A 72,089-nucleotide genomic window follows, 5' to 3' on the forward strand; every position below is an offset into this window, starting at 1 on the left:
ATCCTGCACAGGCACTTTAGATAAGAGCACATCATCCTCATCGTAAATATAAGCATGAATTTCTTCTGCTTCTTCACCTGACAATTCAGTATTTTGTAACTCCTCCCTACCGTTACACTGCTGCGCCTTCTCTTTCTCTTCCCACTTAGAAAGCGTCTCCAACACGGTATCTATCAAATACTGTTAGTGATCTAATATTTCTACTGTGTCCTTAGATGCTACCGACCCCTCAACCATATGTTCAGTCTGAGTATTCTGATCTGTCTTACCAATTACTGTAACTACTGGCTTAGGAAAAGTAGCCATCTGGTGAACGCCAGTGTCCTCATAGACGGGAACTAGTTTCCCTGCCTCGGCCTGCTACTGTTTCCTTTATTTCCATTATGGTTAACTGGCACAGCATTGCTTTCTGTACTGTTGCTTACCTGCATAATTTTGTTTGGAACAAAATTATTATCATTTGGATGCCATTGTTGGTTCTGATAATTATTTCTCCAATTCCTACCTCTCTTAGGATGGCGAACACCTACTGTTCTGATGTTTACATTGCCATTTTGCTTGTTCCTAAAATTACTACTATTGTTATTAGCATTTCTGTTATTACGTGCTTGCTCCTCATTGGCAGCAACACGTTATACACGTTCCAAATATTCAATGAAACGATCCAGATTGTCTCTAGGGGCAGATATAATTCTAGTTTGCCAATACCATGGCAGTTTGGCTTCAAGACCTAGTATAATCATTTCCGGTTTTAGCTTTTCGTCCAAATGTGACAAACGTGAAATCCATGACCTAGCAAACTCTTTAATTGATTCCTTGCCTGCATTGAAGCGTTTTCCACTCCAAAATTCTCTCAACATTTCATTTTGCTTATTACTAGACCAACACTCATTAATAAAAGCTGTTTTAAATTCTGCTAATGTTTCACACTTCAACATAACATCAGCTGACCAACACATGGCGTCACCTGCTAAATGGCTTCTAGTAAATAAGATTTTCTCTCGTTCAGACCAAGTTGGTGGAATCACATGTTCAAAATCGTTCCAGAAATCTAGCGGGTGGATATTTTTATCTGGATCGAACAGCAAGAACTGCCGACACCCGATAAAAGCGGCGTTTGCAGCTACAATTTGTTGTATACTACCATTACCAGAAGTTACTGAAGCTACTTTATTCTCAATGTTAGCAATGTTAGTACTAATATTTTCCACTTTCATTTCAACATTATCTACCTTTTGCATATTATGAGTAGTATCAGTTTTGATCGTGTCTACTTCTGCTTGACATATGTTTACTTTTATGTTAACATCTTTAATCCTATCTGAGCACAGTTCAGATTCCGCCTCGATCTTTTCTGTTAACTTGTGCTCCAGCTTCGCATCTTCCATTTGGAAGTCTTTGCGAACCTCAGCAACTTCGGATTTTACTGTTTTATACATTTCAGAAAATTGTTGAGCAACCTTTTTCTTAATATCCTCATGATTGTAATCAATTTTATAGTTCAAACTGTCTAGATCCTCTTTCAACTTATTGCAACCAGCCTTGAAGGTATCATCCATTACCTCCAATCGTTTATTAAAATTAGTTTGGCTGGCCACAATCTCATACTTTAATTCAGCATTAATGGATTCTAATTTATTGTCCATTGCCTCAAACCGTTTATTAAAATTTGTTTGGCTGGCCACAATCTCATACTTTAATTCAGCATTACTGCTTTTGACCTCAGTTATTTCAGACTTTAATTAAGCTGTCATTTTTGCATTACTGGCAGCTATTGCTTGTAATATAACATTCAAATCAATAGCCCCAGCATCTTTGGGCTGCTCACTAGCTGGCTTTTTATCACACTCAGGTGACGAAAAACTAACGCCAACACCAAAATCATCAAAACTAAATGAAACTTCTGATTGATCAGTTATATCTAACTTATCCTTTTTAAACTCTACCACCTCTGATGGCTGTTTTGTTTTTAATTCATCAGATAAACTATCATCCAATAAATTAACAATTTCTGATTTCTGCTTTACTACAGGGGTCTCTATTATTGAATCATTGCCCCTTTTCACACTACTGTCAGGAGACAATACTTCATATTTCACTTTAATATTATTACTTTCATGCATATTTACACTTGAACCGTTGTCTGGATTTACAGTCCCCTCAACAGACATGGGTTCTGATTTAAGTTTAACCTCAGTGTCTTTTGGCGGTTCCATCGCCGACAGTCTTTTAGTGCAGATTAGTAAAATTTTTAACAGCTTTCCACTTAACTTAGTTCCTTCTGCACGACTTATGGCGTTGCTGGCGTGGTGTACCAGGATTACTGATGCGACGCAGCTCGCTGAATTGCAGACGGCACTCCGACGGCTGTTGTGTGTTTGCGTGGCCCGCAACTGCAGGCGCGGCTCCAGCTGCTCCGGCGGATGACTGCGGTGTGGCGAAACTGGCAGCGCCGCACGACTCAGTGCCAGCTCCGTCAATCCAGATGCGTCGTTAATCCAATTGCGTCGTCCACATGCACACGTAACACTTTCACTGTTCTATTACTCAGCTGCGTGTCGCATTTCACTCGCGAATCCGAATATTTAAAAATCACTTTCACTTTTACTCAGTCTTATTTCCCAGCCGATGCACCATATGTGGGGCGGCAGGTGGAAAATAAATGTTGTTTAATGTTCCTATTATTTAGGAAGAGGGCCAAACAAATCACAAGCCAGTAATTCTAGGGTTTCAGTTGGCTCTACTGAATGCATATCCCCTTGTATATTGTGATGTAGGGAAGCAGCCTACTCACGCTGTAGTAAATTCACATCAGTCGTTCCATTGTGTGACAGCCAGTCCGCTGTAACTAGCCTTGACATCATAAATGTTGCGCAATACTTTAAAAATCAAGCAAATAACCTAAAACATTTCTAGCATGTCAGGAGTAATACTAAATTAATATGTGTTGAATATCAGTTCGATAACTTTAACCATTTTCGAAATTTGGACGTTTTTCTGTAAAAATCTTTGGCGCAACAGAAAAGAGCTAGAGAATTAAAAATTTATATTTAGATTCCTTTTTCATAAATATTTAATAGAAACAGTCTTCTGGATCTCACAAATTAAGATTTTAGTTGAAATTCATGATTTTCTGGTTTTTGTCTTAAAAATTAAGGAAGCAAAATAGATTAAGTAGGCTAATAAACAAGGCTAGGATGTTTATATTTAAGTAGAATGGAGATCCGCTATAACCATAAGGATGTGAGAAGTTTGATTTGAATACCTATAAAACTATAGCGATAGCATATCTCCAAACGGCCAGTTCAGAGCTCGTCTACTGCGTGCACTGTAATTAAATTAATTCTCTCGCCCAAAATATTTAACTTAGCCACGTCAAACTTTTATTATGAATACTTACCTGTGTGCTGAATGCACATTTAAATTGAGAGCTTCATTGGCCATCAGCAAAAGAAGCTATGATTTATTCAATAACTTAATGTGGTGCATTACTAGCCCAGCGGCTACTCGGGAGAGCCGATTTGATCAGGCGTTCCCTTAGCCGTCCGCACCGCGGCTTTATATATATGAACGCTGCGCGAGGAAGCAAGGACCCAGTTCTCTCCAGACGCTGAATAGCACGCCATCTGTGTCGGGAGTCGCGTCGCGTCGGTATCATTGCTACAAACAGCCTCGGATGCCGTATTAAGTTACTCGAGATACGCGTAACCATGAAATCATTTTAGAGTGAAGTGTTAATTCTGGGTTGACTTTAATTATCGATATTCAGTTTGCGTATTGTATTTTCACGTGCCGCCGCGGGACAAACATTCTACCATTAGTTAGCGTGGCGTTTGATGAACCTTATCATCAAATTATGGCGAGCATTCATTTAAATATTTAATTTGGACAGTTATAGTGGAATCAGCGCATTAGACTCTGAACTGCTCTGTTAGGTAGATTGTGTGGATTCTTTTGTTTTCATCTGTGACTTTCAAAATACAGGACGTTTTTTCACGACTGTTTTTGATTATAAATCCCAGACAATCTCCTATTCCTCAGAGCTATAAGCTGTAACTATAAGCGTATTCTCAGATGAAGTGGGCACTAGGAATTCTAATTACAGGCTTCACGTTTTGCTAATCACTTTCTGGTTGCCAATATTGTAGTTAGAGAGCCAGTGTTGAGAACGGCGAAAGACAGCATAAATAACATTCTAAATAATAGGAACTGGTTTTTACATTCTACAAACCAAACATTTATATAAACAACATAAAATTGATAAAAATAGCCATCCGCCGCCCCACATATGGTACATCGGCCGGGAAATGCAGTGTTTCTACATTCAAACATTTTATGCAACAACAATATATAACAACAACATATAATACCACCAGCCGCCCCACAGCGCTACAGAAGAATGCTGAAGACTAGATGGGTAGATCACATAACGAATGAGGAGGCATTGGATTGAATTGGAGAGAAGAGAAATTTGTGGCACAACTTGACTAGAAGAAGGGATCGGTTGGGAGAACATGTTCTGAGGCATCAAGGGATCACCAATTTAGTATTGGAGGGCCGCGTGGAGGGTAATAATGGTAGAGGGCGACCAAGAGATGAATACAGTAAACAGATTCAGAAGGATGTAGGTTGCAGTGGGTACTGGAAGATGAAGAAGCTTGGACAGGTTAGAGTAGTATGGAGAGCTGCATCAAACGAGTCTCTGTGCTGAAGACCACATACACACACATTCCGTTATTCGTTTTGCTTTCGTTGATGTTCATCTTAATGCTTCATTCTGTTCAACTGCTCTTCCACGTCCGTGTATTGTGCTACCCTCAGGAAATTGAAGAAGCTATTTCAGCGTGGTCGTCGCTACAATTGTGCGAACGAACTTCTCCTAGTCCATGAGAACGCAAGGGCTCGCACAAGTCTGCACACGCAAGAGGGTGTGTCCACCATGTTCGAAAATGTTCCTGGGCGTATTGCGTATTAAGTTTTACCATATGAGGGTATTTACAGCACTGTTGGACATTATCGTTTGTGTAGTCCAGACATTGTGCTATTGGGAGGGATAGTGTTGCCTCCAGATATGAACATATACAATCGCCGGTCAAAGTTATTGCGATGCTGTACTCATGCCCCTTGTGCCTCTTTTCAGATTTGCGTTCGGCCCTGACTTCGTTTTGGTTTTTTGGCTGTCGATGGTGCGGGATTTCAAATACTACTACGCACCCTCCGATTCAGAGTTGCAATATTAAATGTTTTGGCTGGTTTCGTTGTCTAGGGGCTGGGATACGTAGTTGCCGCATTACAGGCCAAATACTGCTGAGTCTTCAGTATACAATAAGAATACACACATGAATGGAATGGTCGAAGGTTCCTATCACTCGGCAATTACGAATTTTATAAATGAAAGATTGCAATTAAATGAAATCTGCAGGTACTATCTTAACGACTTTAAATGATGAGGACAGTAGTAGAAGTACTTTTGAGAATGCGGTATGTTTCTGCCAAACACTTACTAGAGTCGATGGTTCAGCAATTAAATAAAATATGAGTTGAATAATAGGGAAAAAATAGATTAGTTATGAACAACATAGCTCGCGAGATATTCACTTCTAAACGCACACTACGTCTTCACTGCAAAAGCCACGGAAATCACAAAAGAGCACAGGTCGGCGCTCCGAAATATTTCTGTTCTCCGCGAGCACGCGCAAATTGCTCCACTGTCCAAGTGTTTGCAGCGACTCTCGCGTCCTGGACCGTACCGTCCGGGCACTTCCCGTGTCCTGCGCCGTTCCGTCCAGGACTCCTCGTGTCCTCTGTCCTCTCCCGAACTCGCTCCCATCCAGTCTCCCCATTCACGAGCGCTGTGATTGGCTAGAGCGCTCGCGCAATGTCTTCAAGCCAACGCACCCACACACATATTTAAGCACATACGAATTACTGGAGATACATTTAAATAACTTGAAATTAAATAAATATTCCTTCGGCTGGACCATAAACACGCTCTAACACCCATTATTAAATACATATACAAATTAAATAAACATATATCAAAAGAAAGGAAGCAGAAGTTAGGCCAGGAGCCTAATGTATCTGTGCTTTCTAAAACATAGTAAATAATTGGCCAGTTTCTTCATGAATAGCATATATCGGATAATAACAAAGATATGGATGAATAAATATATTTATAAGCATGCTGCTACCGTTTTTACGTGTAACTGTGGAGTACTTATGGCCTGACGCGATCGATAGTAATCGGCCACTTTGACCTCCAATAACTCATGCACTATTTAAGTTACATGCCTGTAATTCATAAAACTTAGGTTTACACTAATACACTACTGGACATTAAAATTGCTATACCACGAAGATGACGTGCTACAGAGGCGAAATTCAACCGACAGGAAGAAGATGCTGTGATATGCAAATGATTAGCTTTTCAGAGCATTCACACAAGGTTGCCGCCGGTGGCGACACCTACAACGTGCTCACATGGGGAAAGTTTCCAACCAATTTCTCATACACAAACAGCAGTTGACCGGCGTTGCCTGGTGAAACGTTGTTGTGATGCCTCGTGTAAGGTTTCCGACTTTAATAAAGGTCGGATTGTGGCCTATCGCGATTGCGGTTTATCGTATCGCGACATTGCTGCTCGCGTTGGTCGAGATCCAATGACTGTTAGCAGAATATGGGATCGGGGATTTCAGAAGGGTAACACGGAATGCCGTACTGGATCCCAACGGCCTCGTAATCACTAGCAGTCGATATGACAGGAATCTTATCCGCATGGCTGTAACGGATCGTGCAGCCAAGTCTCGATCCCTGAGTCAACAGATGGGGACGTTTGCAAGACAACAACCATCTGCACGAACAATTCGACGACGTTTGCAGCAGCATGGACTATCAGCTCGAAGACCATGGCTGCGGTTACCCTTGACGCTGCATTACAGACAGGAGCACCTGCGATGGTGTACTCAACGACGAACCTGGGTGCAAGAATGGCAAAACGTCATTTTTTCGGATGAATCCAGGTTCTGTCTACAGTATCGTGATGGTCACATCCGTGTTTGGCGGCATCGCGGTGAACGCACACTGGAAGCGTGTATTCGTCATCGCCATACTGGCGTTATCACCCAACGTGATGGTATGGGCTGCCATTGGTTACACGTCTCGGTCACCTCTTGTTCGCATTTACGGCACTTTGAACAGTGGACGTTACATTTCAGATGTGTTACGAGCCGTGGCTCTACCCTTCATTCGATCCCTCCGAAACCCTACATTTTAGCAGGATAATGCACGACCGTATGTTGCAGGTCCTGTACGGGCCTTTCTGGATACAGAAAATGTTCGACTGCTGCCCTGGCCAGCACATTCTCCAGATCTCTCACCGATTGAAAACGTCTGGTCAATGGTGGCCGAGCAACTGGCTCGTCACAATACGCCAGTCACTACTCTTGATGAACTGTGGTATCGTGTTGAAGCTGCATGGGCATTTGTACCTGTACACGCCATCCAAGCTCTGTTTGACTCAATGCCCAGGCGTATCAAGGCCGTTATTACGGCCAGAGGTGGTTGTTCTGGGTACTGATTTCTCAGGTTCTACGCGCCCAAATTGCGATAAAATGTAATCACATGTCAGTTCTAGTATAATATATTTTTCCAATGAATACCCGTTTATCGTCTGCATTTCTTCTTGGAGTAGCAATTTTAATGGCCAGTAGTATATTTCCAGGGCGTCACAACTCACCCGTTACCTCACGATGGGATGCGCATGTGGAATAGCTCTTGGAACTAGAGGATATTCAGCGAATGACCTGGCCTGACTGCTCCCTGACTTAAATACCATCGAACACTTGTGGGTTGCGTTGGGGAAACGTGTTACATAACGTCCACCTGCACCAACGCCCATCTGGCAGTTTTCAGGCCCGCTGACAGAGGAATGGAACACGATACCGCACGAATTTCTTACCTGCCCTACGGTCAGGATAGGAACACTTTGCAGAGCATCATTGGTGTCTTCGGTGATCCCACACCCTATTGAGAACAATATCTCGGTTTTCGCAATGTCCAGGACACCATCATATTTAGCAATTATGTACAACCACTCGCTCACAGTAAGATCCGTATCTAAAGACTGGAAAATTGCTCAAGTCATACCAATACCCAAAAAGGGAAGTAGGAGTAATCCGCTGAATTACAGGCCTATATCACTAACGTCGATTTGCAGTAGGGTTTTGGAACATATACTGTATTCGAACACTCTGAAGTACCTCGAAGAAAACGATTTATTGACACATAGTCAGCACGGTTTCAGCAAATATCGTTCTTGTGAAACACAACTAGCTCTTTATACTCATGATTAATAAGTGTTATCGACAGGGGATGGCAAATTGATTCCATATTTTTACACTTCCAGTAGGCTTTCGCCACCGTTGCTCACAAGCGTCATCTAACCAAACTGCGGTGCCTATGGAATATCACCTGTTGTGCGACTGGATTCGTGATTTCCTCTCAGAGAAGTCACAGTTCGTAGTAATAGACGGAAAGTCATCGAGTCAAACAGAAGTAATATCCGGTGTTCCCCAAGGAAGTGTTACAGGCCCTCTATTGTTCCTGATCTACATTAACGACATAGGAGACAATCTGAGTATCCGTCATAGTTTGTTTGCAGATGGTGCAGTCATTTATCGTCTTGTTAAGTCATCAGATGACCAAAACAAATTACAAAATGATTTAGATAAGATATCTGTATGGTGCGAAAAGTGGCAATTGACCCCGAATAAAGAAAAGTGTGAAGTTATTCACATGATTAGTAAAAGAAATCGGCTAACTTTCGATTATGCGAGAAGTCACACAAATCTGAAGGCTGTAAATTCAACTAAATACTTGTTGTTGCTGTGGTCTTCAGTCCTGAGACTGGTTTGATGCAGCTCTCCATGCTACTCTATCCTGTGCAAGCTTCTTCATCTACCAGTACGTACTGCAACCTACATCCTTCTGAATCTGCTTAGTGTATTCATCTCTTGGTCTCCCTCTACGATTTTTACCCTCCACGGTGCCCTCCAATGCTAAATTTGTGATCCCTCGAAGCCTCAAAACATGTCCTACTAACCGATGCCTTCTTCTAGTCAAGTTGTGCCACAAACTTCTCTTCTCCCCAATCCTATTCAATACCTCCTCATTAGTTACGTGATCTACCCACCTTATCTTCAGCATTCTTCTGTAGCACCACATTTCGAAAGCTTCTATTCTCTTCTTGTCCAAACTAGTTATCGTCCATGTTTCACTTCCATACATGGCTACACTCCATACAAATACTTTCAGAAACGACTTCCTGACACTTAAATCTATACTCGATGTTAACAAATTTCTCTTCTTGAGAAACGCTTTCCTTGCCATTGCCAGTCTACATTTTATATCCTCTCTACTTCGACCATCATCGGTTATTTTACTCCCTAAATAGCGAAACTCCTTTACTACTTTAAGTGTCTCATTTCCTAATCTAATTCCCTCAGCATCACCCGACTTAATTAGACTACATTCCATTATACTCGTTTTGCTTTTGTTGATGTTCATCTTATATCCTCCTTTCAAGACACTGTCAATTCCGTTCAACTGCTCTTCTAAGTCCTTTGCTGTCTCTGACAGAATTACAATGTCATCGGCGAACCTCAAAGTTTTTACTTCTTCTCCATGACTTTTAATACCTACTCCGAATTTTTCTTTTGTGTCCTTTCCTGCTTGCTCAATATACAGATTGAATAACATCGGGGAGAGGCTACAACCCTGTCTCACTCCTTTCCCAACCACTGCTTCCCTTTCATGCCCCTCGACTCTTATAACTGCCATCTGGTTTCTGTACAAATTGTAAATAGCCTTTCGCTCCCTGTATTTTACCCCTGCCACCTTCAGAATTTGAAAGAGAGTATTCCAGTTAACATTGTCAAAAGCTTTCTCTAAGTCTACAAATGCTAGAAACGTAGGTTTGCCCTTTCTTAATCTTTCTTCTAAGATTACTAAATACTTAGGGATTACAATTACAAATAACCTAAATTGGAACGATCACATAGATAATATTGTGTGTAGAGCAAACCAAAGACTGCGATTCATTGGCAGAACACTTAGAAGCTGCAACAGGTCTACTAAAGAGACTGCTTACATCACGCTTGTCCGCCCTATTCTGGAATATTGCTGTGCGGTGTGGGATCGGCATCAGGTGGGACTGACGGATGGCATCGAATAAGTACAAAGAAGGGCAGCTCGTTTTGTATTATCGTGAAATAGAGGAGATAGTGTCACAGACATGATACGTGAACTGGAGTGGCAATCATTAAAACGGAGGCGTTTCTCGTTGCGACGGGATCTTCTCATGAAATTTCAATCACCAGTTTTCTCCTTCGATTGCGAAAACATTCTGTTGGCACCCACCAACATCAGGAGGAATGATCATCACCATAAAATGGGAGAAATCAGGGTTCGCACAGAAAAATTCTGTGCTCGTTTCTCCCGCGTGCCGTCCGAGAGTGGAGCGGTAGAGAGACAGCATGAAGGTGGTTCATTGAACCCTCTGCCAGTCAATTTATTGTGAATAGCAGAGTAATCACGTAGATGTAGGTGTAGTATTTCCGTTCGCCTCACTCGGTATTGCTTTCAGTTACCTTCTGCACTAAACAGTAGCAGTTCTTTCAACGTATGGCCCAAGTTTCATCGAGGTATGTTATTTGGCAGTGACACAACAGGGCGAAGGTACTTCCGTCCTTGAGTTTTGCTCACCTGGATCCCTTGTTAGCTGGCGCCTTATTCCATTTTCCAAGTGCTTAGTCGCTAAAGCGAGGCGTGCGTACGCTCATGTGACACATTCATGCTCAGTGCGTGTCATAACTGGGGATTTCCTCACTGCCTGAGAAGGTTTCGACATACTTACTGCAGTGACGCTGTGTCTTCTGCAAATAAAGCTCGCAGAATTACTTACGAAATGCTGATTCCTTAAAATTGGACTGGATCTGCGAGACAGTGTCACCTGGATTTTAACAGAACATTTGCAGTCCACAACTGCATTGTTACAAACTTAAACTGCTATTCTTGCAACTTGATCACATGATGTCCTATGCATTATAAGTACGATTTAAACATTGAGCACGATATTGGTGTTGAAGTATCTAAACCACTAGATTCTATCTTTCAATGAAGCTAGATCAATGTATATTATTTTTGATGGGGTAGTAAGTAATTGTGGGAGCATCACATTAAAGTGTAGCTAAGTGTGTCATCCAAAGGAAAGAAAAGAGCGTAAAGAAAATTCTGAAAAGTAGATTTATATTAAGGCAATAGTGAATCCTCGAGAACAAACACTGACCGTGTAGGCTACGCTGGATTCTATCTCTCAATAAAGCTACAACCAGTTTATAAAATTTCTGAAGGGACAGTAAGTCAATGTGTGACAATCGCATTACAATGAAGGTAATTGTGTTATGTAAAGGAGAGAAAAGAGCAAGAAGAAAATTGTGAAAACTAGAGTTGTATTCAGACAATACTTGACGGTCGTGACTATTGAAGTTTCCACACTAAAGGGTGATTTTTTTTTTTTTTTTTTTTTTTTTTTTTTTTTTTTTTTTTTTTGGTCATCGGTCTACTGACTGGTTTGATGCGGCCCGCCACGAATTTCTTTCCTGTGCTAACCTCTTCATCTCAGAGCAGCAATTGCTACCTACGTCCTCAATTATTTGCTTGACGTATTCCAATCTCTGTCTTCCTCTACAGTTTTTGCCCTCTACAGCTCCCTCTAGTACCATGGATGTCATTCCCTCATGTCTTAGCAGATGTCCTATCATCCTGTCCCTTCTCCTTATCAGTGTTTTCCACATATTCCTTTCCTCTCCGATTCTGCATAGAACCTCCTCATTCCTTACCTTATCAGTCCACCTAATTTTCAACATTCGTCTATAGCACCACATCTCAAATGCTTCGATTCTCTTCTGTTCCGAGTTTCCCACAGTCCATGTTTCAGTACCATACAATGCTGTACTCCAGACGTACATCCTCAGAAATTTCTTCCTCAAATTAAGGCCGGTATTTGATATTAGTAACTTCTCTTGGCCAGAAATGCCTTCTTTGCCATAGCGAGTCTGCTTTTGATGTCCTCCTTGCTCCGTCCGTCATTGTTTATTTTACTGCCTAGGTAGCAGACTTCCTTAACTTCACTGACTTCGTGACCATCAATCCTGATGTTAAGTTTTTCGCTGTTCTCATTTCTACTACTTCTCATTACCTTCGTCTTTCTCCGATTTACTCTCAGACCATACTGTGTACTCATTAGACTGTTCATTCCGTTCAGAAGACCATTTAATTCTTCTTCACTTTCACTCAGGATAGCAATGTCATCAGCGAATCGTATCACTGATATCCTTTCACCTTGTATTTTAATTCCACTCCTGAACCTTTCTTTTATTTCCATCATTGCTTCCTCGATGTACAGATTGAAGAGTAGGGGCGAAAGGCTACAGCCTTGTCTTACACCGTTCTTAAAACGAGCACTTCGTTCTTGATCGTCCACTCTTATTATTCCCTCTTGGTTTTTGTACATATTGTATATGACCCGTCTCTCCCTATAGCTTACCCCAACTTTTTTCAGAATCTCGAACAGCTTGCACCATTTTATATTGTCGAACGCTTTTTCCAGGTCGACAAATTCTATGAAAGTGTCTTGATTTTTCTTTAGCCTTGCTTCCCTTACTAGCCGTAACGTCAGAATTGCCTCTCTCGTCCCTTTACTTTTCCTAAAGCCAAACTGATCGTCACCTAGCACATTCTCAATTTTCTTTTCCATTCTTCTGTATATTACTCTTGTAAGCAGCTTCGATGCGTGAGCTGTTAAGCTGATTGTGCGATAATTCTCGCACTTTTCAGCTCTTGCCGTCTTCGGAATTGTGTGGATGATGTTTTTCCGAAAGTCAAATGGTATGTCGCCAGACTCATATATTCTACATACCAATGTGAATAGTCGTTTTGTTGCCACTTCCCCAAATGATTTTAGAAATTCTGATGGAATGTTATCTATCCCTTCTGCCTTATTTGACCGTAAGTCCTCCAAAGCTCTTTTAAATTCCGATTCTAATACTGGATCCCCTATCTCTTCTAAATCGACTCCTGTTTCTTCTTCTATCACATCAGACAAATCTTCACCCTCATAGAGGCTTTCAATGTATTCTTTCCACCTATCTGCTCTCTCCTCTGCATTTAACAGTGGAATTCCCGTTGCACTCTTAATGTTACCACCGTTGCTTTTAATGTCACCAAAGATTGTTTTGACTTTCCTGTATGCTGAGTCTGTCCTTCCGACAACCATATCTTTTTCGATGTCTTCACATTTTTCCTGCAGCCATTTCGTTCCTCAGCGACTTGCATTTCTGTATTCCTGATTTTCCCGGAACATGTTTGTACTTCCTCCTTTCATCAATCAACTGAAGTATTTCTTCTGTTACCCATGGTTTCTTCGCAGCTACCTTCTTTGTACCTATGTTTTCCTTCCCAACTTCTGTGGTGGCCCTTTTTAGAGATGTCCATTCCTCTTCAACTGTACTGCCTACTGCGCTATTCCTACTATATTGTGATCTGAGTCTATATCTGCTCCTGGGTACGCCTTACAGTCCAGTATCTGATTTCGGAATCTCTGTCTGACCATGATGTAATCTAATTGAAATCTTCCCGTATCTCCCGGCCTTTTCCAAGTATACCTCCTCCTCTTGTGATTCTTGAACAAGGTATTCGCTATTACTAGCTGAAACTTGTTACAGAACTCAATTAGTCTTTCTCCTCTTTCATTCCTTGTCCCAAGCCCATATTCTCCTGTAACCTTTTCTTCTAATCCTTCCCCTACAACTGCATTCCAGTCGCCAATGACTATTAGAGTTTCGTCCCCCTTTACATACTGCATTACCCATTCAATATCCTCATACACTTTCTCTATCTGTTCATCTTCAGCTTGCGACGGCTGCATGTATACCTGAACTATCGTTGTCGGTGTTGGTCTGCTGTCGATTCTGATTAGAACAACCCGGTCACTGAACTGTTCACAGTAACACACCCTCTGCTCTACCTTCCTATTCATAACGAATCCTACACCTGTTATACCATTTTCTGCTGCTGTTGATATTACCCGATACTCATCTGACCAGAAATCCTTGTCTTCCTTCCACTTCACTTCACTGACCCCTACTATACCTAGATTGAGCCTTTGCCTTTCCCTTTTCAGATTTTCTAGTTTCCCTACCACGTTCAAGCTTCTGACATTCCACGCACCGACTCGTAGAACGTTATCCTTTCGTTGATTATTCAATCTTTTCCTCATGGTAACCTCCCCCTTGGCAGTCCCCTCCCGGAGATCCGAATGGGGGACTATTCCGGAATCTTTTGCCAATGGAGAGATCATCATGACACTTCTTCAATTACAGGCCACATGTCCTGTGGATACACGTTACGTGTCTTTAATGCAGTGGTTTCCATTGCCTTCTGCATCCTCATGTCGTTGATCATTGCTGATTCTTCCGCCTTTAGGGGCAATTTTCCACCCCTAGGACAAGAGAGTGCCCTGAACCTCTATCCGCTCCTCCGCCGTCTTTGACAAGGCCGTTGGCAGAATGAGGCTGACTTCTTATGCCGGAAGTCTTCGGCCGCCAATGCTGATTATTTATCAAAATTTAGGCAGTGGCAGGGATCGAACCCGGGACCGAAGACGGGTTGATTATGAATCAAAGACGCTACCTCTAGACCACGGGTTTACGCGTTGGTAATACAAACTTTCAGGGATGATGTAGAGGGGTAAATGTATCAATCTGATATAAGGGACTCTGGTCCGGAAAAGACGGAGTCGAAAGTTTTAAGCGAAAATCGCTCTGATAGCCCTGCCAGTGGAATACATGTACCGGTTTGTTGCTGCTAAGACTGCGGGGCAAGTAACTTTCAGAGGTGGTAGTATGGACCAAAACAAGAAAAATATGTCTAGTAAACATGGGCTTAAAATACATACCCTAAGAGCTATGAGCACTTGTTCATCTTCGCTACTTTGAAACACGTAACTTCTACTGAACAAGTGCCTACAGCTCATAAGGTACGAAGTTTAGAACCCATACTTACTGGCAATTTTTTTCTTGCTCATTCCATTCTACGTCTTCCAGATAAATGTAAACCAAACAGCTTGCCGTAGAGGAGATGTGTTTCACAGTATCGAAGACAGCAGTGGGTACCCGTGGTCTAGGGTTAGCATCTTTGATTCATAATCAAAACGTCTTCGGTCCCGGGTTCGATCCCCGCCACTGCCTAAATTTGGCGGCACGGTAGCTCAGCGTGTTCGGTCAGACGGTTAGCAGCCCTCTGTAATAAAAAACTGAGCTAATCGATCAACAACGAACTTAAACGGATGTCTTACGACGTCCGCCCCGAGCAGATGCAACGAACAAAAACGAACAAAATGAGATTAAATAAAAAAAAAAGAAAGACCAAGGACTCTTATCTCTTAAGGTGTGCATTTTAGCCGGCCGGAGTGGCCGTGCGGTTCTAGGAGCTACAGTCTGGAGCCGAGCGACCGCTACGGTCGCAGGTTCGAATCCTGCCTCGTGCATGGATGTGTGTGATGTCCTTAGGTTAGTTAGGTTTAATTAGTTCTAAGTTCTAGGCGACTGATGACCTCGGAAGTTAAGTCGCATAGTGCTCAGAGCCATTTTTTTTGTACATTTTAGAGCCCATTTTAACAGACTTTTTTCTTTTTTTGGTCCATACTACCTCCTTTTCAAATTTCTTACCCTTCAATCTTAGCAACAACAATGTCGGTACACTGTTCTACTGTCAGAGATATCATAATGATTTGCGTTTATAACTTCCGACTCGTTTGTTTCTGGGCTAGGGTCACTTACTTCAGACGGATACACTCACCCTTCTCCACCATCCCCGAACGTTTGTATCACCATAACTGAATCACCCACTACATTTACCTGTCTCCATCATCACTAAAAATCTGTAACATTGTCACTAAATACCACGTACACTGACAGTAGTAGCCTACATACGTTCTCACAGGCTTCGATAATTTCTGTATTTAGTTTATGGATCATGTCGTTAATTTAATTGCCCTCGCTTGTAACAATTTATGCAAATTTCTGTTGCAGTGTTCTATGATGAGCTATATCTGGAAAACAGTTTTACATATATAAGATAGTGGCCGAGCGGTTCTAGGCGCTTCAGTCCGGAACCGCGCTGCTGTTACGGTCGCAGGTTAGAATCCTGCCTCGGGCATGGATGTGTGTGATGTCCTTAGCTTAGTTAGGTTTAAGAAGTTCTAAGTCTAGGGGACTGATGACCTCAGATGTTAAGTCCCATAGTGCTTAGAGTCATTTGAACCAAATAAGATATTTCACAAATTTTGCTTCTCTCTCATTTTTTGAGAATCATAGTTAAAGAACGCCTTTAAAAATCCTTTAGTGACAAGAGACCACGAAAAGAAAAACTGTAAACCAAACTATTAAAAGGAATGCATCATAATAAAAATGCACTACTATGGTAAAGTATAAAAACTGGGTACGCTAAGCTCCCATCCAATTTCGCAAACCGAAAGTGGAGAGAGGGGCTGGTGTAATTGGCTAATACAAACCATTGAGAAATGCACGGAAGAATGATTTTCAACACATACTTATATTTTTAATGGAAATCTTTTATTATTTTTAGCACAACCGAAAATAGACAAAAATATTTAATCAATGCTGTTTCTTACATTGTAAAATGTTAATTACATCCAGAGTAATTTGTAACGTAAAGTTGACGCTTGAGTAACTCCTCAACAGTTCAGTAGTGTATATCGGTGAGAACCGAATTAATTAGGGATACAAAAAGAACAGTGATGTAACGTAGGTGCAGAAGAAACTTGAACAGCACGTTACGTCCACATGCTAACGTTTTTATTAGTCTGTTTCTCTGAAGAATACTCTACGGCACTGATTTGTTATAAGAAAATGTCCATTAACATGAGAATGTAGTTAAAATTAAAATTTATTTTTTGTTTTCATTTACAGAATGTAAAAGAGTGTGTCCTGGCATTTCAGGCCAATAAACGTTCAAAGTGGTGCCTATCATTTGCTGCACACATTTGCAATCTACCGCGTAAGGAATGTCTTACACGACGCAGTACATCTGGTGTAACGTTGGCATAGGCTGCCTCAAAATGAGGATTCATATCCTCTGGAGTTGCAGGCACATCACGGTAAACGTTCTCCTTTAACGTTCTCCACGCAAAGAAATCTAAAGGTATAAGATCAGGAAAACGGGCTGGCCAATTTATGCATCCGCCACGTCCTATGAATCGCCAGTCGAACATTCGGTCAAGCGTCATTGCAGAATGTGCAGGAGCACCAACATGTTGGTACCACATACGTCTACGCGTTTCCAGCGGGACATTTTCTACCAATGTTGGCAGATAATTTTGTAGAACGTCGGTGTATTTTTCAGCTGTTTGGGTGCCTTAAATGAAGTGAGGACCAATGAGATGGTCGTCAATTATTCCGCACCACACTTTTACATTCTACGGTCGCTGTCGCTCTACCTGCCGAACCAAGCGAGGATTGTCCACGGACCAGTAATGCATGTTTCGTAAATTCGCTGCACCGTGGTTCGCGAAACCCGCTTCATCGGCAAACAGGTAGAACTGCAACGCATTCTCTGTTAACGCCCAGTGCCAGAAATTCACTCGATTATTAAAGTCATCTCCATGTAATTGCTGATGCAGCGACACATCATACTGGTGAAATTTGTGACAATGAGGTAAGCGCATTACACTACTTTAACCCATTGCACTGCCTCTAGCGATGTCACGTGAACTCATGTGTGGATTCAAGGCAACAGCAGCTAACATAAAAACTGCACCTGCTTCTCCTGTGATGGGTTTGTTACTGACGCGTTTGCGCGTTACGACCATACCTGTTGCATAAAAATTGTTTGCAGATGTTTTCAAATGTGTGGCGCTGTCCGGGTACCTTTCTGCATACAATCTGCAGGCTGCAGCTGCATTGTGTCTACACTCGCCATAGATGAGTATCATCTCTGCTTTTTCAGAGTTAGAATAAACCATTTTCACAGTTCTTACGGCACCGAACACAGTGTTGTACTTGCGACCTTCTCACGTTCGTACTGTGCGTACTTCTGTTCTTACTTGTGTACAGCACACTATCACTGATGTCCAGTAACACAGTGTACTACAGTTATTCTGAGTACAAGGACTAATTCAGCAAGCGCTACTGAGACAGCCAAACTCGTAAACATCGTAGTCTTCGTAAACATACCCCTGCAGATCTTGTTTGTTACAACACGCGACTGAACGTCTGAGGTTTCAAGCGTCAGCTTTACGTTGCGAATTACTCCGGACGTACTTCACATTTTACAATGTAACAAACGGCATTGTTAAGTATTTGTTTCTATTTACAGTTGAGCTAAAAATAATAACAGGTCTCTATTTAAAAAAGATATATAAATATGTGTTGAAATTCATACTTCCGTGCATTTCTCAGTGGTTTGTATTAACCAATTCCACCAGCCGCTCTTCTCACTTTCAGCCTGTGGAATAGGTTATTCAGTGTTGTGGTTTGGGAGGTGTTTCCAGTGGTAATGTCATGTGACTCACTATATATATATATATATATATATATATATATATATATATATATATATATATATATAGGGTGGTCCATTGATCGTTACCGGGACAAATATCTCACGAAATAAGCGCCAAACGAAAAAACTACAAAGAACGAAACTTGTCTAGCTTGAAGGGGGAAACCAGATGGCGCTATGGTTGGTCCGTTAGATGGCGCTCCCGTAGATCAAACCGATATCAACTGCGTTTTTTCAAATAGGAACCCCCATTTTTTATCACATAATCGTGTAGTACGTAAAGATATATGAATGTTTTAGTTGGACCACTTTTTTCGCTTTGTGATAGATGGCACTGTAATAGTCACAAACATGTGGCTCACAATTTTAGACGAATAGTTTGTAAAGGCAGGTTTTTTTAAATTAAAATACTGAACGTAGCTACGTTTGAACATTTTATTTCGGTTGTTCCAATGTGATACATGTACCTTTGTGAACTTATTTCTGAGAACACATGCAGTTACAGCGTGATTACCTGTAAATACCACATTAATTCAATAAATGCTCAAAATGATGTCCGTCAACCTCAGTGCATTTGACAATACGTTTAACGACATTCCTCTCAACAACGAGTAGTTCGCCTTCCGTAATGTTCACACGTGCATTGACAATGCGCTGACGCATGTTGTCAGGCGTTGTCGGAGGATCACGATAGCAAATATCCTTCAGCTTTCCCCACAGAAAGAAATCCGGAAACGTCAGATCCGGTGAACGTGCGGGCCATGGTATGTCGCTTCGACGACCAATCCACCAGTCATGAAATACGCTATTCAATACCGCTTCAACCGCACGCGAGCTATGTGCCGGACATGCATCATGTTGGAAGTACATCGCCATTCTGTCATGCACTGAAACATCTTGTAGTAACATCGGTAGAACATTACGTAGGAAATCAGCATACATTGCACCGTTTAGATTGCCATCGATAAAATGGGGGCCAATTGTCCTTCCTCCCATAATGCCGCACAATACATTAACCCGCCAAGGTCGCTGATGTTCCACTTCTCGCAGCCATCGTGGATTTCCCGTTGCCCAATAGTGCATATTATGCCGGTTTACGTTACCGCTGTTGGTGAATGACGCTTCGTCACTAAATAGATCGCGTGCAAAAAATCTGTCATCGTCCCGCAATTTCTCTTGTGCCCAGTGGCAGAACTGTACACGACGTTCAAAGTCGTCGCCATGTAATTCCTGGTGCATAGAAATATGGTACGGGTGCAATCGATGTTGATGTAGCATTATCAACACCGACGTTTTTGAGATTCCCGATTCTCGCACAATTTGTCTGCTACTGATGTGCGGATTAGCCGCGACAACAGCTAAAACACCTGCTTGGGCATCATCATTTGTTGCAGGTCGTGGTTGACTTTCACATGTGACTGAACGCTTCCTGTTTCCTTACATAACGTAACTATCCGGCGAACGGTCCGGACACTTGGATGATGTCGTCCAAGATACCGAGCAGCATACATAGCACACGCCCGTTGGGAATTTTGATCACAATAGCCATACATCAACACGATATCGACCTTTTCCGCAATTGGTCAACGGTCCATTTTAACACATGTAATATACTCGTATACCGTCCGCACTGGCGGGATGTTACGTGATACCACGTATTTATACGTTTGTGACTATTACAGCGCCATCTATCACAAAACGAAAAAATGGTCCAACTAAAACTTTCATATTTCTTTACGTACTACTCGAATATGTAATAAAAATGGGGGCTCCTATTAAAAAAAAAAAAACGCAGTTGATATCCGTTTGACCTATGGCAGCGCCATCTAGCAGGTCAACCATAGCGCCATCTGGTTTCCCCCTTCAAGCTAGACGAGTTTCGTTCTTTGTAGTTTTTTCGTTTGATGCTTATTTCGTGAGATATTTGTCCTGGCCACTATCAATGGACCACCCTGTTCACATATCAAAAATAGATTTGTATCATAACGGATCCGAGAGTTCCGGAATCTGTACAAAAAAATTGGAACAGAGATTAACAGAAACATCATTTCCGGCCTTTTTATTGCTCATGAAGACCACACATTGCATGTTGTACCAGCATACAGCGATACCTTCAGAGGTGGTGGTCCAGATTGCTGTACACACCGGTACCTCTAATACTCAGTAGTATGTCCTCTTGCATTGATGCATGCCTGTATTCGTCGTGGCATACTATCCACAAGTTCATCAAGACACTGTTGGTCCAGATTGTCCCACTCCTCAACTGTGATTCGGCATAGATCCCTCAGAGTGGTTGGTGGCGTAGATCCCTCAGAGTGGTTGGTGCGTCACGTCGTCCATAAGCAGCCCTTTTCAATCTATCCCAGGCATTTTCGATAGATTTCATTTCTGGAGAACGTGCTGGCCACTCTAGTCGAGCGATGTCGTTATTGTGTAGGCAGTCATTCACAAGACGTGCACGATCTGGGCGCGAATTGTCGTCCATGAAGACGAATGCCTTGCCAATATGCTGCCGATATGGTTGCACAATCGGTCGGATGGTGGCATTCACGTATCGTACAGCCGTTTCGGCGCCTTCCATGACTACCAGCGGCGTAAGTCGGTCCCACGTAATGCCACCCAAAAACAGCAGGGAACCTCCACCTTGCTGCACTCGCTGGACAGTGTGTCTAAGGCTTTCATCCTGACCGGGTTGCCTCCAAACACGTCTCCGACTATTGTCTGGTTGAAGGCATATGCGACACTCATCGGTGAAGAGAACGTGATGCCAATCCTGAGTGGTCCATTCGGCATGTTGGGCCCATCTGTAACGGGCTGCATGGTGTCGTGGTTGCAAAGATGGACCTCGCCGAGGACGTCGGGAGTGAAGTTGCGCATCATGCACAGTTTGAGTGGTAACACGACATCCTCTGGCTGCACGAAAAGCATTATTCAAGATGGTGGCGTTACTGTCAGGGTTCCTCTGAACCATAAGCCGTAGATAGTGATCATCCACTGTAGTAATAGCCCTTGCGTGGCCTGAGCGAGGCATGTCATCGAAAGTTCCTGCCTCTCTGTATCTCCTGCATGTCCGAACAACATCGCTTTGGTTCACTCCGAGACGCCTGGACACTTCCCTTGTTGAGAGCCCTTCCTGGCACAAAGTAACACTGCGGGCGCGATCGAACCGCTGTATTGACCGTCTAGGCACGGTTGAACTACAGAGAACGTCCTTCCTGGTGTAATGACTGGATTGATCGGCTATTGGACCCCCTCCATCTAACGGTCGCCGCTCATGCATGGTTGTTTACATCCTTGGGCGGGTTTAGTGACATCTCTGAACAGTCAAAGGGACGGTGTCTGTGATGCAATATCCACAGTTAACATCTATCTTCAGGAGTTCTGGGAGACGGGGTGATGTAAAACTTTCTTGATGTGTGTATACATGAGAGATAAGGCATTACAGAAGTTAAAATTGGTGTGAAAAAATTAACAGCAAATGTAACTTTCGCATGATGTTTCACGGCCAAGTAACAAAGCTCGATGATACTGTGACCATACATAGAAACAACTGCTGCAGTATACTACAGAAGGTAACTGAATGAAATACACAACGTGACGAACAGAAACGACATTTCATTCAAAGACAATAATTACATTGAGATCATAGCGATTCATTATAGTCCCCTGGACATTACAAACGGCGGTACACGGGTGTTGATCACAACGAACGTCATTGTATCCTCTAAAAAGTGCTGCCAAGCTAGGCACAACGTTGGTAAGGAGTTGTTATTGTATGGCGTTCCACCCCAACGTGGTTGACAATTCCTGAATGGTCGTTGGAGCATGTGCGGTTGTTGCGATATGTCTCCCCAACGCATCTCACGTATGTTCTGGGACACGAGCAAGCCAGTCCATCCGCCGAATATCCCCTCGTTCCAAGAACGCCTCTACTTGTGCTGTTCGATGCAGCTGCACTTCGTCATCCATAAAATGAAGTCAGGAACGAATGGACTTTTGAAAAAACGTACATGGTGAAGGAGTATAGTGTCTCAATAATACTGGCCGGTGAGTGTACCTTTTCCCAAGATTTGGACGTCATAAGCGCATCTAACATTATCCCTAACCACACCATGACTTCGGGACCATAAAAACGATCATGTTTGTTCCTGGGTACATTACATGTTCTTTCTGTGAACAGCCCAAGGTTCATCGAGCTACATCACTTGGCAATGACATATCATGCGAAAGGTTTTTTCGTTCTAAGTTTTTCACGTCAGTATGTATTACCAATACATTTTAGTTTACATATCGCGGTGACTTCAATGAAATTATTATTGACTTTGAATAAAAGTGACATTTCTGATCGTCGTATTTCTTTCAGTTGCCGTCCATCGTACTTTGTAGTAGTGCTTTCTATGCATGGCCTAACAGGGGATATAGTACGAATGGTCAGAGGTTTGTTTCATCTGTGGGAGAATGTCACAGAGATACTGAAGGAAGTGGACTCGAAGAGTCTTGAAGATAGAATTAAACCATCCCGAAAAGTTTATTAACAAGCTTTGAAGAACCAGCTTTAAATTATGACTCTAGGAACATACTTCAGCCCCAACGTATAGCTCACATAGAGATCGTGAGGATAAGATTAGAGTAATTACTTCACGGTCACAGCCAAAACAGTTGCAGGACAAAGATTTATTAAAATTCTTGTCCAAGGTTTCGGTATATACCTTCATCAGAAGTAAAATATCCTGAACAAAAACTTGGCATCGGAAACGAGAAAGAAAGAAAACATTATAGCTTAAGTAACCGTAAAATTACCAGAGTATTACAGGCACAAAACTTTTAGTCACTTACTAAAATTACATCCTGCAATGGAGATTAATAAAACAATTGCGCCAAAGGCGTCGTCAGTAGTTAAGATATCATCTCCATTTATACAACATGATTATGGACACAGGGACGATACGAACACAGTTTAGCATCAGTACTTCGCCTATGAACTATCGTGACGAGAGTGTGAAAGCCCTAGGGCAGATAGTTTCGCTGAGAGAGGGCAGTTGTGGTATGTGCCAGACACTCGCGCACATAAATCCATCGATACATACACATGCGCATCAAAATTATTAAAAGTTGTGCCAATTCAAACCTTCTGTTTTAATAAATAAAACATATCGGAACCATTTAAAAATATCTATGTAAAATAGAAAATATGAAACCAATTTACCTGTGTCCTAGTGGTCCTAGTGTCAAGCAGATGAAGCTTGCGCTATGGAACTCATCTAACGAGAGAGGGCACTAGTGTTATGCGCGAGAATCTCGCGTAACGTAAACGGTAAAATACATACTAGCGAAAACAACAAAAATGTTAAAGTAAAACGAAACCATCTGTCGTTTTGAATAAAAACATAATAGTCAATTAACCACACATACACATCGAAAATCACAAACAGCAAACATCAAAAATACGTAAAATCCCAACAAGACAGAAAAAGCGCATTTCATCGGCATCAACAGGCAAGAAAACTAGCTTCTAGTCAGCCAGACCATATTACATTAAAGTAAGGAGGGGTTTGAAACTGTCTAAAAAACGTTTACCTGTCTGTCCAATGTAATAGTTTGGGCAGTCGTAGCAAGTAATTTTGTAAACTCCGGATTTATTGCCAAGTTCTTCCCGTGCTCCAATAGTACGAATCACTCTTTGTTTCAGGCTATTATTTACGGAAAAGGCAACTCTGTAACCGTATTGTTTCTACAGAAGTCTTCTTATCTTATATGATACGTTCCCCAAAAATGGAATAGGAATAAAGTTATTACCCTCATTCTTTTTCGCTCTGTTATCTCCTAAGGTTGAACATTTTACAGCTCTTTTTTTCCTAACAATTTGGTCAATTAATTTAGGGTCGTATCCATTGTTAGTAGCTATTTCTTTCTCATTTCCGATGCTAAGTTTTTGCTAATGAAAGTGTCTTCTTGTTCAGGGAATTTTACTTCTGATGAAGGTATATTTATATATACCGAAACCTTGGTCAAGAATTTTAATAAATCTTTATCCTGCAACTGTTTTGGCTGTCATGATTTACCGTGAAGAATTTCAACAGTTGGCGTTTCAGCCATGTTTAAAATCTTAGAATAATTACACCACTCCCAGAGGCATTCAAACTGTCATTCTTCCCGTGTTCCATACGTGGATGGAACGGTAGGAAACCCTAATAACTGGTACAGTGGGACGTACCCTCTGCCGTGCACCTCACGGTGGTTTGCTGAGTATAGATGTAGATATATCATCCTTAAGTTTTTCACACCAGTGTATATTGCCAATACATTTTAGTTTACGTAGTTAACTTTCCCAGGAGTTACTAATGCGTAATGACTCAGTTTAAAGTTCTTTAACTTAAATTGCATTTTAACTTCGCTGTATTACAAATGTGGTCAGATAACAGAACTGAATATTTAATTTCATAACAGAATGAAATAGGTACTACTTTATATAAAATAATTTCAAATTTTTAAATAGAAATTCTTCTATGAAAGTGGGGGAGCTGTCCAAAGGGAAAATTTTCTTTTGCCAATTTTAGCTTAGCTTTGACGTGTGTCGGGCATTTAATGTCGTTGGGTATTGGTTGGGTATTGGTAGCTCTTTCTGAACTAAAGTAAATCTTAATAATAAGTAATGAAGGCCATGTTTTCTTCTAGTATTGTAGTAAGTCATGTCATATCGTTGGTTGCGTATTTCTTCGGGTCTGTTACATCATCTGGCAGTTGTTACAGGAGTTCCCCAAATCTCGTCATAAATCACAAGAAGATTACGTACACACATTCAGCCTTTGCGTATGTACTTCGTTCGTTACCTTCACTTATCGGTTTAATGTGTGTTGTCAAAACACACTTTATTCTTGTGTACTGATTCTGTTCGCACTTACATTCTGCGCTGGTCTGCCGAACTCATGAAAACTTCCTATGTGTACCATGCGCATACAGTTTCAAAGTTCAGTGGAAACTTTAATGCAAAGATGTTTGTTTGAGACGAGAAATACTTACAGAATACTAAATGGATGTCTATAAAATAAAGATACTGTTAGGAATTTTGACGATTTTAGAATAGCTAAACCATTTTCTATGCTTTCTATGAATTTTAATATGTTGTCAACCTGTTTTCTTTTGTGTAAGATGACAGAGTGGAATAAGATGAGGAGTGTCTCCACTCAATTATTATGGTCTAAAAATTGGTTTATGGTTAATCAGCCTAATGCTAAAATTTCTTGATGTTTTGAGTATATCCATTTCCGCTGTTTTTTTTTTTTTTTTTTTGACATTTTCTGAGTCTGTTTAGGTTACACGAACATCCTCAGACAATGTGGGGCACATGTAACGCCGGAAATGCATATCCTCGTATTTCCATCTATTGTACTATAATTTTTTTCCTTATTTTGTTACCTGAATATATGACGTTTCTATGTCTTTGTATATTGTAATTGTTTTACTATTTGTATATATATGCATTTATGTCGATGTATAATTGGTTTGTTGTGTAAAGATTATTAGTATTTTTACGCTGGGTCTGGCCTAGGGAAACTATGCTATCGAACCATTACATCGATAGGTCGTGTGGAGAACCAAAGTGTTTAGGATCTTTGGTAGTGTTAACTCTGCCGCCTGTATGAAGTAATAATGAGGAATAAGAGTGTGTTTTCAGACAAACCGGGACTTGCAGAAGGATTTAATGCAGGATGCATGTAATTCCGCACGAATCATTCTTCGTGAGACCGTATGCTATATCGCGGTCCAAAAAGGAAGCAGTGCAACGGGAGGTAGATAAGATGATAGAATGGGGAGTGATTGAAAGAGTCCATACAATAACGGTTTGGTCATTGTAGCAAAACGGGATGGTAGTGTGCGTATTGTGATTGACGCACGCACGTTGAATAGGGTCGTTCAACGTGAAACAGACAGACCAGAGAGTATGGAGGAGATTTTTTGCAACGTTTTCATGACGTTAAGTTCATTACTAGCCTCGATCTGACGGCTAGTTACTGGCAAATAGAACTCGAAAAGAATCTAGGCCATACACCGCCTTCTTGTTCGCGGGCAGGTGTTATCAGTATAGAGTACTGCCGTTTGGACTTATTATATCTGTGTCCGTATTCATCAGGGCCCTAGATAAAGTGCTAGGACCGGCTTTGAGTTCAAGATTAACTGTATATGTTGACGACCTATTGTTGGCCAGTGCCACTTGGCATGACCATTGTGACCTGTTAGATGAAGTTTTTTAGAGCATTGCGCCATGGCGGAATGACTCTAAAGCTAAAGAAATGCGAATTTGTGAAGCAGGAACTGAAATTTTTAGGGCATGTAATTACCACTGCTGGTATTACGAAAGACCCAGAGAAACTAGAGGCAATAAGGAATTGTCCTCCACCCAAGTCTAGGAAACAGTTAAAAAGTTTTCTAGGGCTCACAGGATTTTACCGTAAGTTTGTAAAAGGACAAGTGTTTAATGATAAAAATTTGAATAACCTCTTACGCAAAAATGTTCCGTTTGTGTGGACTGACGGGTGTAAGGCCGCTTTCGAGAGATTAAAAGACGAGTTGTTAAGATCTAACATACTATTTCATCCTGATTTATCGCTACCCTTCCATCTGGGAACGGATTCGTCGAATTACTGGGTGGGAGTAGAACTGTTCCAAGAAGTTGGTAAAGGAGAGGATAAGGAACACCGGACGATAGCGTTCGCGAGTCGAACTTTATCAAAAAGTGAGCGAAACTACACGATTTCTGAGAAAGAGTGTCTCGCTACCGTGTGGGGATTCAAAAAGTTGAAGGGTTACCAATGGGACCGTAAGGCGATTATTCATACGGACCATAAGGCGCTCACTTATCTGAAAGATTGTAAACTACTTCACGAAAGACTGACTAGGTGGTCGCTGTATTTACAGCAATTTAACTATGACATTTGTTACGTAAAAGGGACCTACAATTGCGTAGCGGATGCGCTGTCGCGGTTGCCCGAGTCTAATCAAAATATATTGAAAGATGAGTCAGATGGAGTGGTCAAATTAAACTATTTTAAAGAAGCTGAGGAAGGAAATTAATAATGAACATCTGTAAGAATCTACGTCGTCATCAGAAAGAGGATGGTTGTTTAAATATGGTGAAAACCCGATATGACGAAAGGAGTCCAGAAGGAGAGAAATTAAGGAAGTATTACAAGATATACGATCATATCTTGTACATGCGTAAGGATGAAGATAGTAATATTTGGCGGGTATGCTGGCCCACCAAATACGTCACGGAAATAATAGACTACTACCATTTGGCGTATGGTCACTGTGGACCAAAGAAATGTACGGAAAAGCTGAGTGAAGTAGTGCATTTTAACAACATGTTAAAACGCGTTACTGATAGAGTGAAAACTTGCGATTTATGTCAGAAGGTGAAGGTTACCAACTGTACGAGTCGTGGTCCTATGCAAAGTATAAGCCCTAACGACGCCTTTGAATTACTGTGCGTGGACTTGTACGGACCTTTGCCCAAGTCATCAGGAAACTTTGCCTACATTTTAGTAGTGCTAAAAGCTTTTTCCAAGTTCATCAAACTATACCCTATTAGGAAAGCTACAGCCAAAGCGGTCTATAGCAAGTTTGCGAACGATTATTTTGTTCATATTGGTAAGCCCAAGGCGATTCTATCAGACAATGGGGCACAATTTACTTCTAAGTTGTGGAATGAAGGCATGGAAAATAATGGGGTCGAGGTGATCCATATTTCAGCTTATTGTCCGGCTGGGAATCCCGCTGAGAGGTATATGCGCGAGCTAGGCCGACTTTGCCGTACCTATTGCCATCACAACCATAGGGCATGGGGCAAATATGTAGCAGTATTTGAGAGAATTATAACATCTTGAGACATGAATCTACGGGATTTTCTCCAGAGGAAATCCTGTTGGATGACAGAAGGAAATGTTTAGTGGAAGAGATAATCAAATTCCCTCCACGGATTGACATTCGTATTGGTGTGAAAAAAGATCGTTTGCGAGAAGTAATGAAGCTAAAAGCTGATGCTCGCATACGTCGCCATGACGCTAAAGCGCGTTTTGCTAAGTTTGCAATCGGAGACTTAGTACTTGTAAAAGCTCATGAGAAATCGAGCGATATAGACAATGAAATCTCGAAATTTAAGTTTGTTTATAATGGACCATATAAAGTCATTGGTATACCTCACACAAATGCTTATTGCTTAAAGTATCCAAGCTCTGGAAAACTATTAGGTATACGGAACATTGTAGACTTGAAATTGTACCAACCTAGGATTGATTAATACCACAGAATGGGTAATTTGTACAGTATGTAAAAATAGAGTGTAAGATTTAAGGTTTGCTAGATTGCCATGCTTTTGCCTGACCAAAAGGACATTAAACAAGTTGTAATTAACAAGTAATTAAATTTTACTAAATGATTTAAGAGAGAGTATTATTAATCAATCGAAAAATCCAAGCTGCTAGTTTGAGTTTTCAGCTGAGTCACAGTAGATTAAAGAATGTAAATATGATTTTGTAACTAGCTGTAAGATTTCATGAATTGTGTGTTTTACCAGTCATTGCCGATGTATTTAGACGCTGTTTTAAGTTTCAGGCTAGTTCATGCGTGTGATGATGGACAGTGTTGAGTTATCCACTGTGATAGTGTTAATGGACTCCTTGAGATTACTCGGGAGTGAGTTTTTCCGAAAGTATTCAGTGAAACGGACGTTCTGGAGATGCCGTTACACAGGGCGAGTGAGATCAAGCGTGCCGCACAGGCGGGCGCAACAATACTGGCGAGGTGGAGCCGCTGTCGGCTCTTGTGCCGCTGTCGGCTCTTGTGCCGCTGTCGGCATTCTTTGTACTTACGGGTATGGAAGGCGGAGTCGTTTTTCTTCCAGGACAGCTGATGTGAAAGAATTCTGCTGTCAACATTTATGTTTTTTCGATCTGCTGTATATTATTTTCTTGTTTAGCGTTAAGTGGACTCTCATGACGAGAATATTAATTATGAAAAAGTTATATAAAATGTGTATTCTATGTAATTAATTATTAATTTGCGTATTTTGATATACCCGTTTTTTATGACCATGTACTCTGATTAATTTTGTAAATAGTATTCCATTTCTTGATACTGTTAGGAATTTTGACGATTTTAGAATAGCTAAACCATTTTCTATGTTTTCTATGAATTTTAATATGTTGTCAACCTGTTTTCTTTTGTGTAAGATGACAGAGTGGAATAAGATGAGGAGTGTCTCCACTCAATTATTATGGTCTAAAAATTGGTTTATGGTTAATCAGCCTAATGCTAAAATTTCTTGATGTTTTGAGTATATCCATTTCCGCTGTTTTTTTTTTTTTTTTTTTGACATTTTCTGAGTCTGTTTAGGTTACACGAACATCCTCAGACAATGTGGGGCACGTGTAACGCCGGAAATGCATATCCTCGTATTTCCATCTATTGTACTATAATTTTTTTCCTTATTTTGTTACCTGAATATATGACGTTTCTATGTCTTTGTATATTGTAATTGTTTTACTATTTGTATATATATGCATTTATGTCGATGTATAATTGGTTTGTTGTGTAAAGATTATTTGTATTTTTACGCTGGGTCTGGCCTAGGGAAACTATGCTATCGAACCACTACATCGATAGGTCGTGTGGAGAACCAAAGTGTTTAGGATCTTTGGTAGTGTTAACTCTGCCGCATGGAGCGCGGGCAGAGCAGAGAGAGAGTCTGGCTGGGGTGGTGCAGTGGAGCAGGTGTGTTGTGTGAAGCTCCCGCGAGTTGCCGAGATTTCAGGGTTTGGCAGCATGTAATTGCGCTAGACTTGCGATGATAGTTTCTGACATGGTGTCGCGGACGGGAAGCATTAGATGGTGCACATCAAGAGCCCGTTTCGTCTGGTGACCGTGTCGAGAAGAAGGCGCGCCAACATCCAGCTTCTGCATCAGCGACGGCCGACAATGAGTGACTGTCGCCACCTCCTCGATCGACGGCTTCAAACCTTCAATCAGCCAACAAGGAAGACTGGAAGCACGTAAAGTTTTAGAACTGTATGGCAGACCCCAGCTTTTCAAACTTTTAAAATTGTTGCATCACAAAATTACAGCAACTTAGCATGAATCTTTGTTGCTCATTGTCCCAATTGCATTGCCAAGCAGGGTCCCTTCCTTTTTCGAAATGAGCCCGAGTGTCGTTGAAATTCAAACGCCAACATCATTCGATTTCACTGCTTTAATTTCAAAGTTCAGTTAAGGTATTCATAGCTGGCTACAATATTTAGATTGCACAAGCACAAATTAAGAGTGCGAGTTTTGTTACCGTATTTTAGTTACCTGTGACTGCAGCTCAGCTTGGTACGTACTAAATTTTACTATTGTTAATTGTTCAGAATCATTTAATTCAAGTTCAAAGTTAAATCTCTTATTTCTAAATATATTCAAGTAGCTTTTGAAATGATTGTTGAGGTAGTCCAAGACTAACCGTATTTTACTGAATTTCGATGTGCTTCAGAAAGAAAGCTCACTATTAACTTCAGTCACTAAATTAACTTTCTATTTTCCGGTTTTATTAATTCTTTTGCTAAATTAAGTCAGAGTGTAGCGAAATTTATTACTTCTGACAAACTTTCAGTTTTCACACTACACGTGTCAAACTTCAGTTGCCACGCTTCTAGTGCTAATTATTTGTGTAATAACCTTTCTTTTTCAGTTACTATAGTAATTGTCCTTAGGACTGGCGACCGTAATTTCCCCCAAATCTCAAATATCTAATTACCGCTAGTTAATTGTTAACGTAACGGCCGCACATTTACTTTCTTTACTAACTTTACCCCTTTTCAAAATTAATTTCCACCAGTTTCATTTGCATTTTTCCTTTCGTTTAGATGTAACCCTTTCCTCCCTCTTTACCGACAAGTTGACTTCGGTGACGATTGCTTTTCCCAAATTTCCATTAAGTACACGCAGTTTAATTTTTCACTGTCATTAAGGTCGATAAGTGAGGGGGAGGTTACATGGTTCATACCATACTACCTTCTAATGGGACACAAGAAGGAGACTGGAACTGAAAACATGCTGTAATTGTAGCTCTGCAAATAGAAGGCTGTTTTAGCAAGACAATAGGACGAAAAGTCGGCGTAGCACAACCTGCAGTGCTGCATACACTGCAGCGGTTCAAGTAACCTCGTGCCAATGCAAATGTTTCGCGATCTGCAACATCGTAAAGGGAAGATCAGCTCATCCCTGCAACTGAAATTCGCGAGGAAGTAAACAGCACGCCAGCGATTCCAGTCTCTGTCTCAACAGGGGTGCTTAGCGGCCAGAAAACCGTAATTACGCAAAGAAAATAAAATGAAAAAAGTGCAGTGGGCACAACAATATAAAAACTGGAACGTGCAACGGTGGTCCAAGGTGTTATTCACGAACGAATCTATGTCTGAATTACCTGGAAGCCATCGTCGAGTGTTGTTCGTCGACTTCCCAGAGAACGTATGGAGTGTCAGTGCGTGACGGTAGCGGTGAAGCAAGGTGGAAGGTCGGTTATGTTGCGGGGATGTTTTTCGGACGACAAAGGTGGTGATGTAGTGAGTATTAACGGAATATTAAAGAAGGACGGATATCACAGGATACTGATCAACAATGCCATCTGCAAGAGACTTGTTGGTCTTGGGTTTGTTCTGCAAGAAAATAATGATCTCAGCTATGCTTCTAAACTGTGCAGAGGGTTTGTGAATCGAAAAGAGAAATATGGGGCATCTCCGGCGGTAATTAAGTTGAATACCGCCCTTCGATTGTGCTATTCTGGTACCAATCGAAGCGATAGGTGTTGCAGGTTCCAGCCAGCCAGCCAGCCAGCCTGTCGGCGTGCAGCAGTCTAGCCAGCAGCCAGCAGTGGTCCCCACCACAAGCGGTCGCAGCCACCAGCGGTCACAGCCACCAGCAGTCGCAGCCAGCGGCCAGCAGTGATCCTAGCTGCCCCCACCATCCGCCAGCGGCAGCAGCAACAGCAGCGGAGGCGTCCCCACCAGCCAGCCAGCCGCCCCCCCCCCCCCCAGCGGCAGCAGAGTGGGGCTTAGGCCCCAGTCTCCTTCATCATTCTCTGTCCCTTTCTCCTCTATGTCTCTCGTCGCCCTGCCCGTCTCTCGTTTGCTCCTTGTCTAGTACTGTGTTTTTTTCCCCCTTATCATAATGTCAAGCCCCACCACCTCTTCTACAGCCACCACCACTGCCATTATATACACCTCCCCCTCCGCTGCTGCCACCACTATCACATGGTGTGCCACTTCACTCCCCCCTTAGTCCGTCCCCCCACTCCTCACTCACTCATCTCCCTCCCTATTTGTCGCCCCATCCCCAGCTCCTCCCTCCTGCGCCTCCTCTGATCCCTTCCCTCCACTCCCTCCCACTGCTCCTTCCGTTTCTGCGGCCCCCGCCAGGGTGGTCGCCCGGCGGGCTATGGCCCACGCTCCACTCTCCCCTTCACCTTCATCGTCCTCGTCATCGTCTTCACCGTCGCCTTCGCCATCGCCCTCACCATCTCCTGCGCCGACTCCAGCCCCGGGACCTGCCACTCCCCGTCACATTCCAGTTGTTCCCATCCCCCACACCTCCTCCGCCGCCGTCAAGCGCCCCAGTGGCACCCCGGCCTTCTCTCCTCCCAAAAAGGCTCTGCATCGTCCCCCTTCCCCCACCCATGATGCCATGGATGTCTCCCCACCCGTCCCTGGCCCCTCCTCCTCCTCCTCTACCCCCTTCTCCTACAGCTACCTCCTCTCCCATCCTGATCCCATCCCTACCCTCCACACAGACCTCATTTCCCGCATCCCTGTCACCCGCTTTGGCCCTCATGCCTCCCTCACCCCTACTCCTTCCCCAACTCCCGTGTTGCCTGCCGACCCTCACCGCCATGATCACTCAGTTCAGTCCGGCGATCATGGAGGAGGTGTTGGCGGAGCTTCAGGCCCATCCCCATCTGGAGGTGCGTGCGGTTCGTCGCATCCACAACGCTGCTGGCCCCACCCGCCTTATGCGGGTTTTTCCTGAGCACACCCCCTCCATAGACCGTCTCCTGAAAGAGGGTGCCCTCCTTTTTAGCCAATGTTATAAAGTTGACCCCTCCCGTTCCCCTCCTCAATCCCTCCACTGCCAAAGGTGCTTGCGGTATAATGCGCACCCAACATCTGAGTGCCGCGAGGCCCCCACCTGCCCGCACTGTAGGCAAGCCCACTTTTTACGGTAGTCCCCAATCTCCAGTCCCCCCCTCCTGTAATACTTGTAACCTCCCTCATCCTACCTACTCCCAGAAGTGTAAGGCCTGACCCCCTCCTACCACTCCCGAACTCACCGTTCCTGTCCGCCCTCTGGACGCCCCCACCCTTCCCGGCAACTCCCTTCTCCCACCCCCTACCGCTGAGGACATCATCAGATTCCTCACCATCGTCCTTCAGAATGTTCATCCTTTTCAGCGCCCCCACACCCTCCAACAGATCTCCCTCGCCGCCCATTCCGTTTTCCAACGCAAAATGTACGCCACCTACTCCAACAACCAGGCCCATTTCACCTTCTCCCATCTTGACACCCTCGTTTAAATCCCTGTCATGGCGCGGCAGCACTGTATCCTTTTCAACAACATCCGCTCCCTTCCTGCCAACAAGAACCTCTTCCTGCACACCCTTGCCACCCACCGCTTGGATGCCTTCCTCCTCAATGAAACCTTCCTGTAACCCCACCACACCGTCCACACTTCACCCTACCTCCTCCGCCGCTCTGATAATCCCCTCCCGATTGCGCATGGCGGAGTTGCCATTGAGCACCACCGCCAGATCCCCCTTCAGCTCCAACCTCTCCTTCCCGACCTCACCAAACACCTGATCCTTAGTCTCTTCTTCCCCAACCTTACCGGTACCTGCGCCACCATCTATGTCCGCCCCAACGCCCCTATTCCCTTCGACTTCCTCTCCCACATCGACCGTATCTTCTCCTGCTACGTGATCGCCGCTGACCTCAACATCCATAGTTGTTCCGCTGTCCAGTTACGGTGGTGGCATCGGTTCCTCTCCTCCCTTCAAGGCGACCTCATCCCCATCCCCCAGCACACCCGTCCTGAATCCAACTCCGCTCCCGATGTTATCCTCTCCTCCCCCAACCTCCTTGGCCGCATAACGGTGGATGTCCTGGAGCCTATTAGTAGCGACCATCTCCCTGTCCTCCTCACAGTTTCAGACGGTCGTTGCCCCCGCCCCGACCCTCGTAATGACCCTCCCCCTAAGTACGTCCATGACTATTCCCGTGCCAACTGGAATGCCTATCGGGAAACCCTCTCCACCCAGGTCGATAGCCACCCTTTCACCTACCACCACCTCGATGATGTCACCCATGCCGCCTCCTTTCTCAGCAGACCTTGTCTGAGGCCATGGAGGCCTATGTCCCTACTGTCGCCATCCGCCCCCACCGTCCTACCTTACCCCCACAGGCCATCCTCCTCCTCCGTGAATCCCGCCGTCTCTACCATGCCTTCTTCCGCACGCGTGACCCGGACACACTACGACGCCACCGGCAACTCCAGCGACACATTCGTAATTTGCTCGCAGCTAAGAAACGCCGGCGACAGACATGCACCCGTTTAAATGCTACCCTACCTATCAACTCGTCAAAGTTCTTGTCAGCCTTCCGTCGCCTTACCGGAACTAAACCCTCCCCCTACTATCCTCTTCTCCATGATGATCACCCTTTTCCTGAAACCTTAATAAGGCCAATCACTTTGCCTCCTACCTCTCCGATCTATTTTCCATCCCCGATGATCCCCAGTTCGATTACTCCCTCTTCCCAGATATCCGCGATCGAACTGACACCTCTGTCCCTCCCCTCGCTCCTGGTTTCCAGTACTTGGACAACATTGCACACATGGAACTCAATGCCCCCATCACTACACAGGATCTCATTGCTACACTCCGCACAAAATGCAACACCGCTCCTGGTCATGATCGTGTCACCTACCGTCACCTTCATGAAGCTCCTGTCTCTTTCCTCTCCACCCTGGCCAGGCTCTACAATGTAGTCCTGTCCACCAGTTACTACCCCAACCTGTGGAAAACCTCCCGTATCCTCATGTTCCTTAAACCTGGCAAACTGCCGTCTGCTGTCTCCATCAGCATCCACCAGCATCTCCGCCAGCACCGCTTCCTTCCCGTTACCCAGTGTGGCTTTCGGCCGTCCTTCTCTTCTGACGACCTTCTCCTTCACCTCACTCATCTCCTTTCTGAACAACTTAATTCCCATTGCTCTGCAATCTTCTTCTCCCTGGACCTCGAACGTGCTTATGACCACGTATGGCATTCCGGTCTCCTCTTCAAGCTCCAAACCTTCGCCCTTCCCATTAATTACGTCCATCTGATCGGCTCCTTTCTATTCCGACGTCCTTCCTATGTCACCATCCATAACACAGATTCCTACACCTTTTTCCCCTCCGCCGGTGTGCCCCAAGGCTCCGTCCTCTCCCCCCTTCTGTACCTTTTGTACACGGCGGACATGCCGCCGCCGTCACCCCCCCCCCCCCCCCGTCCACCTTCTCCAGTTTGCCGATGACATCGCCTTCCTTGCCCTTGCCCCCACCCTGCAGCGCTCCCAACACCTTCTCCAATCCCATCTTGACCGGTTCACCACTTGGTGCAACCAGTGGTTGCTCAAGGCCAATCCCTTCAAAACCCAGGCGATCATTGTAGGCAAAACCACCCCTTCCTTCCGCCTCCTTGATTTCTATCTCACCATCTGTGGCCGTCCTCTCGCCTTCACTCCCATCTTAAGTACCTTGGCGTCACCCTCGACCGTCGTCTCTCCTGGACTCCCCACCTCTGGACAATCCAAGCCAAGGCATGCTCCCGACTCAGTCTCCTCAAGCTCCTCTCCGGCCGTACATGGGGTCTGGACCCCTCCACCATCCTCCACACCTATAAATCCCTCATCCACCCTATCCTTTGTTATGCCCATCCAGCTTGGATCTCCGCCCCCCCTACCTTTTATAAATCCCTCCAAATCCTTGAACGCCATGCTCTCCACCTCGCCTATCACATCCGTCTCCCCTCCCCCATGCGGATCCTGTACGATCTCATCCCCTTCCCCCACCTCCTCCTTTTCCTTGAAAGGATACAGATCCTGTACACCTCCTGTAAACTCGATCCTCCACACCTGCTAGTCTCCCCGATCCTCTCTCACCCCCGCCTGCTGCCGTGCCTGTATTCCCACATCCCACCCGGTCTCCATCTCTCAACCCTCCTTACACTCTCCCAAGGTGGCTTCCACCAGTTCCCCCTCCCTGATGATGTCCTCCTCCCCTCCATCTACTCCTCCTATCAACTTTGACCATGCCCCACCCCCCACTTCCGGTGTCCTTTACTTTAGGCACCCTCCCTCCCTTCTCTTCCCTTCCCTTCTCTTTCCTTTTCCCCCGTCCCCTCCCTCCACTCCTCTTCCCCTGGGCTTCCCCACCCCCTTCCTCCCTCCCCCTATCTCCCCTGCCCGTGGCATCTCTGCTCTCCCCTCTCGCTCTCCCACTCCCCTTTCTCCTCCTCCTCTCCTGGGAGGTCCCCGGACTCGCACACGCCTAGTGAACATTCGCGCGCCGGAGATCATCGCCATCAGTGTCTCGTGTGTGTGCCTTCGTTTGTGTTTAGTGTTTGTTCGCCGTCACGCCGCCACTGTTCACATATACCGTCGCCATAATCCATGTTTTGTGCGCCGTGTCAACTAGTGTCAGTGATGTTTTCTCGTCCAGCGTGAACGGCTCCATGTTTTTTTGTTTTTTAGTGTCTACATTGTTTTGCCCGCCGTTTTGATTGTATTCTCTGTGCCCCCTCTATGTATTACTTATTGTAAACGTCAAGGCTGAAGAGCGGCGTACTCAGCTGCTGACAGCCCGCCTTGTGTAAGGTGATAAAAATCACAATAAAGAAAAAAAGAAAAGAAATACGGGGAACTGAAAATATGATTTGGCCAGGATAGTCGCCTGACTTAAATCCTATTAAACTATTATGAGATGAACTTGACAGTAAGCTTAGGAAACTGAGGTCATCTAATGTCTAAGACCTGTGGTATCGATAGCTACGATGCCACAACGTGACAGACACCGACGACAGCGCACTCTAGCCAGAGCGGGAGAGCTCTACGAACTCCGCTCCAGATTCTGTCCATTTTCATCAAAAGAAGACGGCCTGGAAAAGTCGCTTCAACCTCATCTTGCTATTGAGACTATATACTACTTACGACGGGTCTAAGGCTTCGCACCTCAGTGCGAAGTTATGTATTCAGTTAATATTTTGATATAATAAAACCATTTCTAAGAGCAGTACCGAGAGATTTTCACCTTTTCCTGCTCCTACTCACTTCCTGAATTCGGCCAACCTTTCAGTTTTCAGGAGCAGACCCACGCGCCGCCTTCCATGTGGGATACGAAAAGACCTACGGTGTAATTTTCAGATATGTTGAACTGCAGTATCTGTAAAAACACTCCAGAATGTCAAGAGTTTGTGCAGCTGTTTCGAGAGCAAAGGGTGGATACTTTGAAGAGGCTAAAATATAGACGACATTTACCGAGAGAGGAAATATTTATTTTGTTGGTCTATTTCGTTTTTTGCGATGTGTTCGTATATTGATTGAAGTCTACATTTTTTATCATAGGTAATATAAAACTTTTCATAGCTAGTGTACATTACGTCTTATAAGTAATATGAATACAAAATTATCCTGAAAGTGCTGCTAAGAAACACTACATATCTAAATTCAAACGACTCAAAACAAAACATTAATGGTTAAGCACTTTAATATTCTTATAACGCTTTCCTTTGTGGAACACTGATGATGCGTTAGACTATTAGATGAAACACGTTCATTAAAAAATTAGTTGCAAATGATTAGTTATGGTTATTCTCGCCTACAAGATAAACACCATTTAACTAGCAACTCAAGAAAAATGGGTGCATAATTATAAATACAATTTGGAAGGGACTTTTTCTTTACAAAATTCGAAGTTTACAGTCGATGACATTTGGGCATTATATTTGATGGTGTAATCAATGGTAAATAATGTAATTAGGCGATGAAAAAGTGAAAATTATCGTATTTGGTAATAACTATGCAGAAAGTGAATTTGTAACTCAATAAAACGTTCTCGGTTTTCAAGCCACGTCAATTCGAATAAAATTTTATTCAAATTGACGCGGCTTGAAAAGCGAGAACGTTTTATCCATGTATGCCGTCGCGAAAGACTCCGAGGACACATAAATCTGTAACTTTCACCAAAATAAAATCGCAGCAGAACCGCTGGGAGTCAAATACAACAGCTATGGGAAGAATTGATTATACTGCATTGCTAAGCGTTACAAAAATTAACGCCAGTGACACATTAATGCCATCTAAGAAGAACTATCAAAATACCGATTTCAAACATCTTTAGAAGGATCGTTCCTTTCCTTTTGAGATAGCAAGGCGAACTTTGTTTACGTGAAAACGGCACAGAACAATTTTTAAGTTTACATCGTGTGTGGTACTGCCTACTTGTAGGTGCCGGGTTAATTTCCGAACGTCATTGATTCAGTTAAGCAATTGTATCTAAACATAGTTGTACAGAGTGAACCTGAACACCGACAAAATTTCGTCACTCAGGGATATTTTCAGAATATTTTAGTACAAAGCGATACACGGTATCAGGTGGGGCGTTAAAGAGTAATTGGATTTCGTTTGCTTTCCTAGCTCTTTTATCTTTCTACCCATATTGCACAGTGAACATGCAAATGTCGACTGTACAAACCGTGTTTCTTGCTTGAAAACAAATTTGTTTCCTTCCCACTCGGTACTTGCCGTTGACAACAGTAATTCCAAATTTACACTTCGCTCTCAATCCTGCGTTCAGTGCTGCTCGGTTCTGTCTTGGATTTGTGTCCCTCGCAGCGTTGTCGTACGGTAACGTTAATACTCAGCCATATATACAGGATTTTCTGTTCAAGAGTTGGCAATTATGCATCTCGCGTATAGATTCACTGAATGCGATGGAAGAGATACGATGAAGTGTTCTCACAGCAGCATCAGTACATATACGCCTATGAGGAAATGGACCTTTCCATGTTTAGAAACTGCATATTTACAGACTTTATCGGTGTTGTGAAAAGGTGTTCACGCAAACAGAGATAATTAGGACAACAAACCAAGTAAGTCACAATTCCATTATTCAAAAATGGTTCAAAAGGCTCTGAGCACTATGGGACTTCTGAGGTCATCAGTCCCCTAGAATTTAGAACTACTTAAACCTAACTAACCTACGTACATCACACACATCCATGCTCGAAGCAGGATTCGAACCTGCGACCGTAGCGGTCGCGTAGTTCCAGACTGTAGCGTCTAGAACCGCTCAATTCCATTATTACTTTGCAATGTGTTACCGGAGGCCCGTAGGTACCTGATACCATATTACTCACAAAATAGCTTCGAACGATATCAGAAATGTTTTTGGTAAATTATGGATCACCCCGTACTCGTACAACCATGTTCAAAAAAATGGTTCAAATGGTTCTGTGCACTATGGGAATTAACGTCTGAGATCATCAGTCCACTAGACTTAGAACTACTTAAACCTAACTAACCTAAGGACATCACACACATCCATGCCCGAGGCAGGATTCGAACCTGCGACCGAAGCAGTAGCGCGGTTCAGGACTGAAGCACCTAGAACCGCTCGGCCACAGCGGCTGGCGTACAACCAGGATAAGAACATGAAGGTAATGTTTTTAAATACACTTCTCGAAGAGTACAGATTCGCTATCTTTCAACAAGCTGCGCCATGAGCATCAGGCAACCCTTCGCTATCACCCAAGGGATATGGGGGCCAGCCACAGACGTAATTCTGCAGCTGGACGCTGCAGAAGTACTGACACACAGCCTGCGACGCCGCGTTGTGCCTTCATTGGTTGGCCGGATTGCTGCACGGTTTAGCACAAATAGGCGTTTTCCACAGCCGACTACACCACGGCAGCCTACCCCGAGGGGGTATATATCCTCCCACGCCAGTCACCGGTAGGATGTACGCCTAAGTCACTCCAGCCTCATCGAGTATCCTGAACAGCTGGGCAGATTCGCTGATCTATGAGCTGTCAACTAGCCCCGATTGTTGTGGGATTAGAAACTGAATCCGCCTAGATGAGGCCTGCCACTGGATTCCACCGCTTGATACACCAGCCAGTCTCCAAGGGTCCTGGGTTCGACGTGGGTTCTGCACACTTTCCCCTGGCATCCGAGCTATTCCGCCGCCTCAGTTGGCCTTACGCCAACGAGGTGACAATGCGACTTGCGTCAGCAAGGACATAGTCCACTGAAATGTCTTAGGATATCGGTGGGAGCTGAAGGGGTGTCTACCAACCTAGAGCGACCAGTGGTCCGCTGTCACTGAAGTACTGTGTGCAAACTATCAAGTACGAGGCCTGTTCAGAAAGTAAGCTCCGATTGATTGCCAAATTGAAACCACAGTGAACATCAGAAATGTTTTACTTGCAACAATTAGCTACACCTTTCAGCTACTTCTCTATGTAGTCGCCGTTCTGACTTAGACTTTTGTCATAGCGTTGTACCAACTTTTCAATAGCCTCATCATAGAAGGTAGCCGCCAGTGCTTTCCGTCAATTCTCCACGCTGGCCTACACCTCGTTGTCTGTGTCAAAATGTTGTCTTCAAAGACAGCAGTTCATGTGACCAGAGATGAAACTCAGGGGGAGACAATTGCGGACTGTATTGTGGGTAATCTAACATTTCCATTTGAAAACGATGCAGGAGCATCGTCATTGCCCCTGAAGAATGCGGCTGAGAATTGTCGTGAAGACGAAACAGCACGACAGTTATGTAATGTTAGCTGCATAGCTTCAGGCGAAATTTCTCACCAGGCCCTCGTACTTGGCGGCAGACACTATTTTCTAGACATCTTTACGCACTCACTGCGAGCTCAGAAATGAGAAGAGCGACGTGATGCTAACTGGGGTTATACTAGAGACACTACCCAACACATCTGTGCAAAGCTTTATCAGATTTTCATAGTCGTTTCCATTTCGCGACCGATCGGAGCTTACTTTCTGAACGCCCCTCGTAATAAGGAATGCTTCTGTTCAGTTATCATTCTTGAATCTGTGCCGGCCGCAGTACTTATTTTCGCTTGCTGCTGTTTTAACGTCATAATTCCTTACAGTAGGCCATTTTTAGCTTTATAGTCACAATGACTGACCATGGTTTCCGAGGGAACTTCTGCCCTCTCACACCGTAACAGCTGCACCACCAAAATGAACGTGTTCCACAGTTTTCCTGTGTGCATTTCGCGTTCTCACCTCCCACCGTATTAGGATACGTAAGCACTGCCAAACATGATCGTTTGGCTGTTCCAGGTGATGTGCTGTGGGGAGACATAATGTTGCATTGGCCTACTCACCTCCAAATCTTTGAACACAGTACAACGTTGTTGCCGCACTGAACTCTTTCCCTATGTGCACATTTTCGTGGGTGCAGTGGCCTTGACTTCATGTGTAGATGACAGTGTGAGACCTCACTGAACAGCGCAGTTGGAGGAGGTCTCAGAGCGAAAGGATACTGGCTGGCGTGTACCTGTCCCCCGACCTTAAGCCCATCGAGCACGTGTGGGATTCGTTGCAGAGACGTACCGCAGCATGTCCACGTGCACCACCTGACGTCCTTCTGTTGTCTACCACTCTGGCGGAGGAATGGAACGTCCTACCACAAGAACGGCTTGCTAACTTTCTGACCAGCATGGGAGTACGTTGCAGAGCTTGCCCTACCGTCCGTGGTGATCACACACCCTATTAAGAAGCATGTCACTCCCTTTGTAAAGTCCAGAGGACCATCATCGTTTGCTGTTCATTCAATGTAATTGTTGTCTTTGGATACAAGAATCATTTCTGTTGGTGTCATTGCGTATTTATTTCAGTTCCTCTCTTCTTATTCTTCTTCTTCTTCTTCTTTTTCTCCTTCTTCTTCTTCTGCCATTCTATGGTTGGGCTAGAGCCTGTTCCGAACTAACCATCTTATCTTCGGTCTTTCCTCACTTCTGTTGTTACATGTTTTATAACCCATTTCTAGTATTGGATTACCTGTTGGATTATTTGTTGCATTCGTAATTCTTTCCTTATTACTTCGTCTCTAATTCCAGTTATCGTCTGTGCTATACTGTAGCAGTTCCTTCTGTGTGTTGTCCAAGTTTCATACAGTTACGTTACTTAGCAGTGACAAATTGTGCGGAAGTTACTTTCGCTCTTAAATTTTGCCCTCCAGTGTATATGTAACGAAAAGTAACTACTGTCATGTAACTGTACGTTAGGGCATTTCTGAAATTATTGAGCCTTGGCGACTAGCGGTAGGGTGTTCTACTTGCATCGCTGATATCTATATTCGGCTGTCTTGCTATCTTTGACGGCTCCCCCCGGTGGGTTTTCCGGGTGAAAGTGTGACGAGAGAGTCTCCGGTCGGCGTTCAACGACCCAAATTGTATTGAAAAAAAGCCTGCGTCCCTAACCGTGGCGCATGGGGCCTCGCCGTGCCCGCCTCCCCTGTCTTTTGTCGCGCCGGAATTACGGTGCCGATCACTGGGCGCCTTGACGTTCAAAATTGTGGCGTGGGTTCGTCGTCTCACGCTGAACAGCTTCCCAACTCGTAATTTGCAAGCTACAAGTTACGTATGACTCTTATTCAGTATTTAACTGAGTAGATTGTTGAAACTTATTGTGGCGTGGGTAGCTGCCGGAGGTGGTTCTGAACGTGGTTCCACAGTGGCTATATTAAGGAGGCTGATGTTCCTCATTTCGTTTCTCACCATCTGTGGAGTGTGTGTTTTAAATGGTTTCCATGCAAATTTTAACTTGTTTTAGGACATATGGACCGCTTTGAGACTGGTTGTGGTTGTGTACGCGCCCAGTAGCTGTAGAGTTAATGGTTTAATCATTTGGCACGGCTGGATTTGGTGTGTTAATTCAATGCTGAAAGTGCCTTAAGGCAACTGGTAATGATCTCTAAGTTTCCTGCTAATTTACTGGGAGACGGGTAATGTTAGGGTATTGCTCCATAAGAGTTTGGGAGCATGCTTATTATATATTCCAATGTGGCTGTGATTTGACCTTGTTTTCATTGCAATCTATTTGTGCTGCAGGCCGCTTGTTAAGACTGCTCGTTCCCTGGCGTCGGTGCGGTTATGGATTCTTGTCAGGGCCGCACATTGTGAGGCCGGTCGGACCATATATAAATATATACCGCCTGCTAGTGAGCCTGTGCACAAGCCGTGGGGAGTGAATGCTCTTATTGCCTGCCGGCCGTAGCGTTAGTGCTTCCAAATACTGCTGTGGGCCTTAACGCTGTTGTCTAAAGTTAAGTGCAGTTTTGGGAATCATTCTGAGTCATTATATCTGTTAGTTAAGTGAGGCCACTTTCTTAATATTAGCGTTTCTGTAAGTCATTTTACTGGCTGAGTTATTACTAGCCATTCTTATTTAATACTTACGTTCATCATATGTGTATCTTTAATGAATGTGAAATTTGTTATTTTTCCTGTGTGCCAGTTTTGCGACCTTGGTTGGCCCACTTTGCATTTTTAGTATAAGCGTGTTTCACTGGGAACCTTTATGTGGGCAGTTCAGTTTTATTAAGCTTTTAAGATGTTTGTTTTTTTAATGAAGTTGTGGTATTATGTGGCTGTGTAAGTTTGGGTTGGAAGTGTATAGTGTTACTAGTCTTTTGAGGTATGCTTAAACAAGAACAACTGTTTATGATCGATTATTTCACCGTGGCTACTATCTATGATTTTGGTTGCGGACGTAAAATATGATTCTTATTCGTGTTTATGTAATTCAATTAAAAGTGAAGATTTGTATATTGCATCAATAAGAGGGCAAATGTCCGAATTGAAGTTTATAATAAAATCCGTTTTGAGTCAAATTAAAATTGTCAAACAATCACAAGCTTGTCCATCACTAGTGATCCCGGGCTTCCTATTTCCTTTAAAAAACTGTGGTGAAATCGTAATTTTTGATTTTCTACAGAATTGAATAGTGCCACGGTTCAGTTATATTTTCATGTGATCATTTTGCTCCGTTAATACGGATTAGTTAACTTCTGTCTATTAAGAATTTCAGAATCTAGGCACAAAGTTGATCTGATATTCCGTAAGTTAGTATTGTATTCACTAGGTGACAAGATACTGGCATGCGACAATCCACTGACTGCTTCTCTTTCTTACCATATTTTTTTTAATTTTTTTTAATTTTTTGCTATTACAGAGCATTAAAGGTACAAAGTAAGTGGAAGAGAGACTGCTTTATTTAAGGAATTAAATATATTGTCTCTGACACATTATACATCATACCGGCAACTAGTGCAAGTGGTCAACGTGACTGCCGCTAGGAAGGAACAGCGAGGAGAAGAGTACGAAGGAGTCAGTCTGTAGATAGCTAAGAACGGGAAGTGTTTCCCGCAGTTAGTGCGCCCAGGAGTCGAGTCGGCGACATCACTAGCGGTCAGCATGGGGCATGGCGCCGCTGTGTCAATACAGGCAACCAGGGTTAAGCAACTGGTCTCTTTTCTCGGGGCGAGAGGACAGCCATTCTATAGGAGATTCAAATGGCTCTGAGCACTATGGGACTCAACTGCTGAGGTCATTAGTCCCCTAGAACTTACAACTAGTTAAACCTAACTAACCTAAGGACATCACAAACATCCATGCCCGAGGCAGGATTCGAACCTGCGACCGTAGCGGTCTTGCGGTTCCAGACTGTAGCGCCTTTAACCGCACGGCCACTTCGGCCGGCATTCTATAGGAGACGCGGACAGGGGTTTTCCACATTACAAGGGGAGCACTAACAGGGTGGTTTATTGACTGAAAATCTGGAAATTTGCGGTAAGTTCCTATGAGACCAAACTGCTGAGGTCATCGGTCCCTAGGCTTACACACTACTTAATCTAACTTAAACTAATTTACGCTAAGGACAACATACACACACCCATGCCCGAGGGAGGACTTGAACCTCTGATGGGGAGGCCGCCCGATCCTTGGTAAGATGCCTAAGACCGCGCGGCTACCCCTCGCGGCTTTATTGACTGACAGCGGTATTTTCATCAGTTGGGTGATGCGACATAGTGTACAGCGAGGCCCACGAGAAAGACAGGCATTTGCGCAAATGTCACAGCACGTGACACTGCAGGTCTTACGAGTGCCAGTAGCCGTCTCCAGCGGGGAGCGAGTAACTATTTCAGACTAATTTAATAATTATTAGTTGGTCGTTTAAATGCATGCGAGCTCTCATAATACACGACAAAGTTAAGACCGTTGGCGGTTACCTTTTCATTGACACATTGATTTCCCGTGGGCCCTGCACGGACCAGAGCATTTACGAAGTATGGTGCACAATGCGACTAGTGTCACGCCACTAGTTCGTTGCAGAACACGTGCACAATGCGACTAGTGTCACGCCACTAGTTCGTTGCAGAACACGTATTTCTCGTGGACGCCAGTGTACAGTCAAGAGTGCAGGCTGTGCATTCAGTGTCACTAGTTATCAGCAATAATTCACGCGGAAGATCTGTGTGCTCAGTGCAGCGTGTTCAGGTTGTTCTGTATTGACACGCGGGAGGCGCCCGAAGCGGCCGAGCTGTTCTAGGCGCTACAATATGGAACAGCGCGACCGCTACGGTCGCAGGTTGGAATACTACCTCGGGCATGGATGTGTTAGTTAGGTTTAAGTAGTTCTAAGTTCTAGGGGACTGATGACCTCAGAAGTTAAGTCCCATAGTGCTCGGAGCCATTTGAACCATTTGACACGCGGGACGTGCAGTTGTTTCTCCAAGTGAAAGATATAGTGATCTTGCGAATTTTACGCTGTGAGCGTAACTTATTTTGTATGTGCCGTACAGAAAATTATTTTATTACTACTCCACTGTGAATGTCATTGTGTATGTGACATTATACAAAACGTTGTCTTCTTATTATCATGTTTTGCGGGTGATTCATTTTGTATGTGGTATTGTACAGAAAATTGTAACTGCGAAATTTACATAGGAAGTATTGTAGTGAGTTGACGGTAGCATTGTTTTGGTGAGTTGTTAGTGATGAGAGTGGAAGTAGATCTAGATTCAGTTGAGTGCCAAGGTACGTAAAACACTAATTAAGCCAGGTAGTTGTCTTCTCATTCTTTGCTTGTTCTAAGTCGTTATCTGTGGAAGATAATTGCATTTGCCATTTTGTTGTCTGTCGGCAAGGGTATATCTTGTGAACTATTGTTTTCGTTGGCCGAATTTTCCTTAGTGGAGCGAAGCATAATGCAAATTTTGTTAAATTTTGCTAAAGGAATGTTACGTTGTTATCCTCTTATTTGTAGCCCTGCCTTCGAGAACTGAAATTGGGCTGCCTATTAAGTCAAGATGTATGTTTTATGTCCAAGAACTTGTCTGTTAAATTGAGCCCACACCTGCACGACTCCAGCCCGAAACCCACGCCTCCAAAACCCTACTCTCCAAGCCAGATAGAGCTCATAAAGAAAACAGAGGATATCTAAGGAAGAGCAGCGCTTCTGGTCATGGATTCGTTCAGCAAGCACGGATGCATCTCGGAGATGCTCAACCAACTTCTTTGGCAAACGCTGTAAGAGAGGTGTTAAGCGTTAAGTTTCAAGAGCCTACATTTTTAGAAGAGGGAATCAATATATTGCTTCCTCCTACCCATATCTCGCCAATCGTCTATTAAAGTAAAGTTAGAGAGATTCGTTGTATCTTGGAGGGGTACCAGCCGTCGTTCTAACCCACGCATTATTTGCGACTGGATAGGGGGGAGTTGACAGTGGTACACAAAGTAACCTCCGCCACACATTACGTGTGTCACATGCAGATAACTGATGTATATTTAGCTTTACTGTAGCACCGTGGACCTTGCCGTTGATGGGGTGGCTTGCGTGCCTCAGCGATACAGATACCCGGTACCGGAGGCGTAACCACAACGAAAGGGTATCTGTTGAGAGGCCAGACAAACGTGTAGTTCCTGAAGAGGGGCAGCAGCCTTTTCAGTAGTTGCAGGGGCAACAGTCTGGATGATTGACTGATCTGGCCTTGTAACATCAACCACAACGACCTTGCTGTGCTGGTAATGCGAACGGCTGACAGCAACAGCATGCAGCTCTATTGTATGGTTACATGACGATGGCAACCTCTTGGGTAAAATATTCTGGAAGTAAAATAGTCCCCGATTCGGATCTCCGGCCGGGGACTACTCAGGAGGACGTCGTTACGGAGAAACGAAACTAGTGTGGAATGTTAGAATCCTTAATCGGGCAAGTAAGCTACAAAATTTAGAAAGGGAAACAGACAAGTCGAAGTTAGATATAATGGGAAATAGTGAGGTTCGGTGGCAGCAGGAACAGAACCTCTGGTCAGTCAATACAGGGCAATAAATATAAAAACAAATAGGGGTAAGGCGGGAGTAGGTTTCCAAATCAGGAATACGGGTAAGCTACTATGAACAGCATAGTGAATGCATTATCGTAGCCAAGGTAGACACTAATGCCACACATACCACAGTAGTAGAAGTTTATATGCCAACCAGCTCCGCAGAGAATGAACAGATTGAAGAAATATATGACGAGATAAAAGAAATTAATAAGATAGTTAAGGGAGACGAAAGTTAATGGTGATAGAGGACTGGAATTCGATGATAGGGAAAGGAAGAGAAATAGAAATAGTAGGGGAATAAGGACTGGGGGAGGGGTGGGAAAGGAATAAAAGCGGAAGCCGACTGTTAGAATTGTGCATAGAGCATATCTAATGAAAGCTAACACATGGTTTAAGAATCATGAAAGAAGGTTGTATACGTGGAAGAGACTTGGAGACACCCAGAAGGTTTCAGATTGATTATATAATGGTTATACAGAGAATTAGGAACCAGGTTTTAAATTGTAAGACATTTACAGGGGCAGATGTGGACTCTGACCACAATTTATTAGTTATGAACTGTATATCAAAAGCGAAAAAACCGAAAAAAGGTAGGAATTTAAGAAGCTAGGACCTGAATAAGTTGAAAGAACGAGAGGTTGTTAAGAGTTTCAGAGAGTGCATTAGGCAACAACGGAAAAGAATTCAGTAGAAGACTAATTGATAGTTTTTGAGAGATGAAATAGTGAAAGCAGCAGAGGATCAAACAGGAAAAAGACAATGGCTACTAGAAATCTACAACTACATCTACATCTACGTGATTACTCTGCCCTTCACAATAAAGTTTCTGGCAGAGGGTTCAATGAACCACCTTCAAGCTGTCTCTCTACCGTTCCATTCTCGAAGGGCGTGCGGGAAAAACGAGCACTTAAATATTTCTCTGTGAGTCCTGATTTCTCTTACTGAATATCACAGGGGAAGTGGAATTTAATTAATGATCAGAGAAAATATAAAAAGGCAGCAGTTAATAAGAGATTGAAGGTGCAAAATGGCTAAGCAAGAATGGCTGGAGGACAAATGTAAGGCTTTAGATGCATATTTCACAAGGGGAAAGATAGATACCGCTTACGGTAAAATTAAAGAGGGTTTTCGAGAAAAGAGGTGCAGCTGTATGAATATCATGGGCTGAAATGGAAAACTAGTACGAAGCAAAGAGGGGACAGATGGAAGGTGGAAGTATACAGAGGGTCTAGAAAACAGAGGTGAACTTGAAAGCTGATTTATAGAAAGGGAAGACGACGTAGATGAAGATGAGATGGGAGATACAATACTGCGAGTAAGGTTTGATACAGTACTGAAAGACCTAAGTCGAAACAAGACCCCGAGAGTAGACGACATATTGCTAGAACTAGCAATATCCTTGGGAGAGCTAGCCACGACGAAACTATTCCATTTGATGTTTAAGACGTATGAGACAGGCGAAATACACTTCGAGAAGAATGTAATAGTCTGAATCTGAAAGAAAGCAAGTGCTGAGAGATGTGAACATTACAGAACTATCAGTAGGTTAGAAAATTTAAAAAGGTAAATGGATAGGTTAAAGTTAGATATAGTGGGAATTGGTGAAGTTCGGTGGCAGGAGGAACAAGACTTTTGGTCAGGTGATTACAGGGTTATGAATACAAAATCAAATAGGGGTAATGCAGGAGTAGGTTTAATAATGAATAAAAAAATAGGAGTGCGGGCTAGCTACTACAAACAGCATAGTGAACGCATTATAGACACAAAGCCCATGCCTACTACAGTAGTACAAGTTTATATGCCAACTAGCTCTGCAGATGATGAAGAAATTGATGAAATGTGTGACGAGATTAAAGAAATTATTCACGTAGTGAAGGGGGACGAAAATTTAATAGTCATGGGTGACTGGAATTCGTCAGTAGGAAAAGGGAGAGAAGGAAACATAGTAGGTGAATATGGATTGGGGGGAAGAAATGAAAGAGGAAGCCGCCTTGTAGAATTTTGCACGGAGCATAACTTAATCATACCTAACACTTGGTTCAAGAATCATAAAAGAAGGTTGTATACCAGGAAGAATCCTGGAGATACTAAAAGGTATCAGATAGACTATATAATGGTAAGACAGAGATTTAGGAACCACGTTTGAAATTGTAAGACATTTCCAGGGGCAGATGTGGATTCTGATCACAATCTATTGGTTATGAACTGCAGATTGAAACTGAAGAAACTGCAAAAAGGTGGGAATTTAAGGAGATGGGACCTGGATAAACTGACTAAACCAGAGGTTGTACAGAGTATCAGGGAGAGCATAAGGGAACAATTGACAGGAATGGGGGAAAGAAATACAGTAGAAGTAGAATGGGTAGCTCTGAGGGATGAAGTAGTGAAGGCAGCAGAGGATCAAGTAGGTAAAAAGACGAGGGCTAATAGAAATCCTTGGGTAACAGAAGATATATTGAATTTAATTGATGAAAGGCGAAAATATAAAAATGCAGTGAATGAAGCAGGCAAAAAGGAATACAAACGTCTCAAAAATGAGATCGACAGGAAGTGCAAAATGGCTAAGCAGGGATGGCTAGGGGACACATGTAAGGATGTAGAGGCTTGGTCACTAGGGGTAAGATAGATACTGACTACAGGAAAATTAAAGAGACCTTTGGAGAGAAGAAAACTACTTGTATGAATATCAAGAGCTCAGATGGCAACCCAGTTTTAAGCAAGGAAGGGAAGGCAGAAAGGTGGAAGGAGTATATAGAGGGTTCATACAAGGGCGATGTACTTGAGGACAATATTATGGAAATGGAAGAGGATGTAGATGAAGATGAAATGGGAGATAAGATACTGCGTGAAGAGTTTGACAGAGCACTGAAAGACCTGAGTCGAAACAAGGCCCCGGGAGTAGACAACATTCCATTAGAATTACTGATGGCCTTGGGAGAGCCAGTCATGACAAAACTCTACCATCTGGTGAGCAAGATGTATGAGACAGGCGAAATACCCTCAGACTTCAAGAAGAATGTAATAATTCTAATCTCAAAGAAAGCAGGTGTTGACAGATGTGAAAATTACCGAACTATCAGTTTAATAAGTCACAGCTGCAAAATACTAACGCGAATTCTTTACAGACGAATGGAAAAACTGGTAGAAGTGGACCTCGGGGAAGATCAGTTTGGATTCCGTAGAAATGTTGGAACACGTGAGGCAATACTAACCTTACGACTTATCTTAGAAGAAAGATTAAGAAAAGGCAAACCTACGTTTCTAGCATTTGTAGACTTAGAGAAAGCTTTTGACAACGTTAACTGGAATACTCTCTTTCAAATTCTGAAGGTGGCAGGGGTCAAGTAGAAGGAGCGAAAGGCTATTTACAATTTCTACAGAAACCAGATGGCACTTATAAGAGTCGAGGGGCATGAAAGGGAAGCAGTGGTTGGGAAAGGAGTGAGACAGGGTTGTAGCCTCTCCCCGATGTTATTCAATCTGTATACTGAGCAAGCAGTAAAGGAAACAAAAGAAAAATTCGGAGTAGGTATTATAATTCATGGAGAAGAAGTAAAAACTTTGAGGTTCGCCGATGACATTGTAATTCTGTCAGAGACAGCAAAGGACTTGGAAGAGCAGTTGAACAGAATGGACAGTGTCTTGAAAGGAGGATATAAGATGAACATCAACAAAAGCAAAACGAGGATAATGGAATGTAGTCAAATTAAATCGGGTGATGCTGAGGGGATTAGATTAGGAAATGAGACACTTAAAGTAGTAAAGGAGTTTTGCTATTTAGGGAGTAAAATAACTGATGATGGTCGAAGCAGAGAGGATATAAAATGTAGACTGGCAATGGCAAGAAAATCGTTTCTGAAGAAGAGAAATTTGTTAACATCGAGTATAGATTTAAGTGTCAGGAAGTCGTTTCTGAAAGTATTTGTATGGAGTGTAGCCATGTATGGAAGTGAAACATGGACGATAACCAGTTTGGACAAGAAGAGAATAGAAACTTTCGAAATGTGGTGCTACAGAAGAATGCTGAAGATAAGGTGGGTAGATCACGTAACTAATGAGGAGGTATTGAATAGGATTGGGGAGAAGAGAAGTTTGTGGCACAACTTGACTAGAAGAAGGCATCGGTTAGTAGGACATGTTTTGAGGCTTCGAGGGATCACAAATTTAGCATTGGAGGGCACCGTGGAGGGTAAAAATCGTAGAGGGAGACCAAGAGATCAATACACTAAGCAGATTCAGAAGGATGTAGGTTACAGTGGGTACTGGGAGATGAAGAAGCTTGCACAGGATAGAGTAGCATGGAGAGCTGCATCAAACCAGTCTCAGGACTGAAGACCACAACAACAACAACATCAGCATATTAAGTCATGGTTGCAAAAACCTAACGCTAATTATTTACAGAAGAATGGAAAGTCGGGTAGAAGCCGAACTCGGGAAAGATCATTTTGATTCCGGAGAAACGTAAGAACTCGCTGGGCAATACTGATATTACGACTTCTCTCAGAATACAGACTAAGGAAATGCAAACCTAGGTTTATAGCATTTGTTCACTTAGAAAAACCTTTTACAGTGTTGACTGGAATACTCTCATTGAAATCCTGTAGTTAGAAGGGGTAAAATACAGGGAGCGAAAGGTAAGTATAGCTTGTACAGAAAGCAGACGGCAGTTATAAGAGTCAAGGAGTATGAGAAGGAAGCAGTGGTTGGGAAGGGAGCGAGACAGTGTTGTAGCCTACCTCCGATGTTATTCAATCTGTAGACTGAGCAAGCAGTAAAGGAAACCAAAGAAAAATTTGGAGTAAGAATTAAAGTTAAAGGAGAAGAAATAAAAACTTTGAAGTTTCTCGATGACATTTTAATTCTGTCAGAGGCAGCAAAGGACTTGGATTGGGGGTTGGGTTGGGTTGTTTGGGGGAGGAGACCAGACAGCGAGGTCATCGGTCTCATCGGATTAGGGAAGGACGGGGAAGGAAGTCGGCTCTGCCCTTTCAAAGGAACCATCCCGGCATTTGGAGCGATTTAGGTAAATCACGGGAAACCTAAATCAGGATGGCCGGTTGCGGGATTGAACCGTCGTCCTCCCGAATGCGAGTCCAGTGTGCTAGCCACTGCACCATCTCGCTCTGTCAAATGACTTGGAAAAGCAGTTGAACGGAATGGACAGAGTCTTGAAAGGAAGGTATAAAATGAAAATCAACAAAAGCAAAGCGATGATAATGGAATGTAGTCGAAATACATTAGATGATGCTGTGAGATTAGGGAATGAGAAACTGAAAGTAGTAGATGTGTTTTGCTATTTGGGAAGCAAAGTAACTGATGATGGTCGAAGTAGGGAGGATATGAAATGTAGACTGACAGTGGCAAGAAAAGCGTTTCTGAAGAAGAGAAATTTGTTGACATCGAAAGTATATTCGTGTGCTAGGAAGAATTTTCTGAAGTTATTTTTATCGAGTACAGCATTGCACGGAAGCGAAACGTGGACGGTAAACAGCACAGACAAGAAGATGTGTAGTCGTGTATGGAAGTGAGACATGGATGATAAATAGTTTTGATGAGAAGAGGGCAGAGGCTTTTGAAATGTGGTGCTATAGAAGAATGGTGAAGATTAGATGGGTAGAGAGTGTAATTAATGTGGGGTACTGAACAGAACCGGGGAGACAAGAAATTGGTGGCACAGTTTTTCAAAAAGAATGGGGGTTCAGTTGATACTGCACAATCTGAGACATCAAGCGATGGCCAGTTTAGTATCGGATGGAAGTGTGTGATGGAGGGATTGGAGGGAGAGGGGGTAAAAATTGTAGAGGGAGACCAAGAGATGAATACAGTAAGCAGATTCAGAAGGATGTAGTTTGCAGCAGCTGTTCGGAGATGAAGAGGCTTGCACATTAATAACGTAATTATGACTCACTCAGTTTGTTATCCCTCTTACCTTTGTTTGTATGAGCACATTTTCACAACACTGATAAAAGCTGAAAAGTTTCTATAGCATCGAAACATTCTGTTCCTCGTAGATACATTCGTACAGATACAAAAGTACTGTGATGTGGTTGACACCGCCGGCCGCTGTGGCCGAGCGATTCTAGGTGCTTCAGTCCGGAACCGCGCTGCTGCTACGGTCGCAGGTTCGAATCCTGCCTCGCGCATGGATGTGTGGTGTCCTTAGGCTAGTTAGGTTTAAGTAGTTCTAAGTCTAGGGGACTGATGACCTCAAATGTTAAGTGCCATAGTGCTCAGAGCCATTTGAACCATTTTTTTTGGTTGACACCGCTGTGAGGGCAGCTAACCATAGGTCTTGCATATCAGTTAGTGAACCCATACACAAGACGCATATCGGCCAACTCTTGATCGGAAAAACCTATATGCACCTCTGAGTATTGATTTTCACGAACAAGAAACACTGCTGGGCAAACAGATCCTAGACAGAACCGAGCAATGCTGAATGCAAGCTTGAGAGCGAAATATAAATTGGGAATTACTATTGTCAGTAACAAGGACCGTGAGTGAATAAAAAACATTTGTTTCCAAGCAAGGCCAACGGCTTATACTGTCGACATATACCTGTTCAAATTGCAGTATGCGTACAAAGATAAATGCGCCAGGACACTAAACGTAATTCATCTACTCTGCAAGGCTTCATCTGATCGCTTGTACCTAAATACTCAGAAAAATGAACAACCTCCGCAATTTTGTCGGTGTACAGGTTCACAACGATGTTTAGATACTGCTGCTTGACTAGATCTATGACGCTTGAAAATTAACCGGGCGACTACATATTCGCGGTATCACATTCTTAGTGAACTGTGCTGTGCTGTTTTCGCGAAAACGAAGTTCGCCTTGCTGTCTCGAAAGGGACAATCTTTCTAAAGATGTTTAAAATCGGTATTTCGGTAGTTCTTCGGAGATGTCATTAACTTGGCACTGGCATACATTTTTTAACGCCTAGCAAGAAAGGACAATCATTTTGCGGCCTTGCCATAGCACTTGCGCTACGATTTTATTTTGTTTTTGATGAAAGCTACAGATTTACTTTTCTGGTGAGCTATTATTGAAATCCGATAATTTTCAATTTTTAATCACTCAATTACGTTATTTACCATAGATTACACCACCTTATTTAATGCCTTAATGTCATTGACTGTACGAGTATGCTTTGAATTCTATAAAGAAAAAGAAAAATCTGCAAATCCCTTCGATACTGTACTGTTAATTCTCGTGGAGAACTGCGTCACTCACACCAGTCTTTGGACTGAAGACCATAAGCACAACATCACAACATGGAATGGACCATTTTCCTCTAGATACACAGGACAAATAAGCACTTACACAATATCTTTAATAGGTAATACTTTTCGAATTTTCTATCAGAAATTAAAATTATTAATTTTGGCTTATGAGCCAACATAAATTAATCAATTGTTTTATTCATTGCACGTATAAAGTATAGCTAATACTTCTTCGATTTCAAGTATTGTTGTAACTAAGTCTATTTTGTAGCATCAGGCAAGTTGAGTTTAATTGTTTCACGCCATCCGCAAAGTCTTAATTAATTTTATTACATACTTTATCAATACCACTGAACAATACCCATAAATGTTTATTTATTTTAATGGGATTCTCGTAGTTTACACATCAGCAGAAAGAGAAATTTTCGCAGGTCGAAGTCAATGGCTGTATCCATGTTGTAAGTGCATAGTGTTTGTATGAATAATGTGCCCGAGAGATTTTATAAAAGGAATTAGTGGTAGTGGTCGATGTTTATGACTTCAAGTTATTCTGATCATACATGTCAGTCCATGTTTTGTTCACAAAAAAGAAGATTAGACGTTTCTTTATGGAGCATGAGCATGCATCTTTAGTATTATTTTTGTATACATTTCGTTGTAGCGATATATCATTTAAATAACGTTGTGTAAGATGGTTAACAATTGACACGATATTAGTTTAAGAATGATAAAACAATAATATAGCAGTTGTTATTATAGGTCTATGTTTATTTCTCCCTTTTAAGAAATTGTGACGGAATTGTTTGCGACATAACCCCAATTTGCAATCCACTCGAGAGAGAAGCGGTTTCCTGGAAACGACTGTTGACATACATTGGCGCCATTTAATGTTAGGCGTGAGTGCGCGAATCGCTGTTACACGTAAATTTCCATTCGCTTATCACAGTTCGTGGAGGATTCCCAGCACGGAAGCTTAGTCGTCTAAGACCTCCAAAGCTTGGCGATTACGCTATGTTGACAATCCGGCTAGCACGTGGTCCCAAATGTCAGGCAAATAGAGGTTCGTGTAACAACATTTAGCGACGCAGCAGACAGCACTAAACAGGTGTTCAGAAAAAGACGACAACAGAGAGCCGTAGTACGGTGTGTGGTGGACAATAAAGATACATATCTAATGACTATAACTATTTAATAACAATTAGTTGTCTGTTATGAGCGTGACGTGCTAAAAATTGAAGTTGTGACCGAAGAGTAAGCCCGAACTGATGAAAGAACGTAGATTCGTAGCCTTCTAGGGACCAGAGCCAACGCAGGTTTCTGGGTATGGTGGTGTAACCGTGGCCGAAACGTCAGTTTTATCAGTGAGTGTACTACAAAGTATGATGTGAGTTCACACCCAGAAAACTTGTAGAGCGAATTGTATAATGTCATCTGATTTTTTTCTTCGAGTACCCACTGTCATGCAACTTCACTTTTTTTTCTGCCGATACACGCGTTTCCGTAGTAGTAAAAAATGATTTGCAGCAGCAATTTGACATTTTGTATTTAAAATAGTGATTGTTATATGCTATCAACCGATTTTAACCAGTATGTCATATTCGAGGAATTATCTTACAATGCATCAAGCCATTGCGCATGGCGATTCCATAAATGCAAGATTAGAAGTACATATACAGTGAGGTGACAAAAGTCACGGGTTAGCGATATGGACTGTATTTATTAATTAATTAATTTATTTATTTATTTGGTCATCAATCTACTGCCTGGTTTGATGCGGCCCGCCACGAATTCCTTTCCTGTGCTAACCTCTTCATCAGAGTAGCGCTTGCAACCTACGTCCTCAATTATTTGCTTGACGTATTCCAATCTCTGTCTTCCTCTACAGTTTTTGCCCTCTACAGCTCCCTCTAGTACCATGGAAGTCATTCCCTCATGTCTTAGCAGATGTCCTATCATCCTGTCCCTTCTCCTTATCAGTGTTTTCCACATATTCCTTTCCTCTCCGATTCTGCATAGAACCTCCTCATTCCTTACCTTATCAGTCCACCTAATTTTCAACATTCGTCTATAGCACCACATCTCAAATGCTTCGATTCTCTTCTGTTCCGGTTTTCCCACAGTCCACGTTTCACTACCATACAGTGCTGTACTCCAGACGTACATCCTCAGAAATTTCTTCCTCAAATTAAGGCCGGTATTTGATATTAGTAGACTTCTCTTGGCCAGAAATACCTTCTTTGCCATAGCGAGTCTGCTTTTGATGTCCTCTTTGCTCCGTCCGTCATTGGTTATTTTACTGCCTAGGTAGCAGAATTCCTTAACTTCATTGACTTCGTGACCATCAATCCTGATGTTAAGTTTTTCGCTGTTCTCATTTCTACTACTTCTCATTACCTTCGTCTTTCTCCGATCTACTCTCAAACCATACTGTGTACTCATTAGACTGTTCATTCCGTTCAGCAGATCATTTAATTCTTCTTCACTTTCACTCAGGATAGCAATGTCATCAGCGAATCGTATCATTGATATCCTTTCACCTTGTATTTTAATTCCACTCCTGAACCTTTCTTTTATTTCCATCATTGCTTCCTCGATGTACAGATTGAAGAGTAGGGGCGAAAGGCTACAGCCTTGTCTTACACCGTTCTTAAAACGAGCACTTCGTTCTTGATCGTCCACTCTTATTATTCCCTCTTGGTTGTTGTACATATTGTATATGATCCGTCTCTTCCTATAGCTTACCCCTACTTTTTTTCAGAATCTCGAACAGCTTGCACCATTTTATATTGTCGAACGCTTTTTCCAGTTCGACAAATCCTATGAAAGTGTCTTGAATTTTCTTTAGCCTTGCTTCCATTATTAGCCGTAACGTCAGAATTGCCTCTCTCGTTCCTTTACTTTTCCTAAAGCCAAACTGATCGTCACCTAGCGCATTCTCAATTTTCTTTTCCATTCTTCTGTGTATTATTCTTGTGAGCAGCTTCGATGCATAAGCTGTTGACCTGATTGTGCGATAGTTCTCGCACTTGTCAGCTCTTACCGTATTTGTACGCAAGGTATAAAAGGGCAGTGCATAGGCAGAGCTGTCATTTGTAATCACGTGATTCACGTGGAAAGGTTTCCTACGTGATTATGGCCGAACGACTGAAATTAACAGACTTTGGACGCGGAGTGATAGTTGGAGCTAAATGCATGGGACATTGCAGTTTCGAAATCGTTAGGAAATTCCATATTCTGAGATCCGCTGTGTAAAGATTGTGCCAAGAGTGGCAAATGCTCGGTTTTCCTGTCACCACGGACATCGCCGTTGCCGACGGTCTTCACTTGACGACAGAAAGCAGCGGCGTTTCGGTACAGATGTCACAGAGCCGACACCGAGTGAAATAACGCAGAAATAAATGTGAGTCGTACGGCGAATGTATCCGTTAGGGCAGTGCTGCGAAATTTTGCGTTAATAGACTGTGGCAGCAGACGACCGACGCGAGTCCCTTTATTAACAGCACGACATCGCCTGCAGCGCCTCTTCTGGGCTCGTGTCCGTATTGGTTGGACTGTAGACGATTGGAAAACTGTGACCTGGTCGGATGAGTCTCGATTTCAGTTGGTAACGGTTGCTGGTATGGTCCGAGTGTGGGGCAAACCCAGCGGCTGCGTGCGGTAGCCGTGCGGTCTGGGGAGCCTAGTCACGGTTCGCGCGGCTTCCCCCGTCGGAGGTTCGAGTCCTCCCTCAGGCATGGGTGTGTGTGTCGTCCTCAGCTTAAGTTAGTTTAAATTAGATTAAGTAGTGCGTAAGCCTAGGGACCGATGATCTCAGCAGTTTGGTCCCATAGTCCTTACCACAAATTTACAAAATTTTGCAAACCCTACGAGGCCATGGAGCCAAGTTTCCAACAAGGCACTGTGCATTTCCACGGGCAGATGTGGACTCTGACCACAATTTATTGCTTACGAATTGTAGATTAAAACTGAAGAATCTGCAAAAAGATAGGAATTTAAGGAGATGGGATCTGGATAAATTAGACGAACCCAAGGTTGCAAAGAGTTTCAGACGGAGTATTAGGGAACGATTGACAAGAACAAGGGAACGGAACACAGCAGAAGAGGAACAGGTGGTTTTGAGAGATGAAATACTATAGGCAGCAGAGGATGAAATAGGTAAAAAGATAAGGTCTAGTAGAATACAAGAGATGTTGAATTTAATTGCTGAAAGAAGGAAATATGAAAACTTTTGTAAATGAAGCTGGAAAAAGGCAATATAAACGTCTCAACAATGAAAGCGACAAGAAGTGAAAAATGGCTTAGCAGAAATGGCTAGAGGACAGATGTAAGGATGTGGAAGCAAATATCATTAGGGGTAGGATAGATGTCGCCTACAGGAAAACTAAAGAGACCTTTGGAGAAAAAAGAAGCACCTGTATGAGTATTAAGAAGTCAGATGGAAAATCAGTCCTAAGGAAAGAAGGGAAAGCAGAAAGGTGGAAGGAACACACAGAGCTTCTGTACAAGGGAGATGTACTTGAGGGCATTATCTTGGAAATGGAAGAGGACGTAGATGAAGATGAGATGGGAGATATGATACTGCGTGAAGTATTTGACAGGGCACTGAAAGACCTAAATCGAAACAAGGCTCTGCGAATAGACAACATTGCATTATAAGTATTGATTGTCTTGGAAGAGCCAGCCATGACAAAACTCTACCATCTGGTGAGCAAGATGTAAGAGACAGGTGAAATACCAATTACAAAGACAGTAGGTGCTGGCAGATGTGAAAATTACCGAACTATCAATTTAATAAGTCACGGATGCAAAATACTGACACGAATTCTTTGCAGACGAATAGAAAAATTGGTAGAAGTCGACCTCGGAGAAGATCATTTTGGACTACTGAGAGATGTAGAAATACGTGAGGCAATACTAACCCTATGACTCATCATAGAAGATAGGTTAAGAAAAGGCAAACTAACGTTTATAGCATTTGTAGACTTAGAGAAATCTTTTGACCGTGTTGACTGGAGTACTCTCTTTCAAATTCTGAAGGTGACAGGGATAAAATACAGGGAGCGAAAGGCTGTTTACACTTTGTACGGAAACCAGATGGCAGTTATAAGAGTCGAGAGGCATGAAAGGGAATCAGTTGTTGAGAAGGGAGTGAGACAGGGTTGTAGGCTACCCCAATTTTATTCAATCTGTATATTGAGCAAGCAGTAAAGGAAACAAAAGAAAAATTTGGAGTAGGAATTGAAGTCCAGGGAGGAGAAGCAAAAACTTTTAGGTTTGCCAGTGATATTGTAATTCTGTCTGAGATAGCAAAGGACTTGGAAGAGCAGTTGAACGGAATGGACAGTGTCTTGAAAGGAGGATATAAGATAAACATCAACAAAAGCAATACGAGAATAATGGAATGTACTCGAATTAAATCAGGTGATGCTAAGGGAATTAGATTAGGAAATAAGACACTTAAAGCAATAGATGGGTTTTGTTATTTGGGCAGCATAATAACTGACGGTGGTCGAAGTAGAGGGGACATAAAATGTAGACTGGTGATGGCAAGAAATGCGTTTCTGAAGAAGAGAAATTCGTTAACATCGAGTATAGATTAAAGCGTCAAGAAGTCGTTTCTGAAAGTGTTTGTATGGAGTGTAGCCATGTATGGAAGTGAACCATGAACGATAAACAGTTTGGACAAGGAGAGAACAGAAGCTATTGTAATGCTGTGATGTAGAATAATGCGGAAGATTAGGTGGATAGATCATGTAATTAATGTGGAAGTACCAAATAACACTGAGGAGAAGAGGAATTTGTGGCACAAATTGACTAGGAGAAGGGGACGGTGGTTAAACACATTCTGACGCATCATGGAATAACCAATGTAGTATTGGAGGGAAGCGTGGAGGGTAAAAATCGTAGAGCGATGAATACAGTAAGCAGATTCAGAAGGATGTAGGTTGCAGTAGTTACTCGGAGACGAAGAGGTTTGTACAAGATAGAGTAGCATGGAGAGCTGTACCAAACCAGTCTTTGGACTGAAGACCACAACAACAACAAGAAATAGTTTTTATTGATTATAGTTCTACTAGTTAAAAACCTGATTGTATATTTCTGTAAATATACAATCACAATTAAAACTTATTACTCAGTGCACATGGAAGGAAAACGTTATTCCTGTCATTTTGCCGAAAACTGACATTTCTGAGACCATGGCTGTGTAGAAAAAGTTGATTCTTGTAAAGACGCGAACAGTAACCAGGTACAGTTAATAACGCTGTTCATTTACACAAATAGCGCCGTTATTCTTTTTGAATCATCAGGTTGGCTGTTCACGTTTATATTACGTTTGTTGCTTACATTCGTTGTTGAAAAAAAGAGGCTAATAAAAATGTGATACAAATATGAACAGTCTTCTTCAGACGAACCTGTCGGTTTGAAAACAGTAATGACGCAATTGGCGTAAATGAATAGAATTATTAACAGTGGCTAGTGCTGTTTTCTTCTTCACATGAATCATCTCGTAAAAACTTACTTATTGGTATCTCGAACCAGTAAGCTTGCAGTTATGGCACTTCAAACGTTCTTAACATAGTATTTACTTTCTAGTTTGGCTCATTATTTTTGCGGTGATGCGGTGAACATATTTTTGTGGTATCGGAATACCTTCTAAAATTTTTGGGTACAAATCGGTTATGTACAAACAGAGATACATTGGAGGTTTGTTTGCGTGGCCACCACACGCAACAAGTTCATAAATATTCGTTTTATAAACTTAAACGTTTTTATCTTGGAGCAGTGCCACAGTCCAACAAAATAAAAGCGTTTAAATTTATAAAACGAGGGGATACACTGTTTTATTCATTACCCTGGAAAGTCTCAGATTTGGCATTTAGAACGTTTTCCACTTCTGTTCTTCATATTTTAGTCGACATCAGTCAATATTACGTTGAACTGAAGACTCTACAGCCTAGTTCTAGGGATGAATTCCTTTTAACAATTTCCATTGTCAATAATTTTTTTCTTGGTTTGAGACCATATTGTCAATATTTAAAACTACCGACGTTTCGGTCATTGTTGCGACGGACCTTCCTCAGTGTATTTTAGATTACTGACTGGACGGCTCGATTAACCCTCTAGACGACAGACCACGCCAGTCCGATACTCTTTGTAGATCCCTCGGTTCCGTATGGATTCTCACTGGCCCAGTACACGCAGTTATGGCGGATAATTGTACCGTTAAGTTGAAAGGTCCCATCATCAGACCAAAGAATTAGATCTTGGAAACGTTGCACTTCTTCACATCTGTTGATGAACCACTCCCAAAATTCACTTAACTGTCGGGATCATTCTCGTTGAGTGTAAGGTTTAAATTTCTTAGATCGCAAAATTCTATGAATACTGCTTTTGCAGATCCCAGTTGCACGAGATCATTGCCTCATAGATTTCTTTGGGGATTACTGGATCACTGCATCGGCCCTTTCATTGTCTGTTGAACGTCTCTTCCTTCCGCAGAGTCCCTTCTTCATATCCTGCAGCGTTCCTTCGACGTCAAACTTATCTCGGATTCTTGTAATTGTTACCCTTGTTGGTGGTGGTGATGTTCCAAATCAACCCTCCTACGTCGTCGTACCTCACTGACATTCTCTGCTTTTCAGAAACAGTAACACTTTAGCATCCATTTCCGTTGATCCAACGATAACGCCATGTTTGTTTACAATCCTGAAGCAAAAAAAGCGTTATTATGTTTCTCACTGCCTTCTGAATAATTACTCGCGAAAATTGTATTTCTGTCTCCTTTAATTAAAGAGATATTCAGTCTCAGTGCATTCATTACTTTGGGACACCCTGTGTAAGTTGCGCGGACGCCGATGGTTTCTGCTCTCTTTACTAGAGATAGAAAGGTGATACCCGTTCAAAGCGTGATCACCTATGTTGCAGAATGTCCTGAAGATGGTGCGTTGTATCATCGAAATCGGTTGCAGTTAAATGAAACAATTACAAACAGCTTATAGTGTTGTCGTTGCTAGTCTAGGCTATTTTTACTGTTCTGTTTATTTCAGCCTTTATGCATCCAGTAGTTGCGTTCAGCTGCCCTAAATACAAAAATGAATCAGCTGATTGTTGATTTCTACACTGCTATCCATTAAAATTGCAGCACCATGAAAGCTGCATGTGACAAACGTCAAACTGACGTGAGATGTACTAGGTATATACTAGAGTACCGCCCAAAGCACCGACTGTCTTAACGTTTTCACTTGTAAAATGTGAAATATTTAAAAATTCGGGAATTTAATACATACTCTGGTACTTAAACTATTGCCTTATGGATGTACATGTAAGATTTCCTTGAAAATGTACAAAAGTGTAGAAGTAAAAGCAGGTGGATATTCAGTCGGTACAAAAAGTTTTCTTCCAGTACCGCCCAGAGCCACTTTAGGAAGAGTTTCAGGCTTTATTGATAAATAACATTAGACAAGTAAATAAAATAATTAAACATATTATTATATGAACAGAATTTACTACATCAATATCTACGTGATTACTCTGCTATTCATAATAAAGTGCATGGCAGAGGGTTCAATGAACCACCTTCAAGCTGTCTCTCTACCGTCCCACTCTCGAACGGCGCACGGGAAAAACGAGCACTTAAATTTTTCAAAAAAAATGGTTCAAATGACTCTGAGCCCTATGGGACTTAACATCTGTGGTCATCAGTCCCCTAGAAATTAGAACTACTTAAACCTAACTAACTTAAGGACATCACACACATCCATGCCCTAAGCAGGATTCGAACCTGCGACTGTAGCGGTCACGCGGTTCCAGACTGAAGCGCCTAGGAACCGCACGGCCACACCGGCCGGCTTAAATTTTTCTCTGCGAGCCCTGATTTCTCTTATTTTATCGCGATGATCATTGCGCCCTATGTCGATGGATGCTAACAGAATGTTTTCGCAATCCGAGGAGAAAACTGGTGCCTGAAATTTCATGAGAAGATCCCGTCGCAACGAAAAACGCCTTTGTTTTAGCGATTGCTACTCCAATTCACATATTATGTCTGTGGTACTATCTCCCCTATTTCGCGATAATACAAAACGAGCTGCCCTTCTTTGTACTTTTTCGATGCCATCCGTCAGTCCCACCTGCTGCGGACCCCACACCGCACAACAATACTCCAGAATAGCGGGGGCAAGCGTGGTGTAAGCAGTCTCTTTAGTAGACCTGTTGCACCTTCTAAGTGTTCTGCCAATGAATCACGGTCTTTGGTTTACTCTACCCACAACATTATCCATGTGATCGTTCCAGTTTAGGTTATTTGTAATTGTAATCCTTAAGTATTTACTTGAATTTACAGCCTTCAGATTTGTGTGACTTATCGAGTAATCGAAATTTAGCGGATTTCTTTTAGTACTCAAGTGAATAACTTCATACTTTTCTTTATTCAGGGTCAATTGCCACATTTCGCACCATACGGATATCTTATTTAAATCATTTTGCAATTCGTTTTGGTCATCTGATGGCTTTACAAGATGGTAAATGACAGCATCATCTGCAATTTCAAACACCATCGTTCACTTGTTGCTTGGTCACAAAAAAACAATGTACTTTCTTGGTCTACGTAACCAACATGCGTTCGCTCTTTACATTTAGTGTATTGTACCCATTCTAACTGAGTTCTGTAATAAATTTTAGCTCGTAATAGCGAATACTCTCTTCAAGAATCACAAGACGAGAAGATACACTTGAAAAAGGCCGACGATACGGAAAGAGTGCAGTTAGATTACATGGTGGTCAGACAGAGATTCCGAAATCAGATACTGTATTGTAAGGCGTACCCACGAACGGATGTAGACTCAGATCACAATGTAGTAGTGACGAAGACTAGCCTGACAGTTAAGAGAATATGTAAAGAAGTGGGATACAGAAGTACAAAGGAATGAGGAGATACACTTGAAGTTCTCTAAGGCTATAGATATAGCAATAAGGAATAGCTCAGTAGGCAGTACAGTGGAAGAAGAATGGACATCTCTAAGAAGGGCAATCGCAGAAGTTGGAAAGAAAAACGTAAGTACAAAGAAGGTAACTCTGAAGAAACCATGGGTAACAGAAGAAAATTTTCAGTTGATCAATGAATGAAGTAAGTACAAATCCAGGAATACAGAAATACAAGTCGATGAGGAATGAAATAAAAAAGAAGTGCAGGGAAGCTAAGACGAAATGGCTGCAGGAAAATTGTGAAGAAATGGAAGACGAAAAGAGTGTCGGATGGACTGACTCAGCATATAGGAAAGTAAAAACAACCTTCGGTAAAATTAAAAGCAAGGGTTGTAACATTAAGAGTGCAACAGGAATTCCCCTGTTAAATGCACAGGAGAGAACGGGAAGTCCTCTATGACGCGAAGATTTGTGTGATGTGATAGAAGAAGAAACAGGAGTCGATTTAGGAGAGAGAGGGGATCCAGTATTAGAATCATCTTTTAAGGAGCTTTGGAGGATATAAAATCAAATAACACAGAAGGAGTATATAACATTCCTTCAGAATTTCTAAAATCGTTGGGGAAAGTGGCAACAAACGACTATTCACGTTGGTGTGTAGAATGTAAGCGTCTGGTGGCATACCATCTGACTTTCGGAAAGGTATCATCTATATAATTCCGAAGACTGCAAGACCTGACAAGTGTGAGAATTATCGTACAATCAGCCTAACAGCTCACGCATCCAAGTTGCTGACAAGAATAATATACAGGAGAATGGAAAAGAAAATTGAGGATGTGTTAGATGACGATCAGTTTGGCTTTAGGAGAGCTAAAGGTACCAGAAAGGCAAGTCTGACGTGGCGGCTGATAAAGGAAGCAAGACTAAAGAAAAATCAAGACACGTTTATAAGATTTGTAGACCTGGAAAAAGCATTCTACAATGTAAAATGGTGAACGATGTTCGAATTTCTGAGATGAATAGGGGTAGGCTATACGTACAGACGGGTAATATACGATATATACAAGAGCCCAGAATGAATAATAAGAGTGGATGACCAAGAACGCAATGATCGGATTAAAAGGTGTAAGACAGTGATATGGTCTTTCGCCTCTTCTGTTCAGTCTGTACGTCGAAAAAGCAATGATGGAAATAAAAGAAAGGTTCACGAGTGGGGTTAACATTCACGATGAAAAAATATCAATGATATGATTCGCTTATGACATTGTTATCCTGACTGAAAGTGAAGAAGAATTACATGATCTGCTGAATGGAATGAAGAACCTAATGAGTACAGAACATGAATTGAAAGTGTATCGAAGAACCATGAGAGTAATGAGAAATATCAGAAACGAGACCAGCAAAAGGCTTAACATCAGGATTGATGGTCACGAAGTAAATGAAGTTAAGGAATTCTGCTACCTTGGTAGCAAGATAACGAAGAACGTACGGAGCAAGGAGGACATCAGAAGCAGATTAGCACAGCCAAAAAGGGCATTCCTGGCCAAGAGAAAAAATCTGAGGAAAAAATTTCTGAGAATGTACATTTGGAGTACAGCATTGTGTGGTAGCGAAATAGGGACTACGAGAAAACAGGGACAGAAGGAAATCGAAGCTTTCGAAATGTGGTGCTACAGACGAATGTTGAAAATTCGCTGGTCTGGTAACGTAAGGAATGGGGAGATTCTGCACAGAATCGGAGAGGAAAGGAATATGCGGAAAACACTGACAAGGAGACGGGACAGGATAATAGGACATCTGGTAAGACATCAGGGAGTGACTTCCATGGTACTAGAGGGAGCTGTAGAGGGAAAAAACTGTAGAGTAAGACACAGATTGGAGTTCATCAAGAAAATAATTGCGAACGCATGTTACAAGTGCTGCTCTGACGTGTCGGAAGACTGATGACTCAAAAATTAAAAAAAAGTATTCTTCTTGGAACGATTAAAACTCAGATATTGTGCTCTCGTCTGTTGTTAGAATGTCCCCACCAGACACCAGCTCGTTCTGACGCTTGCTATTTGTTAGTGAGTATTGGCACTATTTGCCTATTTGCTCCCATTAAATACATCTGACGTATCTCTGTTGAGCGCATGATCTGACGTCAACACTCTTTCTGACTTCCTTTTTTCTGCTCTTTGTCTTTTATTCGATCACCTGACGTGCTCCTCCAGACATGAGAGACACAACTGCCTGCCTTGCTGTCATTTTCCCCGACATTACTTCATTTATTGCCATCCTCATATTCTTTTCAGTCCATTCTTCTTATTCTCAGTCATTTCACTATGAAAAATGAAGAGAACGCGTTATTACTGGTTTTCCCCTAATGTTCTAACTGGTCGGTACTGGAAGGCAACTAGCCGGCCGGTACTGTACGACGATCACGCAATAAAAACTATATCGATTGTGTATTGTTTAATTAACTGTGTCGTTAAAGTTTTACGGCTACAGTATCCTTAAACAATACAATTAAAACAACTGTAAAATAAATCCAATTACTCACCTCATAAACATGTACCACAGTCTTGAAACTAATTTCTTGCGTTCTCCTCACACACAAACAATATTAAACGCTCACTACTTACAAACAACTAAACGTAGAACAAATTGCCCGACGACTCATGAGTAGGATCATGGCAACCTTCAGCTCACCCCTTATATGTGCTGCCACCTGGCACCAGAAACGAGAACTAGCGATGGCTGGTACCAATGACGTAGCCAAAGGGGGTCCCAAGCGGCCTAGCTGCCGTGTTGTGAAATTGAAAGATATTTTGATTTTCAATCATACAACGAAAAAGAGATACGAACTATTAGCAGTCAACATGGACATAGATAGATTCAAAGTATCGATATACTGATAGCATTATTACCTGTTGCCCATCCCTACTTTAGCCAAGACCAATTGTTGTACATTGATGGCCTCACTTGAGCTCAGTAGCGTTAAAGTAAGTACACAATTCTCTTCCCTTTACAGCAGATGATGTCTTATATATTATGGCAAGAGAACAGAAAGGAAGACTTTTGCTATAGTTATCAAATATAGATCTGTGGTACTTATAGGTGCATATAAACGGATGTAACGTTCTTTACGAAAACTAGTGACAAATTTCAACAAACATATTTTAAATAATTAATTATCTAAGATATTATCTTTCATTTAAAACAAATATTTGTTTACTTGATATACCTATCTAATCTTCAAGCAGTACTCTGATTTTATATGACTATGATAGCCAGGACTACATTAAAATTTTTTAGTTACATTGCTTAACTCAGTTTATAATTTTCCTATTGCTATTATATAAAGGTAGTTGATGTGCAAGATATTCACACAACGATCTTTGTGACTGAACTGTGTGTCAAATATCGCTTAATGTATCTAAAATTACACAAATTAATTATTTTCACTCATGTCCTTTTGTTTAGCATTTTTTATTCTTTTTTTGAATGCTCTGTTTTTATCTTCAAAGTGTAATGTTTATAAGTTGTGCAAGCAATGATATAACAAAATTTCTGGCTACTTTTGTAACAATACTTATCTTGATTTGAGGAATATGTATCTATTTCTCGGGCAGACATTATTTAATTTTAATGTTGCTCTACGTAGTATTTCGGCAGTAGGTGTAGTTCAGCGATATTTACATTGGAAGGCTACTAGCAATAGTCATTTTGTACTACACATCTGTGCAAAAAGATGGTTCCGCTTGTGGAACAGCGATATATCATGTCTTCAAGTTTTACGACAAGAACGATGTTCTATTGTGGAATGTCTTATTCGTAATATCCTTAGAACATTGAGTCCAACTAACGCAACTCTAACGTATTTGTAAATAAAAATCATGCAAACAGCAATATATGTTGTACGCTATAGAGGAGCTAATTAACATCATAGACTATATAACTGTATGATCATGGATAATTTGTTTTTGTGGTCGCATATATAAGAAGTCTAGTCGAAATCAAGGTGTTAATTAATGTCAAGGTCATTTTATTTATGTTTTCCCTTTTGTTTTGTATATAAAGTTGGTTGCTATAGTTTGAAGTTGACTTTTAGAATAATAATTTTAAGGAATTTCTTCATCACTTAAGGAAATTGAATAATTTTAATTGAATGAAAATCACTTTAATAAAAAAATTGTGACTGAATTGAGAAACTTAGGATTCTTTGATGTAGTGAAGGAATTCTGGCTTGGTTACAATTTTTTTTGCAATAAAGTGGAGCTATATTATTATATTGCCAAATAAAGAAATATTTAATTGCGCATTTGGATGTTCCTTAGACATATGTGTTTTCATAATAATGAAAAACATGAACCTTTTTAAGCTCATATTTAGAAAATTGTTCCCCCCTTCGGCAAAATCTTGGCTTCGTCCATGCCAGTACTCTAAGATGGTCGGTACTCTAGGACTCCCCATATGCAAATGATTTAGCATTTGAGTGGACTCACACAGAGTAGGCAGGAGTAACGCCATCTACATTCTTTTATAAGAAAAGATTACGCAGCGCGCTTCTCATTCAGGAATCACATATCAAAGCCGTTCATTTATGAGAAATTCATGCCTCACATAAGAGAAAGGAACGTCTACCAGCAAGTGCTGAATTTCCATAGGGGCAGGATTGTGACCTGCCGAGACGGCGTCTCATATTTCTGCGATGTTGTCAATACACCCACGACTGGTAGGTGAACAGCGAGCCGAATAGTTTCAGGAGAGCTGCAGTGAACGCCAGGCTGGAACTCAACTCTCCCATGCGACCAGCACCTGCCAGAACCCAGTGTTCACTCAGCTGTACAGGATCTTACAGCCATGTCATGTACGTCGAGTCAGGAAATGACCTAGTTTGTAGCAAGACAAGTATCCACACGGACACTGGAGGTCGTCCAGACCAGACCTGTTCACTGATCGGCTCGTGAGAGCTGGCTCACGCCCACGCCTCAGCAGTGATCAAGCGCCCGACTCACGGCGAGTTAATGGGGGGGAGGGGGAGGGGGGAGGGGGAGGGGAGGAGGAATCGGAACAAAGCAACTCGTCACAAGAAACTGCTGTCAACGAGTCTATTCTTCGGCTGCTAATACTTCTACGGGGATCTATCGCTTCAGCATGGCTAATTAATGCCTTTTGTCGCAAATTTATTTCCTATAACAGTTGCAACGAAATGAAACTTACATTTCTTCTGATTGCTGAGACGAAGAACGTGGGGTAGCTGACTACGAAATATTTGTCATGATTGGTGCAGCCTTATTCTGAATGTCGTTTTCGGACGAAGTTTTAATTGACATTAAATTTGTATTTCGTAACTATTTTATTTGCACGTTAAACATAGAAAGAGATAAATATTACTCATTTTGCTTTTGACTAAATCATCAGTGTCTCGCATCATTTTCTGAGCACTGCTCATTGGAAACCAAGCTTTTAAACTGAAGTCTGTCAGCGAGTTTGTGTCGGTACATTTCTTCCCCTTCATTGCGCCAAAAAGTTTCTTGCATAAATATGTAGATCCAGACATCGACATAATCGTAGATACAAGCTTGTGAAGTCGTGGAAATTTATGTTAAAGCGCAATTTTATAGAGTTCATAAGACTTGGTTTTTTATGAAAGTTACTGTACAACTACCTGTGTACACGTTGATAAGTTCTAAATGTAGTTACCTGCCTTTAACGTTGAAGTTCCTCTCCTGGCAATAATTCTTTTCATCGATCTTCAATCAGCTGCTGTCCACTTTAATCACTGCGTCATTAAGTATATACACCTGCACTTAAGACTACGGCGAAGTTAACGTATTATAATTCCTCTGAAGAAAGTGCACAGTTTGCACTCGCCCTGGGGTACATAACGACTTCTGACAGCCACATTGTATCGCGAGCGCTCACTACTCAGGGCGCGAGCGACCACGAGCTCGCACGCTCGCCTAGCCACCTAGCCACCTCCCAAACAGGCCTGGTCTACCCGTGGACCACCACGGACTGCCAGCACTGTTATTATGCTCCACGTGGAAGCAGACGGAGGTGCGGTGGCAGCTGCTAACCCAACGGTAACGTTGAACACAGATATAGCGCAACGTCTTCTTTTCAGGCATTCCGGTTCTGCGTACAGCATCACAGATGTGTCTGTGTTTGGAAACTCCGACGAGGTGAGTCACTGTCATATTGGGTCGTCGTACGGGGTATACCACTGGATACACGACACGATAAGTTCAGGTTCTCATTGCTGGTTCAAAAAATGTTCAAATGTTTATGAATTCCTAAGGGACGAAACTGCTGAGGCCATCGATCCCTAGACGCACACTACTTCAACCAAATTATGCTAAGAACGACACACACACACACACCCATGCCCGAGGGAGGACTCGAACCTCCGGCGGGCATTGCTGGTGATTTGGACAATAGCCATTACATTTCTGACATGTTACCGCAGGTGGCTACGTCCTGTCTTCGAGGAATAAGTGGTGTTACCTTTCAACAAGGCAACGCAGGCCCACACGTGACCAGTGTTGCTATGACGTACCTCAACAAAGATGCTGTTCAACTGCTCTCCTGGCTATAATGCTTTCCAAATCTCTCATGTTTACGGTCACTTCGAAAACTTTGTATAAAAAAAGAGAAATTTGATGTAATGAGCTAAAAATAGTACAACACGCATCTCATCACTGGCCTATGAAAGGATGAACCAGACATTCTGTAACACACTAAAAACTGCATGGCAAAAGCTTTGACTGGAGCACAGGCATCACACAAAGCTTTGAAAATTTAACACACTCGTCTCGTCGTCCGTATCACTAAACAGGTACTTAA

Source organism: Schistocerca serialis, chromosome 4 (genome assembly GCF_023864345.2).
Source record: "Schistocerca serialis cubense isolate TAMUIC-IGC-003099 chromosome 4, iqSchSeri2.2, whole genome shotgun sequence".
Classification (NCBI taxonomy): Eukaryota; Metazoa; Arthropoda; class Insecta; order Orthoptera; family Acrididae; genus Schistocerca; species Schistocerca serialis.